This window comes from Ruditapes philippinarum, unplaced genomic scaffold (genome assembly GCF_026571515.1).
Source record: "Ruditapes philippinarum isolate M1 unplaced genomic scaffold, ASM2657151v2 ctg1085_1_1_1_1, whole genome shotgun sequence".
In the NCBI taxonomy this organism is placed as follows: domain Eukaryota; kingdom Metazoa; phylum Mollusca; class Bivalvia; order Venerida; family Veneridae; genus Ruditapes; species Ruditapes philippinarum.
The window spans coordinates 96,400-168,488 of NW_026857392.1; the positions used below are offsets into that span (position 1 = coordinate 96,400).

At 31.7% G+C, this 72,089-nt stretch overlaps 3 protein-coding genes across 3 annotated transcripts; 2 read left to right on the forward strand and 1 right to left on the reverse strand.

Moving 5' to 3' along the window:
- Nucleotides 1-8,557: 8,557 nt before the first annotated feature.
- Nucleotides 8,558-30,356, reverse strand: LOC132749583 (ubiquitin carboxyl-terminal hydrolase 46-like). Its single transcript, XM_060739393.1, has 9 exons — nucleotides 30,291-30,356; nucleotides 20,960-21,040; nucleotides 17,914-18,133; nucleotides 15,343-15,423; nucleotides 12,799-12,926; nucleotides 11,206-11,366; nucleotides 10,611-10,743; nucleotides 9,582-9,725; nucleotides 8,558-8,844 (listed from the first exon to the last, which is right to left on the reverse strand). Exons 1-9 carry the CDS (start codon nucleotides 30,330-30,332, stop codon nucleotides 8,743-8,745), a joined length of 1,092 nt encoding a protein of 363 aa, XP_060595376.1. The 5' UTR covers nucleotides 30,333-30,356; the 3' UTR covers nucleotides 8,558-8,742.
- Nucleotides 30,357-32,002: 1,646 nt separating this feature from the next.
- LOC132749577 (large ribosomal subunit protein eL21-like) lies at nucleotides 32,003-39,064 on the forward strand. Its single transcript, XM_060739390.1, has 5 exons — nucleotides 32,003-32,111; nucleotides 36,716-36,856; nucleotides 37,409-37,521; nucleotides 38,047-38,197; nucleotides 38,932-39,064. The coding sequence occupies exons 2-5, from the start codon at nucleotides 36,728-36,730 to the stop codon at nucleotides 39,019-39,021; spliced, it is 483 nt and encodes a 160-aa protein (XP_060595373.1). The 5' UTR covers nucleotides 32,003-32,111; nucleotides 36,716-36,727; the 3' UTR covers nucleotides 39,022-39,064.
- Nucleotides 39,065-44,670: 5,606 nt separating this feature from the next.
- On the forward strand, nucleotides 44,671-63,673 carry LOC132749588 (protein WWC2-like). Its single transcript, XM_060739408.1, has 22 exons — nucleotides 44,671-44,866; nucleotides 45,621-45,730; nucleotides 46,243-46,337; nucleotides 46,834-46,942; nucleotides 47,477-47,636; nucleotides 47,851-47,980; nucleotides 48,398-48,523; nucleotides 48,909-49,060; nucleotides 49,622-49,786; nucleotides 50,350-50,439; nucleotides 51,202-52,173; nucleotides 52,907-52,972; nucleotides 53,498-53,584; nucleotides 54,124-54,307; nucleotides 54,825-55,055; nucleotides 56,678-56,944; nucleotides 57,214-57,309; nucleotides 57,665-57,827; nucleotides 58,212-58,285; nucleotides 58,769-58,801; nucleotides 60,575-60,702; nucleotides 63,403-63,673. The coding sequence occupies exons 1-22, from the start codon at nucleotides 44,739-44,741 to the stop codon at nucleotides 63,527-63,529; spliced, it is 3,693 nt and encodes a 1,230-aa protein (XP_060595391.1). The 5' UTR covers nucleotides 44,671-44,738; the 3' UTR covers nucleotides 63,530-63,673.
- Nucleotides 63,674-72,089: the final 8,416 nt, after the last annotated feature.

Consider the following 72,089-nt stretch of genomic DNA (forward strand, 5'->3'; position numbering starts at 1 on the left):
CAAAAAACAACAACATTAGAATGTTCAAGTTTAATATTTACCTGTGGTGTCTTTAAAGATGAAAATCACATTTTTAAACATTAACAAAAAAATATGTACAATAAATAATTTATATACATCAAATACAAAATAAATACAGTAACACAAATATGAAAAAAAAATCAAAAACATATTTTTGGTAAATGAACATTCTCATAAGCACAGTCTATGAAGATTGTGTCTGCAAATATATACATGTATATATGTACTATAGGTGACTGTGTGAAATGTATACATAAACTGATATAGAATAGTTAACAGTAAGATACTAAGATTGTAGTTGGTTTTTCATACATAAAATTATAAAATGCAGAATATAGTTACTTTCTATGGCACTTATTTCTGTATTGTCATTTATTAAGGTAAAGAAATAGTCTTTTCTTCAGTTTTAGCGTGGTTATATTGACACTTAAAAAAAAACTTTAAAAAAAGCCGGCTATAAAGGCACATCATTTAAAAAAAAAGGAAAATGAAACTACTAAAATATCTTTCAAACTAAGGAAATATGCATATTTGAACAGTGTTAAACTTATTGCATACAACTATAAGTATATTGTTTTTAATTAATCTTTTTGTGACTACAAAAACAAGATTTCCAAAATGTACATAACAGGCCTAAAAAGTACAATAAGAACAACTGATCAATAACCACTGCATGCTAGATGAGGTTTAAATGAGCCGCGTCACGACAAAACCAACATAATGGGTTTGCGACCAGCATGGATCCAGACCAGCCTGCGCATCCGCGCAGTCTGATCAGGAACCATGCTGTTCGCTATCAGTTTCTCTACTTGTTATAGAGTTTGTAAGCGAACAGCATGGATCCTGATCAGACTGCGCGGATGCGCAGGCTGGTCTGGATCCATGCTGGTCGCAAACCCATTATGTTGGTTTTGTCATGACACGGCTCAAATATATTTAATACATACATGTCTCAATAAGTTGTGATTTTAGAAGTCAAAGGTCAAACAAATATAAGCTCTTATTCCACCAATCAGATCTATTCAATAGCATTACACATGATCAATTCTTTAACTTCTTAGCATAAAATTCGACAAAATTTGATAAGAATCACAAATGTAGTTTCCATACAGCACATCTATTTTCTGTACAATTATAACTAAATTAACTCTTTTATATTACTACAGAAAACCACAGTGTTGAGGGATTGTGAGAGCCGTATATTTTGAAAGATCAAAATAAACTAGACAGGCAGAAATACAGATGTATATTTAATTGTATACATAATTGTCTATCAATATTAAGTTGCAAAAATTAAAGGACAATCATTACAAAATGCACTATCTATATGCATTATCAGCACAAATCTTATTCCTTCTTGTGACTAACTGAAGATACTTGTGTAGTAAATTTCTAACATATTATACATTGTAACACAAAAGGACACTTTTTTAGGAGGTTGGATTTTAAGTATATGTCATATGGCGAGTTTCCAGCTTTACTGGTGGAGAAAGACCTCAGGTGCCCCTTTTTGTCCCTTTCAGACACGAACAGGCACCTGAATAGAACCATCAACGTTTCGTAAGCTACATGTAGCTGGATAACTTTCTCACATAAAAGAAGACATTGGCCAGGCTCAAACCTACAGCGGTGAGAGGCAAGTGGTTTGAAGTCAAAGACCATAACCACTTGGCCACAAACGTCCCATCAAAAGAACATATTAGCAACGGCAACAAGAACATGTAAATCTGTTGAGGAACAGTAAAAAGTTTTTCTACAAAACTTTGATTATCTATCAAGATGACAGTTACTTTAAGAAAGAACAGATGTGTTACTGACACATTTGGAATGTTCATATATTAAAATACTGTTCAAATATTTCATATGCTTATTCAGCAATACACTCCTAATTGAAATATACATTTGTACATGTATATAATGTTGAAACCATTGATATATTAAAGAGTTTAAAGCTATATCTTATGAAATAGTTTAATAAACTTTATTTACAGTAAAATTTTGTTGTTTCCATCATACTGTTGTTGATTTTTGAATAAGTTGTGACATAGAATGTCTCTTATATAGTCTATTATTTAACAAACATGGATAATTGTATGTAAACAGAATAAAATGTCCGAGAACAAAATATTAATATGATATTTTAGAAGGGGTTTAACTGTTTAGCAATGATTTCATGCATATGTCATTCGCTCTTAAGAAAATATACCTACTTATTTCTTTCATACAGGTATTTTGAAAGTATTCTTTTCTTCAAAATTAAAAAAAAGGTTTTTTTACAGCAAATATTATACAAATATGGACTTTTTAGCTGTTGAATATGATGTGATATGTACTGAAATAATTAATATTGACCGAGGCGATAGCCGAGGTCAATATTAATTTTTCAGTACATATCACACCATATTCAACAGCTAAAAAGTACATATCTGTTTTATTATATAATTTATAAATAGCTTTTATATGGCTTATCACATCTGCCATTGCATACGACGGAAATCATTATTTTTTAGCTTGTCTACTGTTTCCATAATTTGGCCCTTTCCATTGGCATGTTCATCCCTATTGTTCTTACAAATGAAGAACAGTAACTAAAATAGACTAATTTGACTCTTATATACACCCCACTCAACGTTTTTTCAGAATAATAACAACTTGGTGTGAAGTCATGTCAAAGTCTTTTAGAGATTTCCAGAAAATCTATTTTTAGAAGAAAAAACGGTGAATATACTCTGAAAAACTATTTTTAGGGGAAAAAAAACAGTGAATATACTCTGATATTGACCTGTTATTTTTTACAAAAAGTTGCTTGTTAGCCAATCAGGGAAAGGCATTTCAAAGCTATTTATAGATTATATAATAAATAGCTTTATACACTTTAAGTCTATTTCATAATTTATATATACATAAACATTAAAATTATACTATAAACGTGAATCTGACTTAAGGTATTAGCACCCTAATGCATTACCTCCGCTTTGAAGAGTATTCAAATAGGCTAGAACTACTGTTAACTACATTGAAAATGAAGGCCATGGGTTCAATCCCCAGAAGGGTCAACTTTTTTTTTTCTTTCTTTTTTTCTTTTAACATTATTTATGTATCTCTCATGTCCCATTTGGAAAGAAAAAAGTGTTTAATTTTGATTTTTTAATTTATATAGGTATTTATTGGCTAAATTATGCTAAATCTAGTAATAAATTTGGTACCTGATATTTTCAAAGTGTAATATAATCAAAACTAGACGTAAAAGTATTTCATATTTTACAAGATCAACCAATATACTTTTTAAAAATTTAGGGAAACTTTGAAAACAGGCACTCATTTGGGTAAATTTTAAGAATTTTTTAAATTAGGCTCCCTAAGTAGAAAAATGGTCAGACACGTGGTAAAAATGGGTGGGGTAGGGTAACATTTTTATACAGATTTCATAAATTTTAAGTAGAAACCATAATTTTGCTTATTTGGATTGTTAGCTGAATGGTACTATTTGTTTCTTACCAAAAATTAATGGGAAAACATTTTTCATTAGAATGTTATTGCAGACTATTTAAAGGTTCCTAATTTCTAAAAAAGGGTCCTCATAACATCCTAGCTTGAGTTCAGAAAAGTGGCCATAACTTGATTTCCGTACGGTAAACTTTGTTTAAATTTTGCATACAGGTGTACTTTAAGGTATACATCTGACTTATGATGTCAGTTTTTTAGTTCCTGATAGTGCCCATTAGGGTCCTAATACCTTAAATTGGTAATGTGTTCATGTATATACCGAAGTAAAGCATAATGAGGAAAGTACTTTTTTTACTGAACATAAAATTTCTGAGAAAAAATAATAACATAGAAGAAACAGAAAACTGAATAATATGAAAGTTTCATTGAAACAGCTCATGTAACAGAATGAACCATGTTAATATAAATAGATGAAAAGAAAATACATGCTGAAGATGGTAACACAATCAATTATAATAAATTGGTGCAGGAATATTATTGGACATTGTATTGTACAAAATAATGGACGATTTCGTATAATAAGTGCTTTCAAACATGGTAGGTTTATACATGAACACTCAATCAATATTATAATGTGAAATGTGTACATCAAATGGCACTTTAAAATTATTTGAGATATTTTGTAGAATTTACACAGCTTTGTAGTACCTTGTTGATCAAACATTCTCTTACCTATATTTTTGTGCTTTAACCCTTAACCTGGTGGAACCGAGAAAGAAAAGTGATCCTTTGTCACCAGTATAGAGCCACATCAGCCTTCAATAAGTGCAAGTCTGACCAGGCTCTATACAGTTGGGTGACTTACTTTACATTTTCATCATGATTTCCCCAAAATTGACAATGGACAGTTCATAAAATACAAAATCGGACAAATCCTTTTAAGAAATCCACCAGGTTAAGGGTTAAATTCATCAAAACAGACAATATCTATTTATCAAATAAAAAAAATCCAAAAATTTTTAGCAATAATTTGCTGCATAAAATTTATAAATTGATGTTGAAATGGAGAAAAAAGCATTTGCAACTTATATATAATACAAAATGCATTCACACATACATGTACCTTCACGTTAGAAACAAGGGCAGCAATATCAGGTAGAATAATGCAACTAATTTTACTAAAAACAACATTTAAATTTTGCAATTTTAAATTACCAAGTAAATTTTTCAAAATTCTTATACTTTTCTTATAATTTCTGGTATGAACCAAATTCACTTTCAATATAATGACATGTTTTAAACATACTTTATCATCTGCTGTTTATGTTTGAAAAATAATAAGGTAGGTAAAATATATATTATTTTAAAATGACCCGCAGTATTGAACTTTTTAACATAGAAGGACCGAAAGTGTGTGTAATTATGCAATAAAATCACTGTTGATGATCTATATTTAGATATGTGACAAAACCATTAAAATGCCACATGAAAACAAGTACAGAACAAATCACTTCCAGCTTAGCTTGATATCAGGTATGGCAGCATTTATTTGCCGATGTCGTATTAGAATCGAAATAATATTTCCTACACCTACGTGATACAATTTCTCACATCCAAACACCAAACAGTGATTTCATTAAGTGATAAATCACTGTTGGGGATATGTTTTTTCTTAAACAGCAAAGACTTGATCATTAACCAGTTGAATTTCTCACATGTACTTGTCCAGTTTTCTGCCGTTAGGATCGTAAATTAATCAATTTTAGGATATTAAGATGAATATCTTTAAGATAGTCAGTCAACAATAAAAGCTACAGTCCAACCCCCGTTATTCGACAACCCTTTATTCGAATACCCGGCATTATCCGAAGTAGATCGGCGGTCCCGTTTTTATCTCAATGTAAATCAATATAAATTTGAAGGTATTATTCGAAATGCATTATCTGAATATCTCCTATTTTTCTAAGTAAAATTTTGGCCCCGATAATACAATTATGAAAAAATTTCACACCTATTATTCGAAGCCAGACTAATTGGCGCAGATCCACTTGCTGACCGTTCTATTTGTGAAAAGTTTCCAACAGTCATGTGTGTTATTAGACAAACGTGATAATTACGCATTGAGTGTTCTTTTATTAACTTTAATTACCGAAATTGAAAAATTATGCATTATGCACCGTGTCCGATGACAGCGATAATTTTCATAAATACTCTAAATGTGAATCTGTCAAAATAGCCAACATAATTTTTTTTCTTCTTCATTAATTGTAATGCTACACGAGAGCCTTTACCCTTATGTTTAGCTGTAAATACCGTATTGACAGCACGGCCATTATCAAGGCTTTGCACGAAACTAAATAATACACAATGTAGAATAAAATGCAAGTATTTATGTCTTCAATAGCAAGAAAAAATTATTTTTATGTATCTTTTCTTGAATATTTATCTTTCACAATTGATTGCAGGGAACAAGTTTGTTGTAATGGGTAGTTATCCTATGATTTACCAAAGTGGAGTCGTTTTCGTCTATCAAAATATTCCAATTTCGATTATTCGAACCCATCGATTATGCGAAGTAAATTTTCAGTCCCCATCACTTCGAATAAACGGGGTTGGACTGTATATGCATTTGGCAAAGGCTAATCACTTTTGGGGTTAAATAAGCATGGCAAAATCTAACTTTAGCACTTTTTGACAAAAAATATACATCTATATCAAAATAATCTTAACTTCCAAGTTTGAAACAATATAATGAATTGTTTTCACTTTCTATGCTTATACATGTCAATGATATTGACAGCTAAAATACAAGTAAAAACAAAAATCTTTCTATTTTTAAAACATAACAAAATGTACAGATTATCAAAACGTTTTATGGACAAAAAGCACTGTATAAAAGCAAGTTTTGCTCAATAATAAGTCACAGTAATTGCAAAAGGTCAGTTATCCATTAAAGGCCACACATAATTTTATCTAACATGTCAATCAAATTTAAAGCTAATCAGTATTTGCACATAAAAAAACTTAACCTTAACTTTTCTAATTAATAAAGGGGAATAATTCTGTAAAACACCAATGCTAGATTTATGTGTCTTGGTCTCTTGGATAGTAGTCTACACTTATAACTGGGAATACATGGGCAACATTTTATCTTTAAAAAAAAAAAAAACTTTAACTGTTTATAAAAATTTAAATTACACACAAAATTTTAATATATACCTTTATCTACATCAATGTCTGAATAAGGAGAGGAGAGTTCCTACAGTCGTCAATAAGTAGAGCTAAAAATCTATAACCATGTCAAATTTTTTTTTTTTCAGTTACACAATAATGATTAAAAATTCTCCAAGTCTTCACATAACTTACTGAAAACTATCTGGTAATGGGGACAATACATTTCAATTCTTTATATAAAACTAAACAAGCAAATCCCAACAACAACATCAACATAAAAATATACTAAAATTAAGACAAGAAGAGAAATCAAGTTCAACAAAAACAGTGTATACATCACTGCTAATTGCACATTGATAACAAAAGTATATAAATTTTCTATATCTCCAACAAAAATAATTATTATCAGTCTTATTGTAAAACCTTAACAACCTATTCCTGATCATTTGTATCGATATATTGAGGATATTCAAGTTTTTTTCTATAAATAAAGAATTTACTGAGTGGTATGAAAATAAGTATGATATTTTTCATACCACAAGATGAAAATAAATCCTTTATTTGTAGAAAAAAACATCTTGAATTTTCTGTTTAGTATAGATATTTTTCTCTTTTTTCTTGACATTACAATTTGAAAGACTTCCCCTTAAGTTTGGTGTATCTGCTAAATTTAGAAGAAGTCCACCAAGATGCTAGTGAAAATATGGAAAATATTTTGAAAGTAAAAATATTGAAAATGAAATATGCATTTTATTTCATCAATAGTTCTCAATGATTCAGTTATATGTATAAAATAATAATAAATTGATGAATCGTAATTACTGCTCTTACGCTACAGTATCATGAAACAATATTGAGGTATCACTATCTGGCAGTACATTTTTCTTCTGTCTGGTTTTTAACTTTTTGAAAAGTACTATAGTTTGCAAGACTAATTAACTGCTGATTGTTTATTACTTTATTACTTTATTTGAAGCTAGTGGAATGATGTATAAATACTGATTTCGAGATTTAAATTTTGTTCTAGTCAAGATCTAGGCTCTAAGACAAAATAAAGCAAATATAAGACGGATGTATGGTATAGCGGATATGAACTAAGTAAGGCATGAACATTACCAATATTACAAAGGACGGTCATATTGTCTAAAATATAAGTATCAGGATGTTATATGGTGATGCAACCAAGATATCGCCACACATTTTCATAATAAAATATTATTCCACAATAATAGAATATCATTCCACAGTATAAATTGTTGTGTTGTTAATATGGGAAAGTAAAACTTTGGACCTTCCTTTTCATTTTTTTTTCCTCAAGAGTTATTTGGGCACAGATGGACTAAAACAAATGAGCCGCGTCATGACAAAACCAACATAGTTTGTTTGCGACCAGCATGGATCCAGACCAGCCTGCGCATCCGCGCAGTCTGATCAGGATCCATGCTGTTCGCTATCAGTTTATCTACTTGTTGTAGAGTTGGTAAGCGAACAGAATGGATCCTGATCAGACTGCGCGGATGCGCAAGCTGGTCTGGATCCATGCTGGTCGCAAACGCACTATGTTGGTTTTGTCATGACATGGCTCAAATTTAATTTTCTTTTTTGCCAAATAAATCATAAGTCAAGGTTTTCAATAAGACTGTGTGTATGATTATTCAACAAGATTTGTATATTATCATAAGGAAAAAAACCAGAATAATTATAAAACATACATAACTTGTTGTATATCAGGGATATTCTGTCACTGTTAAAAACATAATTGAGCCGCGTCACGACAAAACCAACATAGTGCGTTTGCGACCAGCATGGATCCAGACCAGCCTGCGCATCCACACAGTCTGAGCAGGATCCATGCTGTTCGCTTACCAACTCTATTACAAGTAGAGATACTGATAACAAACAGCATGAATCCTGATCAGACTGGTCTGAATCCATGCTGGTCGCAAACGCATTATGTTGGTTTTGTTGTGACCCGGCTCAATTAAATCTCTTTGATTGTTACCACTATGTCAAAGTATTCCTATGTAATCAACAATATTTATTCTCAAGGAATATCCAGTAAATTGTCGACTCAGGGAGATCACTTTTAACAATTCAAATCTATTCTCTTGATTGGTAAAATAATATGTAACCCGTCTCTGAGTTTTTCTGGATATCTGATGATAAGCCAAAGAAGTCTTCCATAGCATTGGCATCTACTTTCTGCAAAATAACAAAATGTTGTTTTGTTTTTTTATTGCATGCACCTTCCTTGTTGACTGAACTAGTATAGCTAATAAACAACATGTTAGTTTAGTTTTGCCCTATATTCTGACAGTAAATAGAAAAACACTGGCTTTTAATTTACAAAAGAAACCATAAAACAGATCTCTGTAGATTAATTAATATTCTTTCTACACACTTGTTTAATTGTTTATATATCTGTTCTGTTTTCTCTGTAAACCTCAGGAAGGATGTAACCTTACAATGATGACAGCATTGGATTATTTATGTAGAAACCATAGTTACAAAAACATGAAATATGGTGAAATGAAAAGATTTGAATGTGCTGGGTATGTGGATTTAAAAAACATAAACAGAAGAAAAAAAACAATGTTTTGGCAGGGCAAATGAATTTCAAGTGTATCAGAACAGATCATAAATATTTTATTTTAAATTAAGCAGACACAGCTCATCTTTATGTACAACAATTTAATTATATTCATTCATGAAAATGAAATATCAAAAGGACTATGTAAAATATACATAATTGCTGGCTTGATCTCTAAAAACCAAATTTGATACACCAAGTTTATAGACTCAAAGTTAAACAGATTCTAAGCTGAAATGTCTGCATAAGCACAATTTATTGAACATGTCAAAAAAAAAGAAATTCAACAAGCAGATAAAATCTTTTAGTTCTTTAATATTGCAAAAAATCTTGAAGTATTTTTACTTACATCAACTAGATCATCATCAAAGAGGATCCAGATATCCTCTGATTTGACTATACTGATATAGTGTCCCCGATTTAAACTGCTACCAATATGTACAACTACAGCTACTAAATCATACATTCTCTCCGGGTTATAGGCATCATCTGACTGAAATATGTACAGGAAAATTGATTAAAGGAGATCCACTGAGGTCCAAAAGCATAAAATTTGAAAATCTAATATATATCAACTGGGGCACTTAAAACTGAAAAATATGCAAAAGATAATAAAGAAATATGCCAAGAATTTAATTGATAATCTGAAGTGTAATTCTTAGCATGATTTAATATTAAAACGCCCATGGTTTTTTGTTTTGTTTTTTTTAAATCATTTTGCACCTTTTTATGATTATACTGGAAATAGGGAGTGAGCTTATAAATGATCATATATTTTGCACACAAGTCATTGGTCTAGACCCACATTAAAATGGTAAGAACATCTTGAAAAAAATATTTCCAGTTCCATTATGACAAAACACTTCAGTGGAGGCCCTTTAACTTTAATGTTGTTTTGTTTTATCTTGAGATTAAAGCTAATTGTCTATACTAGTCACTCACCAAGTCAGCCACCGACCTAGACTTACAATGTAATATGAGCATAAAGGAAAATGCATGATAATTACCGGTATGCAAAAAAGTATTTGTTCACCCCTAATAAAATATGAATACAGTGGCTAAATTTAGTTTCATCTATCAATAGGAGCCCCTTAGATTTGTTTTTATACACCTGTTTAACATAAAAATACTTATACAAATGGGCACCTGAGTAGAACCACCGACGTTCCATAAGCTAGCTGGATAGCTTCCTCACATGAAAGAATCCAAAGTCCCTGTCAGGATTTGAACTCACAGCTGTAAAGGACAAGAGGTTTTAAGTCAACAACCTTAACCAATCGGCCACGGATACACCTTAAAATGTTTTCATAACTCAACTATAAATGTCCAAGTGTCATTAAACACTTTAACATCCCAACAGTACACAAGATATACTTACAGTATTAAAAAGGCGCAACTCTAAAGGAAAGACAACTCTGTAAGATAACTTGGTAAAACGTTTCAGCTGTTCGGTATATTTAAAACGTTTCAAATGTAAAGCTAATATCTGTGGCAGTTTTTTTACTCTCATTCTGAAATAGAAATAATTTATTCATAATTTTCAAAGTGATTACCATTAATTCAAATCTGTTGAGAAAAAAAATGAATGAAAACTCAGTTTTACTTTTTTTGTTTTTTGTAGTGGTTTTTCCTCATGGTACAGATGCCTGGTTTACAGAGGTTTGCAATGAATAGCCCTTTATTATTCTCATTAACAGCTGTTTTTGAAAGAATGCTAGATTTATTCAAATTAACAGTTATGTAATATTTCTAGTCCTTTTTCTCATTAAATTTTAGTAGGCTAGTTACTTTCAAGAAGTCTCTTTTGTGAAAATGAATTTTGTTAATTTCTCCCTTCAAATTTCTTTAGTGGCTTTTCAAAAGGTTTGATATTATTGAAAAGAAGTAGTCTAACTGTACATACATACGCTGACAATCTGTTTCATAACTAAATATAACTGTACAGGATTAATAATTGTAGATGATTATGTTACCTTTTTTGAGCCTCCTGTTTACTACAACACACCTCACAATAGTATTTGTGTTCGGCACATAGTGTTTCTGTACAACTAAAACCTCTCAGACAGTGTGTTATTGATGTATTCTGTTCAACGTCCACCGATAAATCCAGAAAATCTTCATCTTTGCTGCTTACCTAACAATATAAAGAAAATCATGCATGAGTGATTTCAACAGAAAAATAAATACAAAAATACTTCAGCTACTTTTATGATTTCCTATTCAGCTTTTGAAAATATAAAAGATACTGTATGTGTATTTGAATTCGCAGAAGCATATTTTTTGCAGATCAAAGGTCCATTTTGGGGGTCTATACAAATATTCATGCTATTTGAATTTGCGGAGATGACTGCCGAAAATCATAAATTTTAGTAAATATGTTGGGGTTTGGTGAGATGTTTTCAGCCAGGTAAAACTTAGTACTAATTTTAAACATTTCAAGTCAGGAGTAGGCACTGGTTTTCGCAAACAGTGAGCCTTCATTCATTTTACATAATTTTTACTGTAATTATAGTGGGAACCAGAGTTCACAGTTATTTTCAATACCTGGTGGCAAACAAGAACAAAGACATTGTCTAGGAGACAGATTATGGCAAACAGAAGAATACCCATTAACATGCATGATTTTTCACAGTTTTACAAAGTTTTAAACTACACTGAATGTGACCTTAATCTATTCATCTATCAGTAAGTTATACAGCATATGTTTCAAGCTTTTTTCTGGAGGCTATTGCTTTCATATTATTAGAATTATTAACTATGTGTACTTCAGATAACCGCTGTTCTTGGATGTAAATCAAGCTAATTGTTCCATAGTTTGCATCAAAAACATCTTGATATCTAATCAGATCATATTTTGTTTTTCTAAACAAACAATACAACATAAATGATTTTAACTGATGAAAATATTGGAAAACAAAACACAATTACTCAGTCAACATTTTAATAAAATTGTTTGTATTCAAAGCATATATACACTGATATAAACTGTCGCTCCACTTCAAAATTGTGGTGTACGGTAAAACTAGCAAACAGCATTTCCGAGATAGAGCGGAAGGTTGATTTAAACGGCTAATTGTAAGTTTCTTTATGTTTTTGTCTTGTTATTCATTTAAGTTTTTTTTCAAAAATCAAACAATGTAGTTTGGGTAGGATTATTTTAGGCTTCCAATGATCTAAGATATTTCAAAAAGAAAATTATATTAATCCTAGGAGAACTATTCCCCTTGATGAAATGAACAATGATTTGTTAAATATCAAACTTTTAACCATGGAAACGCTTTACACTTCGGATTTCTTGGAAAAGTGTTTTAGAAAAATATCAAACTGTATCAAGAGCTAGTCTTTCGTGCAAAATAAACTACTCTTGGTCGGGATTTCTTAAATTTGTATATCAAATTTTTTTAGAAAGTAGTGGAGCCAAAGGGCAAGAGATGGAGAGAAATATCAGTAATTGGCATAGTAGGAGGAGTGTAGTCTATGAATTTTTATATATAAAAACTATAGAAGTTAAAGAAGTTGCTTCACATATAGTAGTCATCAGATTACTAGTACATGTATATACTTACAGTTTCACAATTGAGGCACCTTGTTTCATTGGTAAATGTTCCCTGGAATAATTCCTCTACCCATGTTGGTTCAGGTTTTGTCTGTGAATTGTTTTCTCCTGTCTTGTTCTTCCCACCTTGCTTCTCAGCTGTAAAATATGGATACACATATAAAGAATTTCAACATTTTTGTTTTATTTACATGACAATATCAAAGAATTATTTCTCTGAAACATTTCTTTATGCATGTTGTTCACTGACTGAAAACAGTATGACAACACTTTTTTCTAGATATCTATAACTACAGCCTGAAACAATTTGCGTTATACGAGGGGTTATCCAAAAATTCGTGGACTTTTTAAATATCTTTTGAACGTCAACGTGTATTACAATAAAATTTTATCCGCATACATTGTAGAATATAATCAACATGTTTTGAAACGAATAGTTAACTGCGTCAATAAATAATGATTTCATATTGCTTTTAAATAAGCACATACACGCCACCCGGCACACGGTAGAAAAGCGCAGTTAGTCATCGTATATTTTTTGCTAAAAAAATACTAATTAACGGAGAAAAACCGCTAAACATCGCATATTTCTTCTATGATGTCATTTAAGTAATTCTTTAAAATAATGGACGTCATTTCCGTCAATTTTTGTTAAAATCGCCAGAAACGCCGGACGACGATATTGTTTACAACGGGAAAATGACGGATATGCAGAGAAATAAGAAAATAGCGTGATCATCAAATTTTGTTGTAATTTGGGAAATGACACTAACAAAACATTTGGAAATAAAACAGCAGTCGAACAGAGAAAATAAAATTTCACTATCATTAGAGTTTAAGTGGCATAAAAAATTAGTGATGGACATTACTTTGTGAAGCATTAATGGTTATTGACTGCGTAACGTTTAAGCATAAGTTGTACGTTAAATATTATGACGTTGACGTCAATAACTTTTTGGAGTGCGTCGCTGTCGCGGACATGTGTTTATGTAAAATTAAATATTGCTGTAATATAAGAAGCTACTAACATGAATTTTTCTGTGTTTATTTGTTATTTATTATTCTAAGCAATGTAAGAATTTCAAATCAATATCTCTAATATATTTTACGCAACAAAGTCCACGAATTTTTGGATAACCCCTCGTACAATTAAACTTTTCCAAATTATTTAACCATACATCTTCTTAAGTTGTATAAAGAATTTGTAGTGCTTTAAAGTTGGAAATTGCCAGTCATTGTAAGAGGTTGTGGTATCTTGACCATTACAATGTTATAACTGAAAGTTTTCAGCCTTTGCCAGACAACAAGCTACTGACCATTTAACTTAAATTTTTCATATTGATGTCTCAAAAACTGATAACAGACAGTTCCAAAAATGGAAGCTAAAGATATCCATTTAACAAAATCGTAAGGATAAGGGTTAAAGCTATATTTGAAAAGTCATAAATATATGCGTATACAGACTGACCCAGACCTTATGTAACTAGACTACAGGCCATAACCTAATTATCCTTTGATCTCTGTAATCCTATAACTGTATTAGCATATCATATATACATGTACTAATAATTGGATACTAACATGGATAAATGAACAATATATAGGAGTCATTCTATTAAGCCCGATGCTCTTACGTGCATACAGGAATAATAATGTTACAAAATAAGTATCCCCCTGTGAGAATGTCCATTATTTAAACAAATCAATTATTTATTGATGACCTAGCCACTGCTTGTACAGGGATCAACAACATTTCATCAGTTAAGTACAGGACAAAAGATCAATGCTTATAAAAGTTAACATAGAAATTCTCTGCAGTACTGTTTATCTTTTTTCCAATATTTTAAAGGGGCTAAACTTTACTAACAGTATGAAATAGACTGACTTAGTGCTCCATAACCTTTCAAGTTTTCTACATGTGTTGAATAAATATAAAAATTCATTGTTATCGGACACAGTGGTTTTACATATTTGCTGTTTTACATAGAATAAAAGCAAATATGGTTTATTTGATTGAAGCAATTCATTAGTATAATTTTCAGCTACAAAATTATTCTTACACAATGGATTTTTATTTTTCTTTAAACAAAAACACAAAGAAATAAATAACATACATGTACTGGCAAAATGTTGATAATTTGACACAGGTCTTTTTACATTTTATTTTCAAAGCATAAACATTATATATGAAATAAATCAAAGACACATTATTCCTCAGAAAATCAATAAATTTTTCATTCTTTCGTAAAGTCAAACATAAGTTTTACAACGTTTAAAATAATGGTTTTGGAGAATTTTAAATGCTTATTTCCAGAAAAAATGTAGCGCTGAATGTGAAAGTATTTGTCAATGAAGTAGCAAAATGTAAACAAAGCAGTATCTTGACTTCCACTCAAAATACTAAATTACTAATGGCCAAAATGCAAGAGATGCAAAAGATGGCCAATGAGAAATTATTTTGGAAACTATAACAGGGCACAAAAAACAAAGTATTTCAGAAATGAAAATAAAAGCATTTCTGGAGCATAATGGGCCTTTAATATAGATAACGCACCTTGTAACAACTCTGCCACTCTGTTTAGTAAATAATTCAAGAACTCATGTGCATCTTGTTGCATATAGTTGTCAAATAATTCTGAAAAAGAAATAAAAATATTCAAACTCAAATGTTCAAACATCATGAGGTAAACAATTACATCATTTAAAAGTGTAAAATAACAAGAGGGCCATGATGGCCCTGAGGTCGCTCACCTGTATATAGGCCCCCCACCCCCGGGCCAATTTTTAACCAAGGGCTTTTATTTGTTTATTTGAACAGACTTGGTAGACACCCATAAGAAGATGTTTCATGCTAAACATCTAAGTTCTAGCTCATTGGCATTTTTAAAAAAAGATTTTTAAAGTTTTTACTATACACATATAGTTAAAAACAATGTCACCCCTGGGGCAGGGCCAGTTTTGACCCCCGGGCGTTTATTTTAACAAACTTTGTAGATATTTACTTAAAGATGTTTCATGCTTAATATCTAAACTCTAGCTATTTGGGTTTTTCCAAAAAAGATTTTTAAGTTTTTGCTATACACATATAAGGAAAATCAATGACCCCCCCCCTCCCCCCCCTGGACGGGGCCAGTTTTGACCCCAGGGCTTTTATTTGAACATACTTGGTAGACACCCATTAGAACATGTTTCATGCTAAATATCTTAGCTCTAGCTCTTTGAGTTCTTTAAAAGAAGATTTTTTAAGTTTTTACTATATGCATATAGGGAAAATCAATGACCCCCTGGGGGCGGGGCCAATTTTGACCCCAGGGCTTTTATTTGAACAAACTTGGTAGACACTCATTAGAATATGTTTCATGCTAAATATCTTAGCTCTAGCTCTTTGGGTTCTTTAAAAGAAGATTTTTTAAGTTTTTACTATATGCATATAGGGAAAATCTATGACCCCCTGGGGCAGGGTCAATTTTGACCCCAGGGCTTTTATTTGAACAAACTTGGTAGACATTCACTAGAAGATGTTTCATGCCAAATATCTAAGCTCTAGCTCTTATGGTTCTTAAAAAGAAGATTTTTTAAGTTTTTACTATATGCATATAGGGAAAATCAATGACCCCCTGGGGCGGGGCCAATTTTGACCCCAGGGCTTTAATTTGAACAAACTTGGTAGACACTCACTAGAAGATGTTTCATGCTTAATATCTTAGCTGTAGCTCTTTGGGTTCTTTAAAAGAAGATTTTTTAAGTTTTTACTATATGCATATAGGGAAAATCAAAGACCCCCTGGGTCGGGGCCAATTTTGACCCCAGGGCTTTTATTTGAACAAACTTGGTAGACATTCACTAGAAGATGTTTCATGCCAAATATCTAAGCTCTAGCTCTTACGGTTCTTTAAAAGAAGATTTTTTAAGTTTTTACTTTATGCATATAGGGAAAATCAATGACCCCCAGGGGCGGGGCCAATTTTGACCCCAGGGCTTTTATTTGAACAAACTTGGTAGACACTCACTAGAAGATGTTTCATGCCAAATATCTAAGCTCTAGATCTTATGGTTTTTTAAAAGAAGATATTTAAAGTTTTTTCTTTTGGTTGCCATGGCAACCAGAGTTCTGCATGGAATTAAATTCTTTGAACAATTTTTAAAGGTGAACACCAAAGGAACATTCCTGTGAAGTTTGGATGAAATTGGCTCAGTGGTTTATGAGGAGATGTCATTTAAAGCAAAAGTTTACAGACGGAGGGACGACGGACGGACGGACGCTGGACGAAAAGCGATCACAAAAGCTCACCCTGTCACTTTGTGACAGGTGAGCTAATAAAAACATACTACAAGTTTTTAAGTAAATAGATTCTATAGAAATACATGATATTATCTATCTAATATGTTTTAAGTAAGTATCTGATAAAGAAATAATCGGATGTGGAAATGCTAAACTATATAGCTTCACATGATGTATTTCAAAGATAAAAGAACAGAATGAAGCCAAATAAAAATTTTAGAGCCCTGAATCAATATTTAATTTAAAATAGAATATGAAGACTGGTACAGTGTAACCTAAAGTAGTAACATTTATGAACAAGAACTGTCGGAGGACAGTAACGCTTGACTATTCGAAAAGGTTGTCACAATGGTGTTTCATTGAGTATAGATTAATAATGCTTACCTATATGAATACATAAAATTGTCCAAAAAGGTACAAAGGCTTGTTATTAAGATGTTTTATCAAGTTAATCACTGCTTTATTATTATGAATGCATAAAATTGTTTCAAAAAAGGCATAAACCCTTCAGTAGTTATGGAGATACTTGCTACACGCAAAAATTTAACCAAGAATTTCTAAGTTGAAAAAGGGGGCATAATCAAACAAAAAAGCAAATCAAAGTTATGGGACTTGTGCCAATCATGTTAGAAAATCACAGAGAATATTCGTGTGAAGTTTCAACCCATTACCTTCAGTAGTTATGGAGATACTTGCTTACACGCAAAAACTTAACCACAGGGACGCTGACGCCGACAAATGGGTGACTACATTAGCATCGACTATTCAACATTCCTAAATCAAGTACAATTATGTAGAAAAATTATATAACATTGTAGTAAAAACAGTGACAATTCAACTTACCACATTCTTTTCTTAAGCGTGTGATGAAACGTTTTGGGGCTAAGGTTCCGACTTTTTTCTTTTGTGTGGCTATATTATAAAACAGATCGGCTAGACACGAAAGCAAAGTCTCTTTCTTTTGATTTTTTTGTTGATGTTTATACTGGAGCACTTTCTCTCGTACTGGACGGCAGAAATACAAGGCTTGTAGAACAGAATTACAGTAACATGTATTGCCAAACTGGAAGAGAAGGTAAATGTTTCAGTTATAAATCTCTGAAGACATTTTTCAAATTAACTTTCTTTGCAGATGTTTTCAATAAAAAGAATTAGAATCTGAATCATAGTCACCCCTTCAAAATTAGATTTTCTGTTTGTTCATCGTTTTCAACAGCATTTTTTTTTTCACCATTTGACAATTTAACCTCATTGCTACATGTAGATGTAATAATTCAAGAAAAACAATAAAAGTGGAACAAACAATCAACACAGGATAAGTTTTAAGGTTTATTTAATGATGATAACTGACATTTCGACTCTCACGAGTCTTCATCAGGGTTATAAAATATTATGCAATAATTCAGTTGAATCATAAGGCCAACATGTAGAGTATTCCGTAATTTACCATTTAAAATACATATAATTCTATTGATAGAGTGATCTGTGATACACTAGGATTTTAATGCAACATGGTTTACAACTTAAGATTATAAATGAAAACCTTGAATGCTGGAGTGTAAAGCTGCATACCTCCAGATGAGCAAAAAATCTCAAGAAAATCAAACTTATGAAAAATGTGTTATGATTTTAAGTAAGTCAAAAATATATACAATTCAAGTAATAATTTATATGTTATGTTCCATGAATGACTAATTTTGCAGTAGTTATCACCTTATTTCTGACTCACCCAGTAAAGGCTTTATTTTCATATTTTGACATTTTTTTTGTAACAAGCATGAATTTAAAATACTGTTTGCAATGTGTCAATTACTTTCTTCGTTCACTTGTCAATATTTTTATTTTTTAATACATTTTTTTACCCTTTATGAAAATTTGCATGAATTGGAAGGCATGCTGCTTTAAAGATAGTCTGTATTATTAACCCCCACCCAGAACTTACAAAATTATGACTTTTGACAGATTTCTATGTGCTAGTCTATATACTGAGTTTCAGTCTACCCTAACATTTATTTCTTAAATGAACTAAAACAATTGTCCCTAAAGTTTTTAGATATTATTAAATTTTGATATTCTGCAGTAAAACACATACAAGTGTGTAGATAAAATATTTATAATATTAAATGAAAATAGTAAGAATTATAACTCTGAATCTTACATTACAGATATCACTGGTCTTCAAGACAACCCCAGTAGTACTATACGAGTATGTATGTAGAACAAAAATATCTGGATATTTGATGCTTAATATACATGACATCAGGGCCTTATTTTAGAAAAATGATTAAATACTAGAATCTTATACACAACCTTTTAAGCTTTTTTTATGTGTATGATCACCTGGCAGTTTTTTTCTTTAATAGAATAAAAAAAAAACCAGTTTATTTTTTCTCTGAAATTGAAACAGTTTGTTGGTTTTTTCAGGGGTGGCTAGCTCAGCCTAGCTGTTTGTAATAATTTTTTTCAATGGGAATTAAGTAATGAAGTAAGTACAGATGGGCTGGCTCTATATATATATATATATATATATATATATCACTATGTTTTAAGATACCTCAATAACGTAAGTTAGAATGTCTACTTAAAACAATGCAGTCAGATTATTATAGAGTAAGACATAAAAAACAGACTGCCTAGAATGTGAAAAACGATTGTGAAGTTGGCATCAGTACGGTACTTTAAATGACTTATGACATAATTTCTTGATAATTTGTCAGATTTGGACTATACATACATTTTTAGAAAAACTCAAATTTACCAATTAAACACTGTTTTTGCAACTTTCAGAAAAAGAGAAATTAGCACTTCATAAAATATATACATGAAGTTGGCTAAAGGGCATTATTTAACATGTGTTCTCATGGCAATTTCAGTGAAATATTCAAGTGTGTAATGATATGTATTTTCTTACTGAAAGTACAATAAGTAACATCAACAGTTTGGGTGGAAAATTATCTTGTTAGAACAAACTACACTGTAATCCACAAAAGTAATGGCTAGATTGGCATTTATTGCATATGTTCTAATACATTTAATACTTTAAAGACAGCTGACTTTAAAATCAGTAATCACCATTTGTATCATAGTTGGGAGACCTTTCTGTTGAAAAAGTGTCAGAGTTAAATCGTATACATATACATGCACAGTGCGTTAACTGGAGTGCAGGTATTAGTTACCCAGGCTTCAGAGCATGCCAATTGATTGGCTCATTTTTGCTGGGGTTTACTTATTGTGATGGCAGAGAAAGGGAAAGGGACAGAAATATCATATTCAGATGTTCGTTCATTGGTTACATTTTTTCTGGGGTTTCATATTGTGACAGTAGGGAACGTGTTTTTTTGTTTGACTATGATACAAAAGCGAAAGAACATCAAAACACTCGGCAATCTGGTTAATACACAGGGGCTACGCCCTCCCTCGTACAAATCAGATAACCTCGTGTTTCGATGCTCTTTCTATTACTTGTCCTTTTTTTCCTATGTGGGTAATTTATACCGGCAACTTATCCATCTTTAAATCTGGACAAAATCGCACATCAGTATAAGGGAAAATTTCAAAATAAATATTGACCGAATAGCAAACAATGCAAATCATGATCAGACAATACTGATGCGTCACTCACAGTGATTTTTCACCTCATATAACTGAGGCATATAAAAGGCCTCTTCCCAATTGAAATTTTCTTTAAAACCATGCAGTTTTACTAACACCACCATTTTTACTGCCTTAGTAATTTGAAAATTTTGATGATTTTTTCAAAAATCAAGAAACAAAGTCACAATTCAGTGAGAAAATCACAGACTGATCACTATGATCATTATATAATTACAGTATTCAGTATAAACTACCAGCAGTTAAAGGATATTACAGAGGAATACAAGAAACTTACATTCACTAGACCAAAATAATGTTCATTGGCCGGCAGCTGTACTGACCCAATCTCCTTCTCCAATTGGGTGGGATTATTACCCTGAAATAAACATGTATATGATTATATATGAGCCGCGTCACGACACCAATATAGTGCGTTTGCGACCAGCATGGATCCAGACCAGCCTGCGCCTCTGCGCAGTCTGATCAGGATCCATGCTGTTCGCTTACCAACTCTATTACAAGTAGAGAAACTGAAAGCGAACAGCATGGATCCTGATCAGACTGCGGGGATGCGCAGGCTGGTCTGGATCCATGCTGGTCACAAACGCACTATCAGGGCCAAAACACCATTTTTGGGGAAGGGGCCTCAGCCTTTTTCTTGGGGAAAATATGCGTGATTTTGGCATTCTTTGGGAAAAGGAGTCTCAAATTTAACACAATCTTTTAACAAATTCTTCAAAATAGAAAAGCAAAAAGCACTGTGAAATACTAATACGGCAGTAAAAGGCCTTAATTCAACACCATCATTAATTTTGTTCAAATTCTATGGGAAATTTCAAAAGACTGGGGAATTTTGAGGACCAAACTGGCGAAAAAAGAGGCTAGTTTGGTTGGGGAAGCAGCCTATATTCGGCCTCTACAAAGAAGGGTTTTTTGGCCCTGACTATGTTGGTTTTGTCGTGACGTGGCTCATATAATATTTATATTAGATATATTAAAATAATACTTAACAGATCTACAAATAAATACACAATATTTAATATCTTTTTTTTGTTCTTTTTTTGTTTTGTTCGAAACCTATGTTGAAAAGGCTGCATTTCTTCACTTGAAATCATGATGCTATCCATTGTCAATTTTATGGGTTTTTTTTTTTGTTGCTTTCTTCTTTTCCAATTTATGGTTTGGACATTAATAAGATTAAGTCACAAAACTTAAACAATTAGAATTTCTTGGCAGCAACAAGTATTTGATATTTCAACTTCAAGGTATTGCAATGCAATCCTATTTTCACAATTTTTGAGACTGACACATTTTTCCTTATGCAATATAAACACTTGTTAAGTTTAAATAACACATTCAGGGTTCTAGAAAATACAGTCAGAAAATAACCAAAATTGCTGAAAGATACAGTCACTTTGTTTAGAGATATAGTTGATGCCATTTGATGATTTTACATCAAAATGATGATTTTTATTAAAAATAATTTTATGTAACACACTGTACTATTTACATTATAACCCTTCTTAGACTTACCACTGCCACCTTAAAGGATTTTAAACAGGGTTTCCACATATGTAAGAGTGTATTATTTATCAAAAGGTGATTCATTTTTACTTTTGTCCATAAACTAATAAATATATAAATACCCTGATTAAACCAAATAAGATGGAAAAAAAATCATATGAAACATGTTTTTATCTTTTCAAAAAAAATTCATATGATGCTGATTGCCTCCAAAAGGTAAATATCTCAATGCAAAATCATAGCAGTGAGACTATTCTCTTCCTTACCAGTCCCCCTCCCCCTCTGACATCAAATTCATTGAAATATCAATCTTCATTAAGAAATCTATAATGATAATATCTTGTTTCACAATTTGATAATTGTTTGCTTGCGTGTTATTTACAAGAATATTTTGCCTACACTATTTCCAACATTTCTCATATTGTAAGAACATAATGATATGTTCAATAAAATTCCTTCATAAAATTTTTTAAGGGGGATAACTATCTGCATATTTCAAATTGGGAGGGGGGGGGTTATGGTGAAAAACTATCATGGGGGAAGCAGGTATGGAGGGGGGGGAGTATGTCATTCATATAAGGAAGTGGCTGGACGTACGGCCCATACTGCTACCCAATTGTTCTAGCTGTATGTGACTCATGTATGTCTACAGTGTTTTTTCCTCTACTTTGGGAATGGTGCCGGTACCAGACTGATTGGGAAAAATGTGTTATTTTGACTCAAATTGGGAATTTTTATTAAGCATCTTTCAGCAACAAATAAGATTAGTCATAATGAATAAAGACAGCTAACAGCTTCCACTTTCCAGGTATAACTATTGAGTGGTGATTTATATTAACATGTTTTGATTTTAAATAATTTAAGAGAAATCTCATTGCCTTGTGGGTATTTTGAACAGTCATTTTGGGAATTTTTACATTAGAAATTAGTAATTTTCATCAGGGCTCTACATGAATGGTTGTCCGACTGCCCGGGACAACCAAAAGTTTGGTCCAGGCAAGTGAATTTTAAAAGAACTTATCCGACAGGGCAAGTGAAAAAAAGTATATGTTTTTTTCTTCCAAGCATTTGGCGATTTCTGGCTGTTTATTTTGCTGTTAAATTATCGTATTTCCTCAAAGAAAAAGTTTCTCCTGTAGATAAATGTGAAAATAATAACAATTCATCTGTAGATATGTTACAGAGTCGTATTCACAAGGAAAAAAGATCTAAAATTAGAAAGTAAAAAGAATCCAAAATAGGTAAATGATATATTTTCACGACTTAGACATGGTTAAGGGAGCACAGTTTCTGTTCGCTCTTCACAGACTGTCCACAACTTATTAAAATGCTTTTATGATGAAAGTACTATGTTAATGTAATTTTTATACATCAGTTTCACAAAATTTAATTGGGAAATTTTTTTTGTGTCAGGATAACAATTTTTATTTTACTTTTTTTTTTTCAAAATGCCTAATTATATATTTAAAAATCTAAATTAGCCTTTTAACTTTACCTCTATTTCCAACCAATTTTAGTGAAACAATGAGTATGGTTTTGTCACAAAATGTCTTAATTTCTTAAAACAGCCTGGACAGCTTATAATGTTATACCCATGCATGATTAAAGAATTAATAAACCCCCATTTCAAAGATTGCCAACCCTTTTTCTTGAAACTTACTAATGTATGGTCGTTTTCAACACTTTACGGGTTTAGGTCTCGGCAAGCAACTTTGGGTCAGGGCAAGTAGTTTTCAAAAGTACTTGCCTGACAGGACAACCAAATAAAAAAGTTAATGTCAAGGCCTGTTTCATGTCCTTTTTCATTGGGAATAGTACCTTTTTCAGGTAGTAGTTATATAAAGAAAAAAAACACTGGTCTAACCTATATCATCATGCACTGTTGAGGATAGCCATACAGCATTTTTATAATAACAAATAAATGCAATGATGAAGTCAGAAACTTGCACATCTTAAATTAAGTTTTTACAAAAAATAATGATATATGTATATATATTTTCTAAATAATTATTTGCATGATATTCTGATATTCGACCATTTATATATGACAAGATATCAGATATATCTATCAGAAATAAATTCACCTTTCATATAGTTTTCGTAAGCCGATGTAAATTTTGTATTATTTACAAATAAAATTTTTTATTAATTATTAAAAATATTTTGTTATAATCTAACTGCCGTTGGAAATTTACCAACATAATTAAATGTCAAGTCTATTAATGTCTGTGATTGACCCCAGAGCGAGCTTCTGCAATCGTGAAAAACAGCTGTGCTGTATCATACACATTAATTTTCAATGCCTGCTAAAAGTGATCAAGATAAAATTTTATTACAAATGTATTACATCTATATTGTCCATAGAAATGATTTAATAATGTGTCAGTGTATTTCTTCTCGTATTTTCACACAAACTTTAATTATCAAAATCTGTGATTTTCAGAGGAATAAAAACTTTTGATCATTAAATGCCAAAAATTAATATATCTACTGTAATTAATATTAAAAGTTTTCAGGGTATTCAATAAAATCTTGGTTAAGAAACACAAGTTTGCATATTCACTTTTGTTTTAATAATTTAAAAAAAAACGTACGGCTAGCCTCAACAGTAATAATAGGCTAGTCCTAAGTGACTCCTGTACTGTATGGCTAACAATATGTAGATGACAATATGGGCCCACATGGCTTGTCACTGCCATCATATAAATAATATAAATAGGATTTGCCAAGCCAGATGATTAACATTAACATTAGAAAGCTGTTTGTGATTTATTCGTACAGATAGTCTCTACTTTTCCCTTAACTAAAGATCAGTTAGACTCATACCATGTAAATTATACAAAAGTTAGAAATGATTTACTGAGAAACAACCTAAAACTCCGAATCCATCCAAAAATTTAATCGAAATGGGCTTCCAGCTTTCTACAAAATTTATCTGTCACGGCTGGAATACAAAATTATTTAGCCAATCAAATTTAATCTTACATAGCGTCAAAACACCTTCAATTTTCACGCCATTTTTAAAAAGCAGCAAGTATTGCTTTGAGCGCAAAGATATAATGATGATTAAAATGTTTGTTTTCATGAATTCTTTTCAATAAATCATATTTACATTGACTTTTGATTTAGCGATTTCACCTATTTTCTCTGTAGTAAGTTTTTGTTTGGTAAATTAACATAAGTGTACATCTGGTTCTGTGCATTTTTTTCTTTTTCTTTTTTTCCGGTCATTTTATCCTTTCCGGTATTAAGGGTGGGGGAAAATCCCGGGATCCGAGATCCCGGACGCCCAGGATCCGGGATATTATTAGATAAATAGGGAAAAGGAATAAACTATATTTGTGTTGATTACTGTCGTAATGAAAGGCGATTAAACGATAACTTTTTATTTTTTATTGTATGTAATGAATGGTATATTAATTTAACTTAAGATTTAAATATATTTAGAGCTATTTATTAACAAACTTAAAATGCGGAAATCGCAATACTTGTAATTATATGCCTAATTGAAAAAAAATCAAAGTTTTTGTTAATATAATATTTGGCTAAATTTTATGTTCATCATAGGCACTTGGTTTCGGGATAAAAAGCCTTTTAAGGGTTTGTAGCACTCAAATTTGATTTAATGTAACGATTTTTTAACGTAGATGTCTCGATTCTAAATTCGTCATTTTTCCGATATTACTAAAAATGTTTTTTTTAGTAATATCGGCAAAATGACGGTTTTAGAAAAGAGACATCTACGTTAAAAAATTGTAACATTCAATTAGATTTGAGTTCTACAAACCTCTTAAAGGTTGGTTATTTTATCCCGAAACCAAGTGCCTATGATGTTCACGTATTTAAATATTATTTTTAGAAAAGATCATAAGATATACTTAACATAATTGATAACAAAAAAGATTTTTTCCATCAAAATTGATTTCAAAGTGCTGCAACTTCTTAATGGATTGAGATAGAGTCAAATGCTTTTCAGCGTTGGTTACACGTTACCTTATGATCGATCTGGGGTCATTTTTAGCCTGTCACAAGTCCAAAATTTTCTTGGCGATGAGGGGGACTGCGGCCCCCTACAAACCCCCCAAACAGAAGGGGGCACATCCCCCTTCTGGCAACCCCCTGATATATCTTTTGGTTGGGGGGGGGGGGGGGGGCGAGCCGAAAAAGTAGCCACTTTTTGAAACAAAATTTTTAACCAAAAACAAGTGTTGGGGGCCTAAATAAGGCATTTTTTCACCATCTGCGACAACAAAAAAAAGGGGTGAAGAAGGCGTTAAAAGGCGTGTATATCGCGTAATGGGTTAATACGATCCCGGCTTTTCTGAATATGACATGGCAGTGGCAGTGTCTATTCTAGGACGCGTGATTGCGCGATTCACGCTAATATTTCAAAGATTGCGCACAATTCAAAATCATGTGCGTGAAATCGCGCATCTATAAAAAAGTTTAAAAAATCGTAAAAAAATTCTGGAAACAAAGTGATCCCTCGCAAGCATAATTCCATCTCGCTTTTGTTTACATTTACACCGGAAACTGAAGGGAGGTAACTGTAAGCTAATTATAATAATTTAGTACCGTATGGTACTGGTTACGTGAATTGACGGAAATTAATGGAATGTTTCGTACCAACCGGAACTAGTGTGCTAGGTCTGACAGTTGGGCGCCATATTTTAGTGTAGTAAATAATCAAGAAATCCTAGCTTGGCTACGATCTAGATGTAAAAGATAGGTCGATTGTTTGTATTGTCAATCCCTTGATAATCAATCGCGACAGTTCTATAATAATTTGTTTTCGTTCATAAATTAAGGGAGGACAACTTCTGCTGCCTTAAATGAATATTTTCGTTTTAAATATTTCATCGGTTGAACGCCTCAGTGTAAACTTAATGCAGACGATTTAACATTGGCAGTTTATATTGGCACCCCTTGATTTTGAAAATCGCCCCCTTTTATGAAATAGAGGGGGGAAAATCACCCCTATTTTTGAATTCCTAGAATAGACACTGCAGTGGTTAATTCCCGGGATCGCTATATACCTAATACCAGCCCGGCTTTTCTGAATGTGATATGTTAGATCAAAGATATTCTGTTTAAAATATTGTACACGTATCGTAATGATTTCATAGGGAAAATGATAATCTGTCCTATTGTAACGTTTGTTTTAATATTTTTAAAGGTACAATATACTCATATATTGATAGGAGTAAAATTATTTGGACATTACAAGTCTGATTCTGTTTTACAAGTGGAAATTACTATAAAAATTTATACGCGGAAAGTCCGACCAAAGGCCCCGCGAGGGCTGTAGCGCTCTTTGATTACATGTATGACGCGTATCAAGTCAAATGAAATCAAATTAAAAGTAAATGAAAATTTCAAAAAAATTATATATCCTATACCTAATGAGCTGTGAAAAAATCCTTAGTTAACTGGGCGCCGCCATTTTGAAATCCTTTTGAAATATAGATATCACAGCGCTTTTAATGAGCGTCTATATAATTCAGACTATTGCTAGCAGACGCATGCTAAATAACACTTCCGGTGAAAGAATGATGTACAAAATCAGAAAAGAAACATTCATTTCATTCATAAGAACTAGAGTAACGATGATAAATGTAAAAAGTTACTTTTAAATCCTTTTTGATAAATTAGCATATTAAAAATAACGTAAAAACAACATATGTGATTAGAGATTAACATAAAATGGCGGACAGGATTTACCAAACGCCGACGCATGCGCAGTGGTCCCTCTTCCGATGATAGGTTGAACACCACCAATTTATTTGTTTCTGCCTACGGTGGAAATACCTGCATTTACTTATTAACAAATTGCATGATAGATCTGGTTAACATGTACAATAAACATGTTATGCTTAATCATAAATCATAAGAGCTCTCAGCGCCATAGGTAGCACCTAATTTCATATTATCTAGGTAGGGAAATCAATATACAGAGATTTATCAGGGGTGTGGAATTCCCATGCCCGACTTGTCCGACTCGGGACTTTATGCCTGCGGACAAGTAGATTTTTCCATAGAACTTGTCCTTGGACAAGTGAAAATCTGAGCCAGTAGGAAAAACAAAATACTGTATTTTTGTCGCTTATCAATGGGGAACATTTATTGTAGTAAGTAAAGTAATGATTCTTGGTTAACTATGAGGAAATACACTTTTTTATATCAATCATTCCAACCCATGGAAGAACTCTTGTAGGAAAGCAGGCTCCTTGATACATGCAGGCCATATGGAGGCAACCACTATGTAAAGTAAATTTAAAAATGCACATTTGGTAAAAATTGTAAAGTTGTTTTGGTTAAAAAATTTTCAAAAGGATAATTGTTTGGACATCATTTATAAAAGTTGTAGATTGTTTCCTCAAACTACAGAAATGATGTCTGGTCTATACTCAGCAAATCCGTTCACACCTTACTATATGAAAGGACACTGTTACCTCCAATTAACTTTTGTTTTAACACATGGCCAATGTTTTGTAGTTTTATATGGGCAAGTACATTAAGCTGCGGACAAGTAAAAATTTCTGGAAAACTTGTCCGTGGGCAAGTGGCAAAATTTCATATTTCCACACCCCTGTTTATATAAAAGGTTTTCTTGTTTGGTCAAGGTCAACAGGCCATATATAGTAAATGTGCATAGACATAGGGATTTCATTCTATCTGTTTACATGCATCTTCATATATACTCATATTCCTATTTGTTAAACTGAGAGAACTGGCTTCCATAACTTTATATGTCACTTTTATTTTGATGTTCGCTTAAGTCTCTTCAGCTAACAGAACTGTCATTTTAACATTTAAACACACCCCTGGAAAAAATTTACGAAGCGAGTCGCTACTAGCTTTTTTAAAAGCTAATCTTGTATCTACTAAGTCAAATAACCACACCTCAATTTTACTTGTCTTCCCATAGCTTAAGGTCTTCAGCGTACCCGTTTATATATATGACATGACGTGAACGCTGAAGATAACCCCGTAGGGAAAGTCCACCAATAATCGTGCCAGGAATCTGACACGCTCGTATTTATTTATCGAACATGCCACGAAGTAAAGTGAAGCATACCTTGATAAAACGATATATAATCTGTTGATAAGCCAAGGATGGACAAATAAAAATCTTATTAGGAACATAAACTACCTAATAGTTTCCGACAGGTAAAAATTTCGGCACTTGGCCGCCATATTGCCAAAATGTTTGACCACGTGATTACGAGATTGACCTTTATGAACCCATGTGCCTCCAATATTTTTATAGATTACTTTTTTTTAGATGTTGAAAAAGGTTATTTACTGACTGTTATATTCAATAAAATCATATTTAAATACTAAAAAATTTATGAAAATAAAAAAAAACATTATCTTGAATAAAAATATCGAAATCATGTCAACAAAATGTTCTAAATATAGTACACAACTCTATTCAAATCTGTTCCCGCGAATGACGTCATACGAGGTCTCGCGTGACATTTGAATGTCATGGCCGACTGTAGTCGGTGAAAATTGATGTTTTACAGTTAAATAGGCAATTTTAATGACGGTATTAATATTTTATTACTTGAATTGGTATAGAACGATATTTAAATAATTGTTTTACCGTAAAATGCACAAGAATTGATCGGGTCGAGTGTATTTGCAAGTGAAAAACAAGAATAAATCAACTTAGGTTATTCTGGTTAGGTTTCGTAACGGGTCTAATCCAAAACTTTAATGCCGCATCTGATGAAAAACAAAAATGTTAAAAAGCGGCTTATAAAGTTTTGGAAGCCAGAACTAGTCTTCCCAGTAAACCAATTAGTTAAGTTTGAAAAACTACTAACATTTGATATTCCATATGGGATTAAGCATCAGTTTATTTACTGAGAGAGGACAATATTCTCAAACTTTAACGACAATTTATGGAATGTGAAATAATTCAAAATTTCTATTTATTTTGAAACATAATTTTCATAGTGAACTTTCGCCCATAAGAAACCATTGCATATTAATTAAATCATTTATTATGAAAAGCTTCTATGAGTTTTCCTACCAAAATGTCATTAATATTAAAGTTTGGTAGAGATGACATTATGTTATACTCAAGAATTTACCATTTTGTAGCAAAATTTCCAACTGTTTGCAAAATTATTCATCCACTGTCGGCCATTACAGACTGGTTTGAAAATATTTGAGGATCGGAAAGAGATAAAAACAAGTACGGATTTAAAAGCGGAAAGAGGACCATAAAGATTACATCTTACACTTTGCAGACATTTCATCTGCTTTCTTTTTATGAATTCTGATACATCAAGCCACTTCACCCCCCCCCCCCCCCCCCATTTTTTAGTATTTCATACACGTGAAGCTGAGAACTGTGAGATGTACTGTAATCAATGGTGATTAAACAAATTCATTGTTTTAACATAATGATATACATGTATTTGATATGTTATAAATGTAGACCTAATAAAATAGAAATATATTATTGTTTTTATTTTCCTGATACATTTCAAACAGCAAATACATAATACGACCATCAATGTGTGCATATTTTTTCTGTGATATTACTATAATTTGAAATTGCAATGTTTCAAGTTTCACTGAGTGTTTAAAATAATTTATTTTTAATTTTAATATAGATTAATTGAACTACACAATGAAATATTGTGCTATTTTGTCTATGGCCAATATCTCTCCTCTACACGTGAGATTCTGACCCAGAACGAACATATCTCAGAATCTAGCTCCGGCACGTCAATTTAATTTGACTAATAATTTGTGATGGTACTTAAATCACGATCACAATTCCCGTGTCCTTTAATTGCCATGTAGTAACTTGATAGTTTACTGTTTCATGCTGAAAGTCACGCATATATATTATGTACATATACTTATTTTAACATGAACACATGCAGTTGAAACAGAGATTTTGATGGTGTGTCCTATATATAAGATAAAAAAAAAAAGATTAGATAATCTTTATTGAATTTTAGAGTTGGTTAAATAAAACATAATAACACTACTGTAGCTGTAAAAGCTATTTTCCGACAGGCTATCCTTTAACGTGCAAACAAGCAACCTGTATAAAACTATAAAAATTTGATTAAGAGGATCAATTTTCATCTATTGATAGAAGCTGTAAAATAAATTAAGATTTATAAGCACATACCATTATGGATTATCCGATGAAATATAATACTGTCACGTGATATATTAATTGTTCATTTTGCCGTGCACTGCTCGTCATTTAGTCGCGGGAAAAGTATACTTAATGTCAGCGAATGCGTCGATTATTGTCAATTGTCTCCGTTATCTCTGTTATCGTCTGCTATTGTATTGTACCGGATGGTTCCGTAACGTACGCTTATTGACGAATATCTACGGAAACGGCCGAAACACTTCAACTATGTCTGTATCTCGTGCAATTTCGTGACTGTTTTTGTATGTCCAATCGTGTTGTACGTTTTATGAAAGAAAATTGAGAGAAAGCATTATATTAGTTTTTAACATTTCCTTTCTTCCAAATTTCGGCGAACATTCTTTCTCCTGTTCACTTTGTCTTTATTTACTTTTGGTATTGAGACGTTGCACGATATTAAGTACTTTCAAGTAACAAGGAGAAAATAGTCCTGATTTGATGTACATTTTGTAAAAATAAAAAAAACACACACACACAGTTGTTCACGAGATACATTATTTCCCACGTATAAAACAATCTACAGTACTTAGCAGTTTCTTTACGAGTCTCGTGCAAAAAAAAATCTCAATTAAATTTCAGTTCTCCGGGAATTTTAATGAAATAGGTTCTTCCACGCAGCACTATTAGCAAGTGTCTTTTCGAGCTTTAAGTTCAGTTCAAGCAGAAACCAGTCAATTTAGCTTTTCATTGCGCATGTCAAATTCTCTTTCTTTTTCCGGTCGGCCAAGGCAAGGTGTGCGATGTGAATAACGTGTTATTTCTTTAAAATAAAGTCATGTTACATATTTTATTTTCAAAACATCAATTTTATTTATCGTGATGAAACTATCACATTTCAAATAATTTGATTACGTTGAATGATTCAGCTGTAATGAATTGAAACAACCATGTATTCTTGGATACCACATGAAATTGTCTCCCTTGTCTAACATGTTGCTAAAATTCGCGAAAGCGGCGATGATTTCATATGCCATGTTTCATCGTTATAGGCTCGAGGATTATGATGGGCATGGTTTAACTTGTGACTCATAACATTTTGGTTTAGCATTATTATACCATAGTGATAGACTGATAGTGCATGGTTCACTAATTGGCATAAATAAGCCAAAAGTTCTAGCCGTACGTGATTCACGTACGACTAGCCAGGACACACTGTATTAGCTAGGCGTACAGCACTTTTCAAAAATTATATGACAGTCGAAAATGCATATGTTATTCTGTGTCTTTAAAAAGGATTTTAATCAAGTCTCCGCTTAGTCCAATAGATTAGACGTTACAGGCTTGTTATAGTTTTATGTTGGTCAAGCCTGACGTCTAATAGTTATTGGTCAAAAACGCGTAGCATTTTGAAAAATTAAAAAAATGTCTGTTGACTTGCCTTTCAAGTTTTATTCAAAAGCTTATCTTCTGTTCTTTCAATTGCATGGTCTATCAGTAACAAAAAGTTTCAAACAATGTACTTATTAATTAAAAATAAAATATAAATATCAATCTATTTCGCTCATCGGCCATACTGGTTAAGTAAAGCGTTTTACAGATTGATTCCAATTTTTTGAACGGAAAAATATTTTCGAACACACTGACGGTGCATGGGCAATTATTTCGTTGAAAAAATATTCCGTTAGAAACTTCTGGAGTCATTTAAACGCTTGCATTTTAATTAGCCAATCAGATTTCGCGCACTGTATGGCGGCCATTTGTATATCTGCTGTACATGGAATTTAATTAAATGAGAGGATTTTATCATGACTTTTCGGGTGTGACAGTTCAATTATTTTGTTGAAAGGTATTTAATTTTTAGTTTTGTTCATAAATAGTTCAAAATTTATGTAAATACACGCTGTTTTAAATGTTAAAATGCATTAGATCTAAATCGATGTCTAATGTCAATTTTTTTGCTACACGATTTTGCAAAGATCTGTTAAGACCTAACGTAACATGGAAAATGAAAAATGTAAAATATCACATCAGTGTTTTTTTTCACTTTTGGGGGAAGGGGGTCGGTGCCCATCGGAGGGGGAAAAATGCAATAGGAGGGGGATTTTTATACGAATCTAAAATATTGATGTGTCACATGATAAACTTGTTGGGTTACCAGGAGTAGCTCCCCTTACCTATATGAAAAACCTTGCTTAACAGTAAGTCTTACAGGCGTAAAATAAAGCATTTTTCGGCAGTTAGTTGCAAAAAAATGATATTCATTGCAGGCAAACTTGGGCTGCCATATTATAGGGGGAAATTTCAGCTTTGAGGGGGGAAAAAAACATACTATTTTGAGTGGGGAATGCGGAGAATTTCGCCGAATATTTTGGTGAAAAAAAACACTGCACATTAATGAATGATAAATATAAAATAGGTTACGTATAGGTCTTATAATTAGGACTAGTCTCCGCTGTATAATCTGTCTTGATAAAAGTGTCAAAAGTTGCATGTTGTAAGTTAATAATGTCTTTGATTTTCATGCTTATGATTTGTTGTTTTATTTGTATGAAAGATGAATTGTTAAATCATTTTGGTTAAGCACACAGATTGAATAAATAATGATTAGACGGGAATAAATAAATAAATAAAAAGAATATAAAAAAAAAACTTTGAAAAGCAAAAATGATTTAATAATTTTCAAATACAGTAGATAAATATCGAACATATTTATAAGCACACTTAATTAAAACCTACCCAGGGACTGACGATAGAATTTTAGAATGCGTTTCACAGAAACATGCAAACTTTCCTTAATGATTGACAAAATTTCCGTTGGTAATTGACGCAATTATCAGAGCCCAACAATTATTTTCGGTGTTTTTTTTTCAATTTAAAAATTAAAGTTAGTGAAACAAAAAAGGATTAGGCCATTATTTTTTGATATTTCGGTTTACTGACCTGCCGACTCCGTATTTTGGGAAAAAAAAAAAAAAAAAAAAAAAAAAAATCTGCCCCCCAAAAAAATTCTGTGTTGTCTTGAAATACGCCTTGTCAAAGAAACGTCACGGCAAGTATTTAAATTCACTGTTAAACCTACCATATGCCAGACTATTTTACATACGATTTATACAGTGAGATACGCAACCGGTTATCTTTACTCAAGAATAGCCTGTCGTCTGCTAGTTGGGGAAAGTGTTTATTGGTGTATTATGAAAGAATGTCTGTTAAATGGGTCAAGCCATTCTCACAGGCTTTGATCATATTTCATCAATGCATTTAAGGTCCAAATGCGTAAAAATAAACAACTACAAAAACAAACAAACAAAAAAACACGCCAAATTACGTAAGCAAATACATTCAAGGACAGAGCGAGAGAAATCTGCTGCAATTGACAAGATCAGTATTTTCAGATTTAACAAAAAAAGCAGATTGAATACAGGTTTTCAAACAAACAAAATAAAAAAATGCACTTACTATTAATAGATTTTTATGTCAAAAATTGACCCGCTAATTATCCGATAAAAATATTTTCACACTGGGCAATAATTGAACATGTGTAATCTTTTCTTGACAGTTTTTTTTTAACTTCTGATCTATAAAGAAATGAGTGCAAGTCAGCTGAGTTTCGGCACCTTTGATGATTCAGATTACACAGCAGTGTGTAAACATCAAAGAATGACAGATTCTTTTGAAGGGCTGGCTTGCCACTTGTCATAAGTCATCGTGTGTAGATTTCATGTGTGTTTTTAAACAATGGCAATGTGAGCAAACGTTTTTTTTTGGTGTTTGGAATAGACAATCGGCGATGTATTTAATTTCGATGCTCTAGTAAGTACTATGTATATGTATGCACCACATTTATAGTTATGAAAACCTTTTTTTTTTTTTTTTTTTTTTTCCCGCCGCCGACCCTACCTTTTTTTGGAAAAAATCAGTAAACCAAAATATAAAAAAAAATTGGCCTTATTATCAAAATTTTGTAAACTATTTCAATTGATGTTATTTAACTGCAACCAAACGCTATTTTTTCTCGACGTCTTGAGATGACAAAGATAGATAGTCGTACTTTCTTTACTGTAGCCAACAAGGCCATTAATCTCTAAAAAGTAAACATACGAAGATAATTGCTGTTTTTTGGTTAAAACCCTCGTTTAAAGTCAAAAATAACATATGCATTTTCGATTTCCATATTACTTTGAAAAGTGCCGTACAATACAGTGTGTCCTAGCTAGTTGTACGTGACTCACGTACCGCTAGAACTTTCGGCTAGCCGTATAGGCCTGTACGGCTAGCCACTTCTAATGTAAATTTATAGATCTATCGTTTTTTTCTAAAGGAAGTGGCTAGCCAAAAGTTCTAGCCCTAAGTGAGTCACGTACACCTAGTCCGGGCACACTGTATTGGTTAGCCATACAGCACTTTTCAAAAAATATGGAATTCGAAAATGCATGTGTTATTTTGTGTCTTTAAACAAGAACAGCAGTTGTCTTCTTATGTTTACTTTTTAGAGATTAATTGCAATGGCTACAGTAAAGAAAGTACGATTATCTATCTTTGTCATCTCCAGATGACAAGAAAAAAGAGTGTTTGTTTGCAGTCAATAACACCAATTGAAATTGATTACAATATTGTGATTAAATCCTTTTTTGTTTCAATAACTGAATAAGTTAAATTTTCCACACCTTTGAAAATGAAAAAAGCACTGAAAATAATTGTTGTTGAGCTCTGATAATTGAGTCAATTAATGACGGTAGAAGTTTGTCTATTATTTTTGCATGTTCTGTGAAATGCATTCTAAAATTATATTGTCAGTCACTGGATAGGCTTTAAATACTTTAGGCTAATTGATTGTGCTTTTAAGTTCGGTATTTATCTACTGTATTTATTTATTTATACTCCCAATCATGCCGTTATGAAAAAACTTCTTTTGCGTTATGATTATTAATTTGATCCTTGTGCTTAATTATAAAAACATTACTAATAATTCATCTTTCATACAAATAAAACAACAAATCATAAGCATAAAAAACAATGTTAAAACTTATAACATGCAACTTTGACACTTTTATCAACATTACAATGCTTGCATTACCTTAATTCATTTTTTTACAAAATGGCGGAGCATTTTTATTAAAAGTAACACACAAGGACAAAATTTAATGCGGGCTTGGTAAAAATCTTCGTTTAAAGACACAAAATAACATTTGCATTTTCAACTTATAATTTTGAAAAGTGTTGTACGGCCAGACAGTACAGTATGTCCTGGCTAGTCACATGTGACTCCCGTGCGGCTAGAACTTTTGGCTAGCCATATGGCTAGCCACTTCCTTCTCTAAATTTGTAGATAATGTGGGGTACTTTACCGTTACTAACAATTCTTTTGTTTTATTTTTATATATATTTTATCTCTTTCAGAAATAAGGCAAAATGACCAACACAAAGGGTTATCGCCGTGGAACACGGTATATGTTCTCCCGAAAATTCCGGAAACATGGACCAATTCCACTCTCCACATACATGAAAGTGTACAAACGTGGCGATATTGTTGATGTCAAGGTAAGAACAGCTTTTTAAATTAATTAAAGTAATGTAATAGCAGTTTTTGCCTTCTTTACACAGGTAACAAAATTTTACTCCTTGTGCCTTATTATGTATTTGCTACATTTTGGAGAAAAAAACAAGGCACATTAAAATGGCTGTCAAAACAAATTTTGTTAGAAATGTTAACCAATACAGAAATATTTTGTGTAAGTAACTTATACGGGGAGTAAAATTTTGTTATTTTGATGTTATTTTATATTTCTGATGAATTTGAAAGATATTTATATAAAAAATACAACTAGGTGAAAAAAAGACAACTTTGCTGCAATTGAAACAAGATGTATACAAAAGACAGGTCTGGTAACTATTTGGAGCAATAAAATCAAATACTGTGTCTACATGCAGCAATTTTGAAATAGTTGTTATGCTCATCTCCTACAGAAATGGAGCTAACCAATTGCAAATTTTTGGAATAAAGATCAACATTGTAATCAAAGTATACAAAGTCTAGTTTGATATGAAAAAAAATATAGTAGTCATGCTATTGTTGTTTTTTTTTTAAAACAGGGCAATGGCGCTATACAAAAGGGTATGCCATTTAAAGTTTATCACGGTAAAACTGGCCGAGTGTTCAATGTCACCCAACATGCTGTAGGTGTGATTGTCAACAAACAAGTTGGGTATGTAGTACCAGTAATTTCTAATTAATTATATCTTAATTTGTTTTATTGACATAATTGTACAGATTTTTATGCACCTTTTTCAATATTAATTTTCAAAGGACTTCTATCAAACCATAGGGAATGTTATCAGTATGACAGATATAAGGAAGCGATTTTTGTTAAATCCATGTTAACATATATATGAATATAATAATATAAACTTAAATTTAATATGCTACCGTATTTGAAAAAAACTAAATGTATAAATAATTTCTCAAGGTGATTGGTTTATAGATATGTCTGGTCAAGTGTATTTGTTTTCATCTTTGTGAGATAAAAGTCAAACCACATGAAAATTGAAATATATGATCAAGCCTGTGTTTGATATGTATTCTGTCTTCCACTGAAAAAAGAAATATATAACACTTTGCCATGCAAGAAATTAAAGAGCATGTATTTTGAAAATGTATTGATCTTTTAGTATTCATGTTTAAGTAATGATTATGAAAAGAAATAAAGACAATATTTTTTCTTTGATTTTAGAAATCGCATCATCCCAAAGAGAATCAATGTGAGAATTGAGCATGTGAAACACTCTAACTGCCGTCTGGACTTCCTTCGACGTGTAAAAGATAACCGTGCAAAGCAGCAGGAAGCCAAGACCAGTGGCAAATGGGTTAATCTAAAGAGACAGGTATAGACTATTCAAACTTCAGCAGAAATTTTTTGTCTGTCTTGAAAAAGGAAACTTTAGTCTGTTGAAAGATAGGTTGATCCTATTTTTCACACCAGATAAACAACGGAGTAAATCTATTTTGTAGATGCATTGAAATTGCTCAACCCACTGTGCTAGTGTGTCACTGAATTTAAGTGTCAACAGACATACAGTGTTCGCCTATATTTATTTGTAAACTGCATTGAATATCAAATATCGAAGAATGCTATACCATGTAGATTTGATTAAAGTTTCCATGAAACATGAAGTTAAAGAAAACATGTATTAAGTATAGTTGTGGCAGTGTTTTCAATTTAGAGTATTAGCATTGAAAATGGACGGTTTTATCATGAAAGAATTTCTGCTGCATCAAATTTTAATTTAGCAACAATCCAGATTAGAAACAAATATATATGATGTCATATTGAAGGGTTTAAAAAAATTTCTGTAGAACATGGTACTTGTTGCAAAAACCTTTAAAAAAGGGCCAAAAGTTTTTAAGTGTTCAAGAAGAAGTCGGGAATTCTTGCAAATAGAATTTATGAAACCTTGTTGATCCTACATGTATGTTGCAGGTTTGATCATTTGATGACAGTACTGCACATAAAAGTCGTTTTAGTGCATATAAGTTGGTATAATAAACTAGTATTTACATGTTTAACTGTTATGTACTTAGCACAATAATTTATGTTTTGTTTATTCTCTCATTTCAGCCTGCAGGAAGACGCACAGCCCATTTTGTTAAAACCAAGTTCAACAAACCAGAAATACTGCAGCCAATTCCTTATGAATTTATTGCATAAATTGTTCATGTCCTTGGTAAAATAAAGAAAAAAAACCTTAAAAGTTTTGTGTGACTTTAATTTCTTAACATTTTTTCATGAGTAATTGACGTTTCCTGAAGAGCAGATAATTAGATGAGATGGAGCTCTGGGCAACAGACGCACCTCCACTGGTTATGGTTGATAAGCTCAAGCAATTTGCCCTTCCTAATTTGGAATTCTACCAGAAATTAAATAATTTGGAAACTGTCATGATTTTGCTGTCCAGCTTGCCTACAAAACATTTGTAGTTTCTACTTAGAAGTTAGATGCCTGTTCTGCAAAATGCATGGAGGGGCTCCCATGTTTTTCCTCCGCCAGTGAAAATGGAAAGTAGTTATATGACCTAAACATTTTATTGCCAGAAAACCTTACTGAAAATACATATGAAACACAAACATGCAAAATTTATGTAGACTAAGAATTGCCAATAGTTTTTCCTCCGCAAATGCAAAAAAAATTGTTAGTACACTTAAATAGATGCTAATTTTAAAATTGTAATAAAGTAAAACTGATAAGTGTTATTTACACTAAACAGATAAATAGCAAATCAAACCCCTATTAAAAAGCTATAGATACAGATCCAATAGCAAGTTCTAGAAAAAAGTAAAGGCTCATTTTTGGTTTTTGCAAAAAATACTTCTACTAAAACTTCAGTTCTTAACTGGTCCTTTAAATTATGAATTAAGATAGAGTGGCTGGCCTGTCAAACACTTTTAACTGCAGGAATGAGAATGCACTTATTTCCACCAATATTTCCTAAACCTTTTCTTGAAATTATTAAGAAACATGGCTGTAACATATTTCTTAAAGCTGCAACTAGAACATAGTATTATTTTGACTATTTCAAAGGTTCTTAAAAATTGGTAATTTGTCCCTGGCCCTAATGGCTTTACTTGTTTAAAAAAGGCTCTTTGGTTTTTGTGCCCCCCTCTTTAGGGTTGGGCATTTAGACTTACCCTTGTCCGTCCATTCTCATTTTGTATCGCATGTAGCTCAAAAAGTATTTGACCTAGAATCATGAAACTTTACAGGAATGTTGCTCAGCCTGTGTAGTTGTGCACCTGGGTATTTTTGTGTGGATTTATTCAGTTTTGTATAGTTATTTCCCTTGACTTTTAAATATCTCTGACAAAACCAGTTCATGTGTGTCAGATTTGAATACGTAATGTTGCATTCAGCAAAATTAAGATAAGTAATTAAACATCTCACATGTTATAAATCCATTATTACAATGATATAACCCTTTCAACACTAGTTTCTGTGGCCACGGCTATAATGTGCCTTTTTCTCAACCTCAACTATAAGCTTTGAAGAGATGACTTATAATACCTCATTATACCAGTAAGTTAGGTCAACATTTCTGAAAGTGACATGTTTTATATACATTGATATCAATATTATTTACCTTAATAATATGGTAGTTCAGAAAATCATCGTTTCCCAGAAAGAATCTATGGGAATGCCCTATCATACACAATATGACATGATAATTTCGAATATGCTGTAATTAAGCTCCAGCTCGTATTGTTGGTATACATCGCACCATACTAAATGTTTTTATGTCAGTTATATCAATTATAAAAGTAACATATCGTGGTCTATGGAGAGCCTTTACTGTCTTATGATTATAAAAATGAACTTTGTCGTGTCACTTTTTCTTTATTTCTTTATACAATGTGCATTAATGAATATATATAATGTAGATGCATCCTTATATGAAGTCAACTGAACAATATATGATGTAAATGTGTCTTTATATGATGTCGACTAATCATTATACGATGTGCATTTATGAATTTATGATGTGGTAAAATCATTATATACAGTCAACTTATCAATATATTATGTCAAATTTTCATTATACGATGTGCATCTATTATTATACGATGTGCATTTATTATTATACGATGTGCATTTATGAATATATTATGTGGTTGCATCATAATATACAGTCAACTTATCAATATATTATGTCAATCTTTCATTATATTATGTGAATCTTTCATTAACGATGTGCATATACGACCGCTGCTTTATATGAAGTGCAAACATCATTATATGGTGTGCTTCTGTCATTATACTGATGGGGTTAAATTTACCGGGTTATATCTCACTATGCACCGTTCGTGGCAACAGCGGGAAAACTCAAAGTAAATTATATCATTTAGTGGTAAGCTGACTCTATATAAAGACAATTCTACATAATGTAGTGTTGTTTTGACTCTATATAAGAATGATTCCACATAATATATTCGTAATTGCACATCATATAATGAAAAACTGGCATCATATAAGGACACATTCACATCATATATTGTTAAGTTGACTCTATATAAGGATGGTTCCACATAATATATTCATTAATGCACATCGTATAATGAAAGACTGACATCATATAAGGACATGTTGACATTATATAATGTTAAGTTGACTCTATATAAAGACGGTTCCACATAATATATTCATAAATGCACATCGTATAATGAAAGACTTACATCATATAAGGACATGTTGACATCATATAATGTTAAGTTGACTCTATATAAAGACGGTTCCACATAATATATTCATTAATGCACATCGTATAATGAAAGACTGACATCATATAAGGACATGTTGACATCATATAATGTTAAGTTGACTCTATATAAAGACGGTTCCACATAATATATTCATAAATGCACATCGTATAATGAAAGACTGACATCATATAAGGACATGTTGACATCATATAATGTAAAGTTCATTCTATATAAAGACGGTTCCACATAATATATTCATAAATGCACATCGTATAATGCAAAACTGACATCATATAAGGACATGTTGACATCATATAATGTTAAGTTGACTCTATATAAAGACGATTCTACATAATATAATGTTGTTTTGACTCTATATAAGAATGGTTCCACATAATATATTCGTAATTGAACATCATATAATGAAAGACTGACACCATATAAGAACATATCGATATAATATATTGTTATTATGACTCTATATAAGGATGGTTTCACATAATATACTAAAAAATGCACATCGTATAATGATAGATTGACATCATATAAGGACGCGTTGACATCATATAATGCTGAATCTATATAAGAATTATTCCACATAATATATTCATAACTTCACATAATATAATGGCAGACTGACATCATATAAGGACAGATTGACATCATATAAAGTTATTTTGACCTTATATAAGGATGGCTCCACATAAAATATTCAAAATGCACAACGTATAATGATGGATTGACATCATATAAACACGTTGACATCATATATTGTTCAGTTGACTACATAAAAAGATGGATCCACATAATATTTTAATGAGTACACTTTGTATAAGGAAAGGTTGACTCAATATATTGCTATATTGACATAACAACATTTAGGTTAATAATTATAAGACAGTTAAGGCTTTCCATAGTGGTCTGTACAAGCTTATGTCTGGATTTGTGTAATGAATTTGCCCTGCTTTGAAGTTCAAAGGATTTCACTATAAAAATAACAAATGAGCTAATTATAGTTTAGAGCCTGGTCAGACATCCATGTAGGCTGGACTGGCTCTATATACTAAAGTGACAAATGCTAATATATAATCACTTTAAAATCCAGCAGTTTAAGAGTTAATTTCTTAATTAATAGAACAAAACGGAATCCCTATAGAACTCCCAAAATGGCAAAATTGAAATTTTTGCAGACTCTGTTTGATTGAGCCTGTTCATGAACGATATAGTGGTAATTGTAATTCAAGCTGTCGTCCACACCTCGATCACACACCCTCTTGCACCGACGAACGTGTTCAAGGTGTAAGTAACATCAAATATGGGCCTGTACGCAAGGTCCATATGCATTGTAATTTGGTCACACAAAAAACCCTTTCTCATTTATCTGATCATGAAAAAATCCGAAGTATTGAACTTTTTCTGTATGATTGATATCAACAGAATACTGTAAATATATAGAGTACACGAGGGACTGGAATTTTTTACCATATACTTTACAATTCAATGTAGAGCAAAAATCAGGGACTCGTATATACGTAATAAAAAGATAATAATAATGTTCCTGATTAAACGTACGTAATAAATTTTCATAAATCTATAATAGTTCCTGAACAGGACAAAAATAGCTTGAAGTTGAAGTACACGTTAATTTTGTTAAACAAAATGACCCGACATAATTATTTCAAAATATATGAAGTGAGGAGAAAAATTTACGGAAATCGTGCATTCAAAAGTCAATTGAATACAAAGAAACGTATCACTTTAACTATATATTTACATCTAAGAAGATTCAGTGACCCTGATTTAACACCAATTTAATGTCGGAAAATATAGAATATAGAATATAATTAAGAAATCGCTTCTCATCTATAAAAATGTACAATAATATAATTAAGATGTACAGTATACGTCCAAAGTTTGCTTTTTAAATATGTATATATTAATATGTTCATTATATTATTTGAAATTTCTCGTTTTGCACTATCATCAGTTAATAATTCCACATGGATTGGAATTTGTCATGTAATAAATTATGTGAGATATCCTTTTCTGTAATGACAAGTTTTCATTGCATCGTTAATTAAATCAGCATCCCCAGAATGCAATGGCAGAAATTCTTGCTGTATATCAGAACAGAACAGATCGAAACTTTATTCAAAACTTGTACATCATCTTTCAAAATGTACAAATTTTACGTAATACACAATACAAAAGTCATATTTAAACAACTCAATATAAACCTTTTGATATTTGGTTTGACTAATATGATATTTAGAGTGTTCTATTGTAAGTTTGTATTAAAGTTTGACATTGCTTGTCGCCATTTTTCATTCTTGAGATTTTAAACATTTTTATGTAAAATATTTTAAAGTAAATGCTTTTATTAAAACGACATCTGATTAATTCAATTGTTTTTAATATTTCTCAAACAAAAATAAAGCACATGGTAACTTGAAAATTTAAAAGCATGCAAGACAGACTCAGCTCTGCATGGTGATACTTGATAGTCCAATTTGATACTCTTCTTGTTTATGTGGACCACAACTTTTGCAGGGATAAAAATAACCGTTTCTAATAAAATTACCATGCCCTGAGCTTGGATTTATAAGCATGCTAAAATACGTACAAAATATAGAACTAAAATTAATTAAATAGCATTATAAATGATTGTCAAATTGTTGTTGAATAATCAGGCGTTTAACTGAATTATCAGTCATTTTAAGTGCTCATCTCAAAAATGTGTATTTCCCCCGTGTCTCTAAATAATTTTTCTCGGGTAAAAAAAGAAACAACACAGTACGTACATACCAGGGTCTTTCAAATAAAAAGACCCTTTACATACGTATGTGTTAAAGTTAACAATTAAATGTACAATAAATAAATGTTTTATTGTATACATGATAGGCCTACATATATATCAAAGGAAATATCATGTTATGATAACAACGATATACAGTCTAATTGTTGTTTTTTAAATTTAAAAACTATCGTAATAACATTTGTATGAGGCAAATTATATACTGAACTGTAGCCAGTCTAAATTTGTACCAATTGCCAGTCTACACATTCCATTGCAATTTTAGGACATTTTGATTGGCCACAATTCAGAATCTCCTATGACGTCATGCATATTAATGAATCAAAATGGAGTCGCACAACAAAAAATTCTCATGAAATATGCCAAGAAGGAAAAATGGGGAAATTCCCCTACCGGAAGGCTGGGAAGAGGGTCGGGATTTTGATGGAAAAGTGTTTTATATAAATCACCAAACGCAACAAACCACCTGGATTGATCCACGAGACCGGTAAGTTGAAAAGTTTGCCAGCGAAATGTCGGTCACAACAAGAAAACAGAGCCGACCTCGAAATGTTTGAGATTTTTAATGCTTTAGCAGCTTGATTATGCATTGTTACTTTAAACAATGTGTGATATTTATATTTTAAACAACATTGCATTGAATTTACATGGTTAAATGTTATATAATGGTAGATAATACGATGGAATGTGAACAATTTTGTCATGGTCGTTCGTGTCAAGGGAAGTAACTCTTACTTGATTATCTTTGGGTCAAAATTTTTTGAATAACAAGTCATGAAGATTTTATACTAAAACGTTTAAAATGAAGATATGATCGTGTTTTACGTACACTAAAGGAGTTTGACATGATTCAGAGATAGCAGAAGAACATGTAAGCCTAAGGGGCACAGACGTTCATTTTATCATTATGCCCTCATTTTGATTGTCATCTGTTGAGACAGTTACCAAATAGTTTAGCCGTGTATTGTTGAAAACAAGATTATGAATGTGCAGTCACAGACTTTTGTCAGCATAGGCAGTTGTCAACCTTAACACTTACACAGAACATGCTGCGTAAATGTTAGGCCTCACCTTTCAAGTTGTTGTGACACTGTGATATTGTTTTTATTATTCACTCACTCATCATATTTGAAGATGACAATGCTGAATACCAAATTTGAATTTTGATAGCTTTGTAAATTGCATTCAGTGTAAACTTAAAGAATTTAGTTTGAATGTATAACAATCATTCTTGTTTTCAGATATACAAAACCACAAACATTCTCAGACTGTGTTGGTGATGAGTTACCCTATGGCTGGGAGGAAGTTTATGACCCACAGATTGGTGTTTACTATGTAGATCATACTAATCGTAAGTTTGATATTTTTTGCAAATTTTAAAATCGTTTCTTTTAAATTTATTTAGTATCTTAGTGTTAATCTGAGGTTACTGTAATATAAATTTATTGAATGTGTGTAAACCTCATTTAGGGTCCTAGACAAACACTTAAAAGTTGTGTTAATTAACTGTTGTTACCCAGATGTCATCACCAGTAATAACATCAGTGTATTTTGTTGAGTCAAAAAACGTCTCTTGCCTTGCCAGTGATGGGATTTGAGCCTGAATTTCTTGATTAGGAACCCAATGCTATATCCTAACAGCACAATTGTTCAGTATTGACACTTATTTTTCAAACTCCAGGATTTGTTAATTTGTATGAAAAATTTGTTACACATTAATAATTACAACGCTCCATTGCAAAGTCATTGAAGTAAAAATTGAAGAATATTTCATTTCAACACAATCAAATAAAAGCTTGAAATATAAGTAATATATTTTTTCTGTTTTTCACATACATATTTATGTACTTCTACACTTTCCAGAGACAAATCAGTTAGAAGACCCTCGTCAGCAATGGAGGACAGAGCAGGAGGTGATGCTGAAGGATTATCTAGTTACAGCCAAAGATGATCTGGATGTATGTAAAACTTTCATTAGTGATCAAAGTTATTATATGTAAACCATTTTTACATGTTGAAAGTGAAGGTCATGGTACAAAATCAAAGAATCATGTACCTTCCTGAAAGTATATGATTTTAATTTTTAACAAATAAAAAAAATGTGAATTTGCAATACAGTTGCATCAAAACAAAATTAAAGTTTATTTAAAAATGGTATACATAAATTTTGGTTATATTGTATATATACAATGGAAGAAAATAGTGGAACAGAACTCACTGCTTGACTGAATTCAAGATGCTAGTCTCTAAATATTGAATTTGATTTAGTTTAGTAAGTTGTGAAAGAAGCAAACATATGACAGGCCTTTGATAAGAGAGAGGGATAAAAAAAACTGTGATTTTAAAAGAAACAAAAAGAAAATTATTAGTATAAACTATTAAAACCCTGTATTATTGTTTGTTTGTGCAATGCTTAATCAAAAAAAAAATTGTGTTTTTAAATACATATAAAAGGCAAAGAAGGAGATATACACAGTAAAGGAACAGCGCCTCCAGCTAGCCCAGGATGAGTACCAGCATCTACATGACACTTTGACAGGATGGAAATCTTCCAGAACCAGTTGTGAGTTCAAGTTTTTCATGTTATTTCTGTATACCGCCTCCGTGGTCTAGGGGTTAGGGTCGATGACTTCTAATCCAGTTACCTCTCTGGGGTGGGTTCGGTCCCCGGGAAATGTTTTGGTAGTTTAGCATGAAGGACGGTAGTCTAGTACTGGTGTAACTCTCCAGGAACGATGGTTAGGAAACTACCCGCCTATATGACTGAAATACTGTTGGGAAAAGGCGTAAAATGAATCAAATAAACAAACATGTGTGATATAAAGCTAAATATTTATAGGATTTTTGTTTATCTCTTGGAAAGATATAAACTTTAACAGAAAAGATGTTTTAATGTTGACCAAAGTAAGAAAGCAACTTGTTTCATTTTCCATTAATAAAGAGGAAGATATGATGATGAAATATACCACTAAGATTAAACTACTTCAGAATAGTCAGCACAAAGTATTTTTAGTTACATGAAACATGATACCAGATGTTTAAATTGTTTGAGGTAATGAGCTTTGAAATAGAAATAATTTACGATCTATAATTGCAGTGAATTCCAACTCAAGTGTTGGGAGTACAAAGTATGATCCTGACCTGTTGAAGGCAGATGTGAACTTGGCACGTAAGCGTGTAGACCGACTCAGACATGAGCTTGCTCAAATACATGCAGAGATGCAGTACAAACAGAAAGGTCTTGATACCCTTGCCATGTAAGTTTATCTTGTTTAGAAAAATCCATTTCATACATTCCTAAAAGTTCCTAAAAATGACAGCTGCTTTCTTTAGATAAAAATTGCAATTAAAACGTTATGTTATATTTCTTTAATTCATGTAAGATACCCACCAACTTTTCTCTTTTTTTGAATCATTAATTTACTTGATTTTAATGTTAGACATATTGACATGTTAATTCTAATATTTCAGGGTTGACCAGAAGTTGTCAGGTCAGGGGGCAGGGTATAATATTCAGGAGGCCAGGGTGATCATGGATGAAATGAGAACTATACAAACAAGTCTTCATTCCGGTGAAAGGGAAAGACTAGAACTTATGAAGGTTTGTGCTTAAGTAATACATATTGCCTGTTAGACTTTTACATTTTCATTGCATTATATAGGTGCATTGTAATTAATTGTCTGTATTTTAAAGGAAAAGCACCTGGTATTAGATTCAGGTGGTTTGAAGAATCATGACTAGTTCTAAAATTCTTTAAATTTAGAAAATAATATTTGTTATTTTGACAATATATTATTGTTTATATTGTAAATAAAAGTGAGCAAGCAATGTACTGTTAATAGTTTTGTTTGCCTTACTTTAAATCAAGTATGGTCTTATGATTTTGTATTGAACAACATACATTATGTTCAGGGAAGAAACAATATTTTCTCACAATTAAATTTTATGGAGAAAGAATTCAGTGCATATGCTTCATAAAGAATTAAGAAAATAAAATATAATACTTGAATGTTTCAGGCATTGGCAAGATTAAAGGAAGATTTTCTGAGAACAAAGATTGGAGGCTCCTCACCTGATGTCTCTACCCTGTCCTTGATACAGGAAAAATCTACAACTGCTTCTCAAACTGACCTCCGTGGAGAGGTATATTTTTTTCATTTTTATATGATTTTTACCAAAGAATATTCTTGATTTGGAAATTGGTGATTGTTTATTAATGGTGAAAGTTTGTTATCATTTTGCTAGGGGTAATCAAATTTAAGTGTTGAATTATAAAGTATACCATATAATTATGTAAAATTAATTAAGTTAAATTAAAGACTTTAACAAAATAGTGATAAAAAAACACTTTCTTTTGCAATCATATAGTCAAGATTACCACTATCAATAGCTTAAATCATTAAAATGCAATTTCCGAATCCAGATACTGAACCCCTAAAAAAATATTGATAATGAAGTTATGCAGCAAAGTTAACTTGATGGTAAATGAAATGTAGATTTAAATTTTACTTTTAACATATCATTACAGTTTGGTTTGACAAGTAGCCGGTACCTGGCAGAGATCACACGTCTTCGACTTCAGTATGATGAAGCTAAGCACCGGCTGTCCCAGCTCAAACATATGCTAGCTGATCTTGAGGATGACATGGTTCCTGGCCAGAATGAATCAGACAAAGACAGGTATGCTACTTCCTTCTGTGCTTAAGTTGCACCTAAACTGACATAAAGGGTTATTATCTGCATTGAACAAACAATGGCTCATTGACATTATCCTAAAACTGAAATTGTTGTTTTGAAATCTTTTTTTGTTTTGAAATCTATATCTGCTTTTTAAAAGAAACAGATTTACTGTAAATATGGATTGAAATTTGTTAACTTACTACAGCATTTTCCTTAATAACCTCCCTACATTAATACAAGATTCATATAAATCTAATAAGTATTATTTTGTTTGATTGGTCAGATTGTTTAAATAGACTTTCTTTGTATTGATATTTATTTTACTGTATAGATTGTGAGCTACTATTTTTACATATTATCTATTTCATGCTTCTCTTTAGCCTTAATGATGCCATATAAACCGTTGACATTTTGATCATAGATTACATAGCAATGTGAAAAGTTGTTAGTTAATTGTGGAAAGTTCATGCTGTTTTAAATTTTTATCGTAGTGTATAACATTATATAATGGATATAATAAAATTTTGGTGTTATTATCTATAATATGTTTTTATATTCCAGACTTCTTCTTGTACAAGAGAAGGAGCAGTTGTTACGAGAATTACGTAGTATTGACCCGAAAGGTCGCTCTCCCGAGGAAATAGAAAATGTGAACTTACGTATTCAACAACTTGGAGTAGACCTTAATCATGCCAAAGAAATCTCAAATAAACAAATTGCTGAAAGGTAATTTTCTTAAATTCTTTGTATAACAATTATATACAGTTTAATTGTATTTAGTTAAAATTTTAGAAATTTTCAACATAATTTAATGCTGAAATGTAAAAATATTTTTGGGGCATCCATGGCCCAGTGGTTAAGATTGTTGATTTCATGTGAGGAAGCTATCCAGCAAGCTTATGGAATGTCTGTGGTTCTATTCAGGCACCTTCTTGTGCCTGAAATAAAGCACAAAGGGCACTTGAGGTCTTCACCAGTAAACACATGTTTTAAGTATACATGTACTTGTGTTTCTTAGTTATGCTTAAGTTTGTAAATAAACCCTAGATATACAATAGGTATCTTCTTATTTTCAGCTGAAGGGATTTAAGATTTTATATCAACATCTTTAATGTTGTGCATTCTGTTTTAAGTATTTATGTTTAGAATGTACAATCTTTGGCTCTGCAAAAATGTATGTTTTAACTGTTTTTGTGGCTTTGAACATTGGATTAATTGATGCAAATTCCTTGTGCTGTCTAAAGTTTGGTATTTTATTGAAATGATAATTATTTGAATTTTATTCGCAGGCTTAAACACCAGGAAAGAAAAACTGAAATATTAAAAGATTTAGCTGAAACTACTAAAAGAACTACTATGCTGGAATCTCAACTTAAAAGGTAAATTGATTAGGAATAATATACTTGACCAGTTATCAGTTACATGAAGTTTGTTTAAATGTGTCTGTGAGGGGCGTCCATGGCAGGATGGTAAAGGTTGTTGACTTCAAACCACTGGGCCCTCACCGCTGTGTGTTGTAGTCCCGACAGGGACTTTGAATTCTTTCATGTGAAAAGGTATCCAGCTAGCTAACAGAATGCCAGTGGTTCTATTCGGGTGTGTGTTTGTGCCTGAATTAATGTACGGATAGGCACCTGAGGTCTTCCTCCACCAGTTAAGCTTGAAAGTAGCCATATGACCTATACTGTGTTGGTGTGACTTAAAACTCAACCATTAAAAAAATGTTTCTGAAGCAGGAACTAAGACATCTTAACTCTTAGTCTGCAAGTGGGCAGTGACAACTGAATCTACCCATGCAACCAGTGCAGACCAAGATCAGCCTTTAGTTTTGTATGCACTCTGGCTATTCAATCTGTATATCTTATAAAAAAAATTCACCATGAAAGATAACTGCTTTTGTCAAGATTGAAAAATGGACAAGTTAATTTATAATACTTAGCCAGGCGAGGGTAAAAAATCGTAATGCTTCACTCTGAAAAAAAAATATTTTGTAACCCTGTTTACTCATGCAGTTTTCTTTATATTATCTTTTCTGTAAAATTTGCAATATATATGTTGAAATGTTTTGTAAAATCTTGCAAAAGCAGTTTATATTTTCTATTGTATTTCACAGATGTATAATTAATATTTCTCTTTTACAGTATGTCAATGAGTACACTATCTATATCATCAGGCTCAAGTCTGGGTAGTTTAGGCTCACTGGGCTCTTTGTCAGAAAGCAGTAGAGGGTCTCTACAATCTCTCAGTATGACAGATTTGTACGGAGCGCCTAGCTCTAGTGGTACAAATCTGCAGGACCTACATCGAAGGGTAGAAAAACTGTTACAGGGACATAGTTCTAGTATATCTCCGATACACGAGAACCCTGTTGTTTCGGTAGCACCGGACATTATGGCTGCTGCCACCGGAGGATATTTACAAAGTGTGCTAGGCCATAGTAATCAGGATCTTACTTCGAGTTTAACATCAAATGTGCCAAGTGCAAGTGTTAGTGTACATATACCAACATCGTTAGTACATGCTTCCCCTCATTCTTCATTAACGTCGTTATCACCGCCAGTGTCACCATATGACATTAAACCATTTCCGTCGTACGAAGCTGGTCCACCGCCAACATACACTCAGCACATGAACATTGGTGTGCCAAATGTTTCAAAACCTCCACCCCCTTATGTCCCCCAGGGACGCTTTGCCCCAACCCCTCCATTTAACAGCAGTGTAAATAATGCAAACATCACCCCTTATGTACCTCAAGTCAACGGCAACCAATCAAAAGCGGCATTAGAAGCTTCATTTATGCCGACTCACTCAAAAACAGATACATCAAGCATAGTTGGCCAAATGAGCTTGAACTCTGGATTCGCAGGAGCACATTCTCATGGATTAGAAACTAGTTTAAACTCTGATCATGTGTTAAATAGCAATATTTCAAAACGGATGCAGTATCCGGAAAATTTGGACGTTTCTTCAAACCCACCTCTTAGTCCAATCAGTGAAAGTAGTTCCGGTGTGGGTAATAATTTATCTGGAGGAAATACTCGTAGTGTGTCAGCAGCGGTTAGTGATGAATCTGTAGCTGGAGACAGTGGTGTGTTTGAAGCTGTTGTGAAAAGGTATGTTTAGTGTCAGGATTGTCATTATTCAGCTGTTGGCCATAATTACTTTCTTGGATGCATTTTAGGTTGATTAAACAAAAATTAAAACAGTCTGTCAAAGAAAATTTTTAAGGACAACACTGTGTGTATAAAATAATAAAAATGATATTATACGTGATATCCATTCATGCAATCATTGAATTGGATGTATAAGGGAACTTACGGTTTCAGGAAAAAGTTAATATCATTTTCTGTATTGATTTTACTTGAAAGAAGATACATGTATGAACAGTTGTTAAGGATTTTAATCATTTTGTTAAATAAAAATAGAATTGAAACTTTGAAAAATTGTTTGGACATGTTAAATTGTTGACAAGGGAATCAATTTAGTCTAAGGAACTTAAAATCCAAAGAAATAAGATTCAAAATTGTGCAGAAATTGTCTTTAATATGTAGCTTACAGGATAGAAAGACAGATATGGTAATCAATTTAGATAATAGTAGTGAATTCTGTATTTTTTGTACCTGACGCATGTAATGTATCCGTTCCATTGTAAATGTGTAATTTCATTTATTTTACTACTTATATTATATTAAATGTTTTTATTAACCCAGTTTGAGACTCAATCTGAAGCATGTAGCTTTGATAGTATACAGAGGCTGAGCTTGACAAATCCCATCATGAATTGTACATTTATATTAATTCATTTCAAGAATTATATTTACATCATATTTGTTATATATATTACAGGGATCACATGTTGGATGAGGTTCTAGAGATGGGGATGGAGAGTGCTCAAATACAAATTAAATTGAAGTAAGTCTCTATTCTCTTACAATAATCTTGCTTTATTTCATTGAAATCATTAGAATATCCAGTCATTTTTCCCCATGATTTGAAAGAAGTAACTAGGGCTGTGCCTGATAATAAAAATAAATCACCTTTTGTTGCCAGTGTAATTGCCATATCAGTCTGCATGTCTGTTGAGTATGAGTCAGCTCTTTTAACTTTATATACTGTATAAATGGATATTTTCAGTGTATCAAAAAGTTGGCAAATTTAAAATTCCAGACATTTTGTGTTTGAAGAAATTTAGTGAATTGTGCAAGGGTAGCTTAAATGATAGGTTTTGTGATAATTATGTTGGAGGAAATTTTTGCAATTTTCATCAATTTGCAAAATACACCAAAATTTTGTGTTGCTAACTTAACAAATTATATGGTTCATTATGAATATGTTATAGAAATGTTACAGTTAACCGGCACATATATATTATATTTTTGAAACTCTGTTATGATACGAATATACAATGTTTGAATAAAAAAATTCTGAATGTTTAAGATATGACACCTCTGAGAGTCTACTTAATGTTGGTATAGAACAAGCTCGGAATCTTGCAGCATTACAGTTCCCAGAATCCTCCAAAGTGTAAGTTCATATCCACATTTATTGTTATAAATTGCTCATAAATTCATGAATAAAATGAAATTTTGCTCAATACAGTATAGTAGAATGGAAAATTTATAGTTGATGTTAAGCATTAATAAACAATGTAAACAATAAAAGGATCTACTCCAAAAAAAAAAAAAAAAACAGTCAAGACAACTGTAGGAATGTTTATATGACATGATGGTGCCTTCCAATTTTGTCTTCTTCATTTGTTATGATATGTGAACTTCAGTTGTTAAAGTGTAACATCTTTTAGAATTAAATTTACGCTAGGGACTTATTTGGAATAGTTTAAAATGATTTGACTATTTCTCTTGAATACACTATCCTTCTTATATATTTATGATTGAAGATTGCCAATTTCTAAATCTATAAATCAAACATTCAGATACATGTAATTTTTGTATGTAAAATGTTCTGTTGAAAATGATGACAATCAGTATTATTCATAAAGATATTTTGAATTAAATCATTAATGTACACTACCTTGATAGTTCATGTACTGTGTATTAAACCAGGTGTATAAAGGCAGCATTACTACCTAACCCTGATATGTCCTGGGTGACTGAACCCTCCTGCGATCTAAAGAACCCGAAGTTTAGTGAACTCTTCTGTATCAGCATTCCACAACGTATTTTATTCACCAAGACCCTCCAAGTGAACATCTGGTGTCTTCAAGACAATCAGCCTGATGAATGTTTTGTAAGTTTGTCTTTTTCATAAGTGTCATACTCTTCTTTAGCAATTCTTAATTAGATAATAATGAATGTATTAATATTCAACTCAAATTTTGAAAAAAAATATTGAATAACTTATTCATTTGTCTAACCGACAAGTACTTTGAATTCTTTCATGTGAGGAAGCTATCCAGCAACCTTAGGGAATGTCAATGAGTCTACTCAGGTGGCCGTTAGTGTCTGATATAATGCACAGAAGGACACCTGAGATCTTCCTCCACCTGTTAAGCTGGACTTGTCGCCACATGACCTATACTGTCTCGGTGTGATGTAAAATCCAATCAAACAAACAAACAGTCACACCAACAGGAAAGTCCTTAAGCCACTGTCCAAATATCAATGAATTATTATAATCAATATGCCATGGTTTATATATAGAAGAATATTTGAGCCATATTTTCTGGAAACAGTGTCCAGAGGGCCAAAAGCAAATGTTTTTTATTTTATTATCATTAAACCTTTGTTTTCAATGTATATTTCAGGGTTGTGCATCTGTAAGTCTTGCAGACTTTGATCCAAAGGATGTGATATCAATTAGATGGTATAATGTTCTTAGCTTTAAATTTATGCAACCTGACACGAATACGATGCAATCAAATACCGCAGTGCCTAGTAAAAAATCGTCGTCCAGTAGTGCTGATACCATGGGAGAAAATGTAACTATCACTTACAGCCAGACAGAAACTGTGACCCACTCTGAGACTACACAAATTGTAAGTTAACATTTTGTTATGTATGTAAAATTTTCATTTTGTTTATAACTAGCAGAGAAAATTATATTTTTCTATGGTATTATATCAATAAGGTTTTCCTGTAAAGCATTTTATCGTATGAATTTTGTTAGAAATTGTCCATTTAAAGTGACATTATGCCCATACAAGGGTATAAATGAGTGAACAGGTGAAAGTCAAAATAAGTTTTCATTTTGCCATAATTCCTTTTAATATAAAAAGTTATTTCACAATAACAATAAAAAAAACGGACTGATCCAAGCGAATTTTTCATAAACATCCATTAGAATTTACCTGTAACATTCAGTTCATAAAATGAGTGGGGCAGTCTCTTTATAGTTTAGGCAGATTTAAATTATATCCTAAACATTTTCCAATATGAACTGTTGGTCAATCACTGTTAAACTTATAAAACAGTCAATCTTTTGAAATATATAGCCAGTTTAACTCAACCTGACTTTGAGAATATGAGCATAATGTCACTTTAAATATGGTAGTTCTACCTTTTCTTATGTTAAACTCCCTGTTGGAATATGTATTAATATTATACAACACTATAGAGCTCAGGTTTGTAGGCTGTTTGACTTTTTATTGATGAAATAGGCAAACTATTACTGCCTTTAGGATTCGAGACAGCAAAGTAAGGATTAAAATATTAAATATTTTGCTAATCATTAAAGGGGTGAAAGGCTAAATGATATGTCTTTAAATTTTAAAATTTTAAGAAGGGAATCTTCATTGAGCAGTGCAGAGGTTACAAGATTTGTTGGAGGCTTCACAGCAAAGATGAGAGACCAGGGGAAAGAACACTACAATTCACCCAGTGGTTTCAATTAAAAGAAAAAAGAAGTGACAGTCAACGTCATCTCTTCGCAACTTCAACGTTGCACGGAACCAAGGGATCCCGATACATTGATTGAGCTGCTTATGAACACTCAAAAACTAAGTTCTGATTTTAATATTTTGGTCGCCGGGACGGAAAATAGAAAATATGATTGATTTGGTATAAATGTTCTTTGTTAAATTATTTCAAAAAAGCTACTGAAAATAATGACAGGGCTCTTTTGCTGGATGGGTCGGGAATGCAATTTTGCTATTTGTTTAATTTTTAAAATTTAAAAATTTTCAAAAAATTAAATAAAAAATTTCCCCAAGTTTCAAATGCAATGCAAATATTATTAAACTAAAAAATAAGCGAGTTTCCCCAAAGTTGAAAAAAAAACCCACTTTTAATCTTTTAGTTTTATAAAACAAGGGTCGGGCCTAAAAAATCATCTTTTGATCCGAGGGTAGAGTTTTTTTATTAAAAACCAGTCCAAAATTATGGGCCCAAGGGAAATTTTGGCCACCTTTCTCGGGTCCCCATTACACCTTGGGGAAATTTAAAAAATAAAAAAATTTTTCCGCTAAAGGGAAAAGTGTCAGAATTCCGGGATTGACTCGAGCCTGGGAACTTTTTGATCCCCAAAGTCCCATGCCCTTATCAATACCACTGTACCCTTTTGGGAAATTTAGCTATCCAAAAATTTTAAGTTTATGAAGTATTTAACATAAATTTATGGCAGGTGACTTTCTGAAACTGTAACATGCTTTACTGTTTACAGGACTACAATGGTTTGGACATGGTAGAAGATGTTATAAGAGGGTTTGAGAAGACATTAGAGGGTATTTGTTCCAGTGAAGGATCAACTGATCAAGATGATCCTTCACGTACAGAGACCTGCGACAAGGAAACAAACACACTAAATGTACGACAGCAAGCCGCAGAGTCAGGTCATAGGTTACAGAGCTCTGAAGGTCGTAACAGTGGAATTAGAAGGTCACAGACGTTCTCTCCAGCGTGTGGACCAGGGGCTCAGTATATATGCAAGGTATGTATGGAGTTAGTCCTGTGAAAGACAGTCTCTTACATAGTCTATTGCATTCATTTAAGATCTCATTCATTCAGTTCATGATGAGGCTGTAAGAAAAATTGAAAGAATGATTCGTCTGATAAGGTAGCCTTTTTCATTGACATTGCTTGCACTATACTTACAGTTACTTACACTATACACTATCTCATTATTGCATGCCTTCTTGTTTCCTTGTGAATTAAACTCATTTACTGGCTGTTTAAACTGATTTTATTTTTCTATTGCAGTTAAACAGAAGTGACAGTGATAGTTCTATGCCTTTATATAAAAGAGGTCCTTTCCAGAGAAATTCTCTACAAAGAAGAAGTTTGAGATGGAAAAGGGTGTGTAAAATAATGTAATAAAAATGATGGAACAAAATAAACTGTTATTTGATCATAAATTGATCTTTTCATGAAACCAAGAATATTAGTGCCCCACAAATAATGATGATTTTGCAATAGTCCAACATGATCAAGTCTGTATTAATCAATATTTAAGTTGTATTCATCAATATTTTAAGTTGTTTTAATCAATCTTTAAGTCTTTGAAACTGAAAGTTCACTCATAAATTGCAAGTCTTGAAACATTTCTCTGTGCTGTATTTTAATCTTTTCTCTTCAATTTTGCATCTTTTCTCTTTTAAAAACTGATAAGCTCTTCAAGTTTACTAAAGCAATTGTTGACCGATATTTACAGACACCAAGCAGTGTAGGTTTAAGGGGAGGTAAGGTTGTGACTCGTACATCGTTAGATATGGAGCTGGATCTCCAGGCATCGCAGACACGGCTGTTACACCTTAATGATGAAAATTCACGACTCAGAGAACTCACAAAGAAAATCGAAGAAGCCAAAGCTAGAGGTACTCTAATGTGAATAGTATTTTTGCACAAAAGAATTTACTCTTTAAGATTAAGTTTCTGTAGCTTATTTCAAAAACATGAAAAAATAAATTATTTTATTCGTTTGTATAGTCATTTTGTCTATTCATGTAATCATGTTATCTAAGGTTTGCTGACCATGTGGGTTCAGAGCCTGTCAGGGGCAAGCTATTATTTCTTGAGCAAGAAACATTACACTTATTGCTTAGTACTGGTTGCTTCTAAGAACTGATTCAAGAGTGTTTCAGTAAGCTTATAGTTCCCAAGACAGTCAAACTAAAATGAATTTGTATAAACTAAAGGCCTTTTGAATTTTTAAGAAGTTGATAATGCGAAAAATAATCTGTTGGTTTTTTTATGTACAGGAGAGACTGAACTTCCAGCATGGCTGTCAGATGATGAACACTTTCAAAGTTTGCTGAGTGAAGCTGATAAAATGGTATGTTTATTTTAAATCTAAGAGACATAGTTATACTTCAATAAATAGTAGTTTTCTGTCCATTTTTCTGATTCTTCTTTTGCTGAATATCTGAACTATAAAATAAGTTGTTATACCATGGAAAAAAGTCTTGATCTATTTAGGAAAATTCCTGATGATATAAGTTAAGTTTTATCAAGGATTTTATACATAAAGATACATGTAGGAGTCTTATCTTATATTACTGTTTAGGATCACTTAGTTATGACTGTATATGATTTTAAAGAGAGAAGTCTTATGAAGTAAATTTTTACTATTCAGAGATACAAACATTTTTATTACTATAATTACTTTTTAATCTATATAAATTCAGTTAAATTGTACATTTTAAAGTATCAGAATTAAAGGGAATTTTTTTCATTTAATTTTGAATAAAAAAATGTTGTATTTTCGTGTTATTACTTTCATTATTATATTAATGAATAACAAAACATGTTTTCATAGACATGGAAATTATTTCAAGAACATATACAGGAAGTAAGCAAAGCACGTAAACATAATCAGCATGGAGTATGGGTTACCCCCAGTGTCAAATGTTTCAATACCTGTGTCATATATAATCAAGCAATGTCAATGTATACTTTGTTTACAGAATGTATTCTTATAAATCAAATATGATAATTAAAGTTTTAAATTTAAAAAAAGCCGCATTTTTACCCTGTATTTTTCATTCGGTTTATATTTGGTTTGGGTTTTAAACTTACAATAAGCTAAAATAATAAAACATATGGAAAAACACCCTTTATGGTATTGTATGAAATCTTCCCCCTCTCATATTGCCTAAATTACAACTTACTCATCAAAAAAGAAAAGGGGAGAGTGACATTCCCAAACTTCTTCCATTTTTTAAACCCCTTTGTCGCTGTCATAAAGTCATTTACTCAACATTTGATCTTGAATCGTGTAGATTTGACTTTAAATCTAGCTGAATTATAGATCAACTGATAAACTCCTTTCAGGGCTTTCTTTCTACCTATAGCAGGGGCCATTTAAGGGCAACTTCCCCAAAGAAAGATTCTTTAAAATTGTGCAGTTTTCCTCAAAAAATGAATTTGCACCAAGTTTTTTTCTTCCTATTTTGCTTATCATAACATAATTCCTGATTAAGCCAAATTATGTTGTAAAGAAAACTTTACTCTTATTGTAACAGAGCTGCTAATTTAACAATAAATTCATATATACATGAGCATTACTAAATTGTTATACACTAACATATCTACTGTAGTAGCCTTTGTTTAAAGTGTGACTTTTTTGTGTAAAAAATATGTGCATAAAAGCATTACTGTGAGGCAAGAAAAATGTTTAAAGCTGAAAAGTTATTTATTTTAAGACTGTATTTTTGCTTAGAACAATATTTATGGATGAGCATGTACATAAACAAACTTGATATGCTGACAAAAACAAATAAATACTGATTTTTGACCAGTCTGAAGCATGATTATTGGCATGAATTTTTTTTTACCATACATTTGTATTGCATTTATGTGAATGTTAACATCTGCCTGCCAGACAAAGCATAGTATTTTTGTTCAGTTAGATTTTCTGTCCCCGATGTTGCATACTTCTGTACAAGAATAACAGAAAGAAAACTGCATGATTCATACACTAAGATGTATTTTTAGTAGAGATTTTTTAGTTTTTAGCCCCTTATAAAGGAGGCATAATAATAATTGCCCATCTGTCTGTCTGTCTGTCAATTTGTGCATGAGAATGTCTGAATTTTATTTAGCACTGCATTTGTTAAATTACACTCAATTTTTACTGGATTTATAATTGATCTTAAACCTGCTGGTATTAAATGATTATACCCATGTGACAAGTGCATAGTCTGCTTGCCACAATCAGCTGGCACAGCTGTACTGTCATGGTCTGATCCATTTCCTATTCTGTCAGTACATATGTTCGAGATTTCTCTTGAAAATGATTAATGGTACAACAGTCCATAATAAAAGGACAGGTCCATTTAAGATATTTAGCGTGATCAGAGTTAATATCAAAATTAGTCTATTGTATTCTTATTTATAAGATTTGAAAAATTATAATACACAAAGATATATTTTTAAGCAAACACAGAACCTGTAATAATGTTTCTGGTTTTTTTTGCAGAGAAGTTGGAATTAATGTAAATAAAGACTTCTTTTGTTTCAACTTATCAGTTAGTGTTGTCTAAAATTTTATGTTCAAATAAAAAAAAAATGTTCAATTAAAGTTGTAAATTTTTGTAATTTTAATTGTCTAATGTTCTTGCAGCGTCAACGTGAAGAAATGGGTCAGATGACCAAGCAAGAGAGACGTGCAGAACAGTTAATGAAGAGGGTAACACGAGATGTACATCGGTTAAAACGGAACCATCCTAATGCACTCACTACATCTTTCAGGTAAATAGTTTATTTTCCGGTGCACAATTATACCATGCATGTGAAAAGAATAATAATCAAAATTTATATATTGTTTCAGTGTAATATAAAAAGGTCATTATCAGATCAAATTCAATGGCATTATTTACTTTGTATGAATTTACTTTAGTTTGATTGTGTTGGAAGCTATACACGTATTGAAACATTCTCGAATCTGTTCCTGGAACAAACCAGTACTTAGAAATAAGTGTAAAGTTTCTTGCTCAAGGAAACAAACCCCGCTTGCCCAGACGGGGTTTTAAAACCCCCATGGCCCAGGGAAACCATGCCCCCCATCCAAAAATATTTAAATTTTCCCTTCCCCAAAATCCTGAAAACAAAAAAATTTTTGTTTTGAGCAGAAAAATATCCCCCAAAAAAAATCCCTGCGTCCCCGAATTTATGGGCTGCACGGTTTTTTTCAGGGGTTTTTAAATTTTTTTTTGAAATTTCCCTAAAAATGGCGAAGTCCATTTAAGATATTTAGCATGGCAAGGGTTAGATTCCTGTCCAAGTATGATATATCACTAAAGTTATCAAGTTTTGATTCTCTTTAAGAAGTAACTTTATCTAATGGAAAAAAAAGTGAAATAATTCTTACATTCACAAGTAGATGTTATCCGGAACTCAGCAAATGTGGCTTTTTCCCGAGCTAAACCCCGGCCTGGCAGTTTTTGTGAATTCTGTTTAGACTGTATGTATTTAATTCAGTTTTAATAATTCTGCCGATTTTCTTTGAAAAATTTTAAACAAATTATTGCTAACAGAATTGAAAGTGTTTGAATGTAAAGATTTGAATTTACAGAGGTTATCAAGATCCTATGGTAAATTGATTGGGTTTTTGAAATTTGGAAGTTTTTGTGGTGTGTAAATGATAGCTGATGAATTATTTAAAAATATGAATGTTACGGCTTGTTATGAAAGAAAAAATAAACATTATGTACAATGCTTTTGCTGTTTTGTGCATGATAAGATGGCATGAAAACATCTCTGAAATAACCAGAAGAAATTATTTACCCATTCATTATATGGTTGGCTTATTTATTTTAAGTTTTTGTCAACTTTTGATCCTAAAAATGCATTTAAAATTAGAGAAGCCCATTTCTTAATTTTTGTTTGCCAAAGGCAATCGCCATAGGGAAGTTTCATAATAATATTGATAGATATTTGCCTACAAGAAAATCAACAAAATGGACAAACAAAAATACACCATTTGAAAAATATATTTTTATATTCAAATAAAGTGATGGACCATTATACAGTTTCAGGTTATAACATCCTTCAGTCCTTCCCAAACAATTACCATTGATAATAATACGTTCATTCAAAGACTGTTATCTTAGATATATTGTATGTAGTTACATTTGATGAGCTCTACCTCTGGTTGTGACTAAGCTTGAATTGGCAACGTTCACCAAGGCTAAAAATAGATTAAATTTTTGATACATGTATTAACTGTATCAAAGCATCAAATCCATCCATTGATGTTTAATTGGCTTTATATGAACTATTTATATCAAATAGTTACATGTTAAATAAGAATGAAAGAAGTGCTATTATCTTATTTGTCAAATCATCATTTTAAAATTGTATTATTTAAAAAATCACGTTTTGACTCCAAAGTCTTCATCTGGTATCATTAAATACATAAGAAAATAGATACATAAGAAAATAATATGGTAGTCTAGACATTTAAAGATCACTAATGACAATAAACATTTTAAGGTTAATTCTATTGAAATGTTTGCTCTTTTGACTGGACATGTTTATATGTATGGTGTGTGAAACAATATGTGCTTTTTTTTCTTCTCTCCAGTACCCCCAATCAGTTTATATACTTGTGATACATGATTCTGTTGCAAAAAACATAACCTTGTGTATACCATATCTAGCATTGTTCCACTGCCTGATAAATTGTGATTTGTAGAAATAAATGAGCCGCGTCATGACAAAACCAACATAATGGGTTTGCGACCAGCATGGATCAAGACCAACCTGCGCATCTGCACAGTCTGATCAGGATCCATGCTGTTCGCTATCAGTTTCTCTACTTGTTATAGGGTTGGTAAGCGAACAGCATGGATCCTGATCAGACTGCGTGGATGTGCAGGCTGGTCTGGATGCATGCTGGTCGCAAACGCACTATGTTGGTTTTGTTGTGACGCGGCTCATTTGTGCAATTATTTTTCAAACCTTTGAACTAGATGAAAATGACAGTGTAATAGGTAATGACCATGTACATATTCAACTTTTAAAAAAATTCAATTCAATTCAAACATTTAATGCAATGAAGTAAATACATACTTACAGCAAATTACAAATGATAGAAAAATACATGTAAACATGCAAATTATCATCTATTTTGTATTCAAAGCTCATAATCATTTGCCTACATTGTAAACCAATTGCCAGGAAAGAACACAATGGGTCAGGGAGATGGGTGATGAGCTTCAGTTATAATGTTATTTGCATAGTTGAATTTATTCCATAGTTCATTTTAAAATTTGTGTTCATGTACATTTGTATATATAAAGTTTTAATGAGATTGTGTAGGCATTTAAAAGGTAAAATATCATTGGCTTAATCCAGAGTTTACTGGAGACAAACTTACTTTACTTTGATTTATTGATTAAATGAAATAATTTTTCTTACATCACCACAAATTATTCTATGTGTTTCCAGGGAGAAGTTGGCCTACATTACAACAGTGAATATGCAGGTCCCGGTAATACCTTCAGATGGAAACCAATCTGAGGACAGCAAAGTCCAGGAACTACTCAAAGATGGCCGTGTTGGACATGAGGTGTGAGTAGTCAGGGGAGACTACTGTGGAAGTTACTCATTATTTACATAAAGGGACACTACTCTTGATGAATAAACCATAAGGGAGATAATTCATAAAGTGAAATGAGTTCTGGTCTGGAGTTGAATATACAAATGTATAGAATGTCAACAACAAAAAATCTGGATGGAGAATGGAACTTATGGTGAAGTCTAACATTAGAGGAGACTGTTAAACAAAATGGTGGGAGACAATAAACATGTAGTATTTACTCGAATCAGTATCACTTGAATAAGTGAACTTACTTTTTATAGCAGTTTAAAGAATGCACAGTATCAACAGACTATATGTATAGTGGGGAAATCTTATGAGATTTGTATTTATTGCAAATATGTGATGGAATATTACGAAAAACTATTAAGTGAAACATTCCTGCTTGAAAAACTGGGAACTTTTGTTAAGTTGGATCTATTGTTAGATTAGAGTTAGCAAGCATTTTTGATTGGTTGTCTTCCAAGGATTTGATTCCCATTCTTACTATTAAAATTGTGAACTCCTACGATTTAATATATATGTTACTAGATTTCAGATTGAATGTCTTGTTTAAGTTGTTTTGCATGTTATGATTTGAACAGGGAGTTTGTTTATGTTATGAAAAAATTTAAAGGCAAGTCAAAGAGTATTTAAAATCAAAAGTATCTCATTTTGTCTCACGAGTATTTTATGTACATAGTATCATCAATAATAATTAAATCATATACATGTACAGATATATGAAATTTAAGAAAATCATAACTGTTTACTGTATTTATATGATGTTAGTTCAGTTATGTAACAATATATGATCAAAAATCATTACAAGAAAGGGAGCTGCATGTTTTATAAACATTTTTTTTTAATTGGGCTCCAACAATAAGGGTGACCCCCAATTATAAACATATTACGTTGAAAGTCAAGGTTACTAAAACGTGTTATAATGCATTAACACTTCAGTCTATAATAGTCTTAGTTTTAAACAGCAGTACTTATTCAAAACGATTTGTTAGGATATCAAATTTAAACTATGCAGTATTTCTAAGAGACCTGGCTTTGAGGTTATAAAACATTTTACCTCGAGTTTCTTCTTTGGATCTCTGGATTTCCATTGGTAGGTGTAAATTCTTTAGTGGTTTTATGACCATTCAAATGCCACAGATCTGAGTTTGAGCAAAGAACATTTCCTTATGACAGGGTTAATTGTTACTTTATTTAGAAATACCTAAACTCAACTGAGCTGATGTTTGTATATATTATTAAAGAAGTTATTATGAAAAATCATAAAATGTTAGTATTAAGATATTAAGCTTTTAACAACTTTAGGAATCTTGCATATTTTTACTGTCTCAGAACAACACAGTAAAATAAAACATTCTTATTTTTTTAACTATCTTTTTTATAACTAATTATTTAACAAAGATTTTCTTCAAGGCAAATTAAATAATTTATAGTCAAGCCTGTACACAGACCAGTGTAGAAAGAAATAAAAAAAATGTCTTTTTTTTTTTTACTTAGAGAGGTCCATTTTGTTGATACATTAAAATGTACAAAATATTGAGGGCTCATCTCAAAATTGTTTATTACCTAGAATTTAAAAACAGGATTTGATAATATTGAGATAAACCCTCAGGATGTTACAGATCAGATGGTCTTTATCTGGGTGTTCTTTATCCAGTAGTAGTCTTTGCATAGGTTTGACTGTCTTATTTTTTAGAGGGTAATATTTCTATTAGTTTAGTATTTAGTTAGATCTGCCAAATTATAGTAAATGCTGCATTAAATAAAATCTGAAATTACTCCACATTTAGGCCAGTATATGTACATAATAATGTTTTAATTAAACATACATGTATATTCATGTGAACAGTAGATTTTAGTAACTTACAATTTTCTTACCTGTCTCTTCATTTTAATGGATGCATCTGCAGCTTTTGGGTGCAAATTGAGTTATCTGAACTTGAACATTATTTGTATTTCCTTTACTGAAGGTCATACATTTCTTGAATTATGATGTATAGCAAGTATTAGCTACCAGCAAAATGTTCTTGTTTTTCCATTATCAATTTTGTAAATATTGGGATGAAATTTTTAATTTGGTCAGCTAGCAGTATGTATCAAGGTCACACTGAAGAATTGTGTTGACTTGCCTAGCTCTACACATGTGATACCTTTGTCACAGCTTTTTAAGTGGTTGATCAGTATTTGGCTGTATTTTAATAATTAATATTATTGTTATTTAATGTACTTTAAGAAAAACATCTTGTTGCTGATTTTATGTTGTTTTGAAATTATCATTATGGTAACAACACAAGACTGTGGTAAATACATAAGCAGGTTGGACAGTCCTTAATTTGCGTATTGGATTGTATTAAAAGAACATTAATAATTGTATAGCAAAAATCAACCTGCATTTTCATGTTATAGAGATATTTCATTACCAAGGTAATAACTGTAAAAATGTTTTCTCTTATATACTAAGTATATAATCTCAAACATTGTTACAGCTTGGTAATAATTATTTGCATCAAATTTTTAACAAAATTTAATATTCTACAAAGAATGTGCAGCGTTTGACCATGTAAAGTGAATGTTCGCTTTTGTAGTTAGTTTAAATAGCCAGTGATATTTCGTTAACACGTGTTACTCTATTCACTGATATTTGTTTACACGTGTTGCTTTATTCACCTTGGGGAATATGCTGTGTAATGTTGGATGTTGCGGTGCATATATTTTTTACACAATCTAGACCAAATCATGTGTATAATTCCTATTGTCACTGTTATTTTGGAGTGTTAAAGATATTATATTATATTTTACTATAAAGCTGGAGGTTTTTTTTATACATTGTGATATTCATATTGTAAGGCCAGTTGACCTGGTTCTCATGTTTTTATCACAGAACTTTTTGCTTTTTTTATGCAACTTTAATGTGTTTTGATTCATATGATATGTAATATGTAAGTAAATAATTGCTTATGGATGACATTAAGTAGTTTTCCAGTGTATTTAATCCTTGAAAAAGTTATTTTTATGCTGTTTGAATTATTCATGTTTCTAAAACTCATTTTTACTTTGTGATGCAAACTATGCTGTAATGTGTCTTATTAATTAGCAGGTTTTGGTTATTTTGCTAACAAAAATAAACAAACACCGGGATAAAAAACAAACTTTTCTGAATTCTGCTGTAGAAAAAGAATTGTTCAAGTTACCACCCTTATAATATACAAAATATATTGAGAACTATTGTTTATTGCATCTAAAACAAACAATAGAGAAATATTTAATGTGTATTTATCTTGTGTATAATAATAATAAAAGAGCCATGTTCAGATATTTTTCCATCAGCAGAACAACTAGATCATGTTAAAATGCAAAATATTGATACTATGTTGTTTTGTCATTGAGGACAATCCCAAAATGTGTGCAAAGGCTCATGTAGTAAATTTACCAAGCTGTGTTTCTGTTTTCGATATTTTTGAATATATTTGGCCTTGTCTGTTTTAGCCTTGACCATTTTGGCATTTTATTCCTATAATTTGAATTTTGTTATGAATATAATTATTTTTGTTTGTTGCGTTTTAAGTAATTTGTGCTATTATTTATTTATGCTTTAGTTTGGCTGTTAAAAAGCGATTTAACAGGTTTCTATGGTCCTGATATTATAAACATTGAAATTGTAAACCTGTCTTTAAGTTCCTGCATCTGATTGCTTGAATTAAAGTAGAAATTTGAAATTGACCAATGAAAGTGCTCCTTTTGCAGACTGGTATTCAATCTTGTTGTTTTTAGGAGAAATAAACATTTTCTGTGTGAGTTGCATGTTTACTGTAATGAGGGGATGGAAGGGTAGTGGGATATGTATTCTTGTTTAAGTATGGGACTGTTTTTGGTTTTCTAAGTTTATTTCAAATTTCTGACTTCAGCTTTTTTCGGGGGGATATTTGTTAATAGTGATGCTAAAACGAGTTGTTATGATGTAAATATAAAGCAAAGAGTTGTTTATGGCAAGTGTAAATTATGTTATATATATATCAAGAAGTGTATTCCCATACCATCTGTTTATATACATTGAGCCGCGTCATGACAAAACCAACATAATGGGTTTGCGACCAGCATGGATCCAGACCAGCCTGCGCATCCGCACAGTCTGATCAGGATCCATGCTGTTCGCTATCCTGATCAGGATCCATGCTGTTCGCTTACAAAACATATAACAAGTAGAGAAACTGATAGCGAACAGCATGGATCCTGATCAGACTGCGCGGATGCGCAGGCTGGTCTGGATCCATGCTGGTCGCAAACCCATTATGTTGGTTTTGTCATGACACGGCTCCATTCATTTTCTGCATATCATAGATATTTTATTGTGATGACAGTGTTCTTTGTACAAAGTTGTGAGAAATTCTAGATAAAGGAGAGATGGTTTTTTCATGTTTTATAAAGTCAAAATGTTCGTACTATGCAGAAATTATCATGTGAGTTTGTTGTAATTTTTGTTAGTTGTTGTTACTTGAAGATTTGAACCTTTGAAAAGAAAAGAAAAATTAATTTAAAGGAAGTAAATGGAAGATATTGAATGATAATTCATTTCTTTTAACAAACTGATGTGCCAATTTCATCTGTCTTTTGAAAGGCAAGGTTTTAAAGTGAAACAGTTGCTTATACAAGCGTATTTTCATTCAAAAGTGACTATGTATGATATTCTATAAACAAGAAAAATTAGATGTATGTGTACATCTTTTATTAACTCTGTGTTTTATTTTGGGTACTCTGAAGATTTGTCGCTAAAACAAGTTGTTGAGATGCATGTGATAATAAAGTGATAACTGATAATATGTGGCCTTATCAAACAGTGTTTTAAAGTTATCCCTATTTAAATTTTTCAAATTATTGATTTTGGTGTTAAGATTTCTGTAATTTCAGTTTTTCTTCCCTTTTTTTGACCTCTCTGCTGACCAGACTTTACTTTAAGCCACTGTCAATATGTTATCAAAATCCCTTAGCATGATAGTTTTTATAAGGATGGTTATACATATAGTTTAATGGTCAGTAATATTATTTTTATACAATTCTTTGTTTTTATTTTTTTTTGAAGTAATAGATATACTCTAGTGCCATACTATATGAAAGGTTTCTGCTTCCAGGAATGTACCATCAGTGAGTTATAGAATACAAAACTTCCATTGATTATCCTGACAATTTTGTTATTAGTCCCAGTTACTCTTAATAAAAGTTAAAAAGTTATATTAATTTAAAAATGATATAAAAGTTTTCCAGTGATTTTTTTTTCAAATTCAATCTTTTTGAATAAAATAATTATATGTTATTTCTTTATACAAACATGTCATAACACCTGTATGTACAGAATGTACTTTCATTTGATTTGTAGGTATTGGAAAGTTAACATTGATTTTTGTATATGAATGAAGTAGGTATTAAAGTTGCATGCCTCCAGATAAGCCAAAATATTTCAAGAAAATCAAGATTTTTTATTATTTTTTTTTTAAAAAGTAAAAATATTCACAATGCAAGAAATAGTTTTCAAGTTATGTGCCATTAACGACTGATTTTACTGTATGTGTATTTCGATGAATTTTTCCAATTTGTGACTAATGCAGTAAGGGCTATTTTTGCATAATTTGACCTCTTTTTGGTAATTTTCATTGATTGCAATTGCTGTTTGCAATGTGTAAATTATTTCCTTTGTTCATTTGACCATAATTTACATTTGAATACTTTTTTTTAAAAAATCATGAAAATGAGCGTAAATCTGAAGGCATGCTACTTTTAAGAATTTATTTTTGTCAGGTATTTCCAGAGATCTTCTAGGAAATTGGTAGTTAAAAGTTTGTAAGAACTTTACATATAGAAATTATGATGTCAATTTGATTTGATGGTTGTATTAAAAAATGGCAAATTTTCCTAATTATTAATTTTATTGCCTTTTGTATCTACCAAAATATTTATTTATATCTCGAGTTCATGTACACTTAAAGGCCCATTATGCCACAGAAAGGCTTTTATTTTTACTTCTCAAAAGCTTGTTAATTTTGATGTACTATTACAGTATCCTAAAAGTTACTCATTGGCCAATTACCTGAACCATCTTTTTTCTTTTGTTGCTTTTTGGCAATAAGTACAGTTATGGTGAATTAGTATTTTGTATGAAAGTCAAAATACTACTTTGTTCACGTTTTACTACTTTTATATTACTTATCATTTATGGCTACTTTTTCAGGTGAAAAAGCATCTGAGATTTCTCTAAAACTATTGTTTCACATTATAGAATACATGTTTGCCCCCACTAAAGAAGTAAACATTTATTTGTTTCTGTGGCATAATGTGCCTTTAAAGTTTGATAAGTTTTTAATATCAAGCCAATTGTAGGTATGGAGTTTGTCATTTATGTTTAAGAAAAAATGTAAATTATATTTTAAAATCCCATTTATTTGTTTACATTTGAGGTGATTTTGGTTTTAATATTTACTCGTCCACTGGATTTATATGGAAATGCACTTTTACAGTAGTTTTTTTTAAATGTTTTAAAAGACGTGATTTTCTCGAGAGACAAAAATAAGTTTGAAATGTATTTTGTATCCTTCTTTAAGCAAGAAAAAGGACTTGGATAGGGAATGTTGAATCTTTTTGATTAATTTTTTTCAGAAATATGTTAGAATTATATTGTGGTAAGGCTGGTCTGGATCCATGCTGGTCGCAAACCCATTATGTTAGTTTTGTCATGATGTGGCTCAAATGCTGTCAAGTTGTTCACATTCACTTTAGGAGAGGAATTTTTATTTGCTGGTTGTGTATATTCAAACAGTTAAAAGATTTGTCTTCTTTTATTTTGTTTTTGGAGATTTTTATTTCTGTGTGAAAGGGGTTCTCATATATGCAAATATTTTGTGTTGAAGAATGGATTGAATGACCCTCGATGGGATTTGTTGTAATAAATATAAAATGTATACATTTCTATTTTGCATAAAAATTAAAAAAATATTTTAAAATTAGTTTCTTTGTCGTTTTTTCTTCACAATAAATAACGTTATACCAATTAATTTCTCCAATGGAATGTCACTGAAGACTGTCACCACTGTAGTATTAATTGTAAAAATGATAAAACAAATGTAGGAGGAAATTGAAGAACAGAAATTAAACAAAATAGCATAGCTTTAAGTTTTTATTTGTTTGGGTCGTCAGACCAAACAAATAATGGTAGCGAAATTTCAGACTCTAATGCTGTTAATTGCAAATGCCGAAAGTAGTCCGCTTTTTTGAAGCGGTTATTTTCCTTTATATGTACACAAAATTCAGGGGAGATCACTGCGTAAAGATGGTCAAATGACAGGCGCATTAATTTTCAAGCAAAATAATTCCCGAATGGTCAAAGATTTCTAATATTGTTTTATTCTTTATAGATTTACATGCTTCATGGTTACTTACATCTGTGTTAAACAACAGTTAGCGTCGTTACAAACCCTAATTTAGAATAAAGTCAGGCCGTTCACATATGAAATCACAGTGGTCGAGGGGTTTGCGCGCTCGCTTAAGAAGCGAGAAGTCTTGAGTTCAAATCCCAGTTAAGGCAACTCATTTTTTTCAAATTGTTTAAGTCAAATAAACATTGGATTGAATATCAGTGTTGCAATTAGTCTTATAGCCAATTTACTACAATTGAAACGCTGAAAAGCATTGGTGGCACTATACAAAAACAAATTGGTTTATTATCTCACAACCTGCACCTTTCTTACATTCTGAGACCCAAACAAATTCAGCGCATTTTTTGCTTTGATTATTGTGGAAATCACAATAATTTGGACTGACTGATGAGACAGACAACCAATTATACTGACGACCACACCATATACTAGTATGACTCGCCATATATGATTATAACCTACTTACAGATATTTTCAGCCATGAATGAGACTGAATGATAAAGAATGCAAATCTCTTACTTCTAATTTGATAAAAGGTCCACGTTTTATCAGCTACCCGGTATAAAGTTTTAGGCATTCTGTCAATCCCATACTTATACATGTATTTCGACCGTTTCCGTCACTGTATGCACTTCCCTGAAAATAAACGGTCCGACTCCTGGACGGTGCAGGTCACTTTCGTTATGATTGTTCATGAAATCCTTTCTACGATCATTTCACTGTACATCTGCTAAGGCATGCACAGATGTTATCAGTTCTGCAACTAGTACTGGCGAACTGCTTTACCGCCTGCAAAGGAACGATGCGGTGGTTGAACTGTGCTTTGGTAAATTCAATGTGGCTAACTGCCGTGATCTCCAACACCACCTCCACATACCCTAAAAATAGCAGGCGTCGCAGATATGATGTGGTTATTACATAAATGCAGCAGTAAATAAACGGAAATGACGGGCTTTCAAAAGCTTAGTATATACATTGTATGTGAATCCGCAAACAATTTGTTTGCTGATTACATTCACTCCTTATATTGATAAATTTAACAAACAAAATATGTCTTTATTTAATTGTATTACAAATGAAACAAACAAAAGAACAATCTGATTTGTCATTTC

What these genes read in the sequence shown, in the direction of transcription:
- LOC132749583 (XM_060739393.1), bottom strand. Translation starts at nt 30,332, where the DNA reads ATGAATAATTTTGCAAACAGTTGGAAATTTTGCTACAAAATG. An exon ending in ACGCTTAAGAAAAGAATGTG is followed by an intron (nt 15,424 to 17,913) that starts GTAAGTTGAATT and finishes TTTCTTTTTCAG; the next exon opens with AATTATTTGACAACTATATG. An exon ending in AGTGGCAGAGTTGTTACAAG is followed by an intron (nt 12,927 to 15,342) that starts GTGCGTTATCTA and finishes CATATTTTACAG; the next exon opens with CTGAGAAGCAAGGTGGGAAG.
- LOC132749577 (XM_060739390.1), top strand. Translation starts at nt 36,728, where the DNA reads ATGACCAACACAAAGGGTTATCGCCGTGGAACACGGTATATGTTCTCC. An exon ending in GCGATATTGTTGATGTCAAG is followed by an intron (nt 36,857 to 37,408) that starts GTAAGAACAGCT and finishes TTTTTAAAACAG; the next exon opens with GGCAATGGCGCTATACAAAA. An exon ending in GGGTTAATCTAAAGAGACAG is followed by an intron (nt 38,198 to 38,931) that starts GTATAGACTATT and finishes CTCTCATTTCAG; the next exon opens with CCTGCAGGAAGACGCACAGC.
- LOC132749588 (XM_060739408.1), top strand. Translation starts at nt 44,739, where the DNA reads ATGCCAAGAAGGAAAAATGGGGAAATTCCCCTACCGGAAGGCTGGGAA. An exon ending in TGGATTGATCCACGAGACCG is followed by an intron (nt 44,867 to 45,620) that starts GTAAGTTGAAAA and finishes TCTTGTTTTCAG; the next exon opens with ATATACAAAACCACAAACAT. An exon ending in TTTGAAGCTGTTGTGAAAAG is followed by an intron (nt 52,174 to 52,906) that starts GTATGTTTAGTG and finishes TATATATTACAG; the next exon opens with GGATCACATGTTGGATGAGG.